This window comes from Arachis stenosperma, chromosome 10 (genome assembly GCF_014773155.1).
Source record: "Arachis stenosperma cultivar V10309 chromosome 10, arast.V10309.gnm1.PFL2, whole genome shotgun sequence".
Lineage (NCBI taxonomy): Eukaryota > Viridiplantae > Streptophyta > Magnoliopsida > Fabales > Fabaceae > Arachis > Arachis stenosperma.
In genome coordinates this window covers 118,399,167-118,471,255 of record NC_080386.1, presented here as the reverse complement: position 1 = coordinate 118,471,255, position 72,089 = coordinate 118,399,167, and the positions used below count along the sequence as shown (strand labels likewise).

General features: G+C 36.1%; 4 protein-coding genes across 4 annotated transcripts; 2 read left to right on the top strand and 2 right to left on the bottom strand.

Moving 5' to 3' along the window:
* Positions 1 to 34,186: 34,186 nt before the first annotated feature.
* Positions 34,187 to 41,813, top strand: LOC130955278 (beta-adaptin-like protein A). Its single transcript, XM_057882109.1, has 11 exons — positions 34,187 to 34,451; positions 34,992 to 35,508; positions 36,742 to 36,866; positions 37,108 to 37,306; positions 37,889 to 38,117; positions 38,273 to 38,439; positions 38,608 to 38,817; positions 39,664 to 39,774; positions 39,883 to 40,059; positions 40,607 to 41,062; positions 41,216 to 41,813. Exons 1-11 carry the CDS (start codon positions 34,396 to 34,398, stop codon positions 41,504 to 41,506), a joined length of 2,538 nt encoding a protein of 845 aa, XP_057738092.1. The 5' UTR covers positions 34,187 to 34,395; the 3' UTR covers positions 41,507 to 41,813.
* Positions 41,814 to 47,862: 6,049 nt separating this feature from the next.
* On the top strand, positions 47,863 to 52,796 carry LOC130955842 (proline-rich receptor-like protein kinase PERK15). The gene is made up of 8 exons (XM_057882821.1): positions 47,863 to 49,080; positions 49,762 to 50,151; positions 50,315 to 50,401; positions 50,667 to 50,737; positions 50,975 to 51,063; positions 51,267 to 51,411; positions 51,767 to 51,928; positions 52,347 to 52,796. Exons 1-8 carry the CDS (start codon positions 48,168 to 48,170, stop codon positions 52,581 to 52,583), a joined length of 2,094 nt encoding a protein of 697 aa, XP_057738804.1. The 5' UTR covers positions 47,863 to 48,167; the 3' UTR covers positions 52,584 to 52,796.
* A 161-nt stretch (positions 52,797 to 52,957) lies between these two features.
* Positions 52,958 to 55,896, bottom strand: LOC130955843 (uncharacterized). The gene is made up of 3 exons (XM_057882822.1): positions 55,429 to 55,896; positions 54,823 to 54,917; positions 52,958 to 53,837 (listed from the first exon to the last, which is right to left on the bottom strand). The coding sequence occupies exons 1-3, from the start codon at positions 55,588 to 55,590 to the stop codon at positions 53,450 to 53,452; spliced, it is 645 nt and encodes a 214-aa protein (XP_057738805.1). The 5' UTR covers positions 55,591 to 55,896; the 3' UTR covers positions 52,958 to 53,449.
* A 12,361-nt stretch (positions 55,897 to 68,257) lies between these two features.
* LOC130957562 (secreted RxLR effector protein 161-like) lies at positions 68,258 to 68,776 on the bottom strand. The gene has a single exon (XM_057884408.1). The coding sequence runs from the start codon at positions 68,774 to 68,776 to the stop codon at positions 68,258 to 68,260; it is 519 nt and encodes a 172-aa protein (XP_057740391.1).
* Positions 68,777 to 72,089: the final 3,313 nt, after the last annotated feature.

Here is a 72,089-nt window from a genome sequence, read left to right as displayed (position 1 = left end):
TTAGTTCATTAATTGCAATTTTGATTGTTCTTTGATTCCTTCAATTGTTTACTTCATTATTGAAACCCCCGATTTTACAACTAAACTTGTGCATTTGTGGCCACTAGTTCCTTGAGAAGACGACCCAGGACTTCAAACTCCCGGTTAATATTTGTTTTGAATTTTACAAACCTCTGAATCAAACTTTGATTAAGGGTTAAGTGTGGGTTTGGACTATACTTGTAATGCCGACTCTAATTTGTGAAATTCCAAACCTACTATTGGCACTCATCACCTTTCACATTCTCTATCCTTATTTAAGAGGATTTATATATATCTAGAGACTTGTAAGACTGGGTTCAAAGCTGGTTGTAGCCTACTGATAGGTCTAGATGGCTATTTTTTGAAAGGTTATTATGGTGGTCAGCTCCTCTACGCAGTTGCACAAGACGCCAATAATCACTCTCTTGTAATAACATATGCAGTGGCCAGAGCTGAAAATACAGAAAATTAGATGTGGTTTCTCAATCTTCTTGAAGAAGATTTAGGTGATCACACGATACATGGATGAAACTTTATGTCCGATCAACATAAGGTTAGAAAACATTTTTGTAGAAAATTGATGTTTATTTTTTCATTAGAATATTCACTAGTCGTTTAGTTTAATCTACCTTTTAGTTAAAATGCATTTTCTTAAGTTGTCTATTATTGAGATTATTTTTCATTAATAATACATGTAGGTTTAATTGTTGTAATTAATAATAATGAGAGTACATAAGGAGTACATATAAAGTACAAATGGTGTAATCACTTAATAAAATTGTTTTAGTTTTAGGGACAAAAATAAGTTTTTTTCAATAAAATTCTAGGTAACATTTTTAGTAGATAGATTTGATCTATGAATATGATTGATATGTTCGTTATCTACATAAGCTCTTATAAATTAAAGAGATTTAATCTAAATGTAGATAAAAAGCATTGTGAATCAACATATTGAATGTGATTAACTATTACTTGTAGGGTCTTGTTCGTGCCATAAAAGAGATGATGCCATATGCACACTATCGGCATTGTGTACTGCATATTTGAAAAAATTTTAGACAAAGATTCAAGAATAAACAGATTAAGGAACTTGTGTGACGGTGCACAACACATAGTCAGTTCAAGGAGGCTATGAAGAAACTTAAGAGGGTAAAAAATGGTGCATATGAATATCTGAATGGCATTGATCGTGGTGCATGGTGCAGGGCTTTTTTTTAGTCACTTCCCAAAAAATAATAGCAACACGAATAACATGTGTGAAATACGGAATGCAATGATAGTTGTTGCCAGAGAGAAGCCAATATTGACAATGTTAGAGGAGATTAAATGTACAATCATAAAAAAGATGAATAACCATAAATGGATCTTAAGTTCATATTCTGGAAAATTGGCACCAGAAGAGGCTAGACAAATTTATCAAGCTTGGAAGTCACAAATGAATAGCTCAGTGGTCTGGAGATGATGACAGAGTATTATTTGAAGTCACAAGAAAAAAACACAAATTGAGGGTGAATCTACAATAACACACTTCCACCTGCAACATGTGGCAGCTTTCAGGTAAGGGTTGTGTATGTTTTAATATTACAAAATTTATTAGTGGACACTTAAGAATAATAGATTGTATTTGGAATAAGAGAACCTAATGTATTGTTATTGTTCTATTCAGGTATGCCATGTGTGTATGCTGTTGCAGCCATATCTAAACTTAGGGTCATAGATGCTGAGGACTTTGTTAGTCCACTGCTAATAATAGATGTTGTAGGGCCACCTATAATGTGTGTGTGAAACCAGTGAAGAGTGAAGAGTTTTAGGAAGAAGCAAGTCAACCAAATTTTGATTCACCTAGAATAACAAGACCAGCTGGATGTCTAAAAAATGAAGGTTAGAAGCAGCTCCCCCACCACCACAACGAACCTAATGGTGACAAGGTTAGGAGGACTTTTCAAGTCACGTGCAGCAAGTGCAGGGAGAAGGGGCATTATTATAATACTTGCAAAGGAGATTCTTCAAGACCTGACTGGCAACCAAAGAGAAAAAAATCAAAGGCTTCTAACCTACAATTAGCTGTGCATAATGGAGATGAGGCAAACCAGCAAGCTGCAGAGGTGCTGAATGCAAATGAACAAACAAAACAGGTACATATAATGGTTAGGTATTTATTTGTACTGAACTTAAATTGGTTAGGATGTTTTCTGTCCTGAAAGATAAGGATATGCATTTATGGTGTTTAATGGTGCTCAGGTTGGAGGCTCAGATCAGATTAACATAGGTACTGCAAATGTCAATGATGAACCCTTGGTCAGTTCAGTGGTAATGGATCCATTTAGTTTGCAAAGACATAATGTTGTGTGGATTTAATTGTTGTGTATGTTATCATAACCAGTATTGAATCTCAATTTTGCATTCATATAGAAAAATGCCAAGAAGAAAAAAAATGCTAAATAGGCCCATAGGTGTGGCAAAGAAAATTAATGTATGCCCCCACATTAGAGGTAACAACAATCAATCTGCTGGATAAGACCCAAAATACTAGTGCCACTGCAATTCCAAGCAACAATGTTGAAATAGTCCTGTATTTAGTGCTATTAGATTTTATCCCTGCTCTATTCTTTGCCATCAATAACTCCATGAATTCTAGCTTCTCTTCTAATCTCTTAACTTGGTCCACCAATTCATTAGAACTTGTAACATCTTTAGCATGGAAAGATGTCACATATCCATCCAGTCAAGCAAAGAATTTGTAGTAAGGATTTTTGGTCTACAACAACATATGAACTTGCTAAGACTAGAAAGAAAAAAAGAAAGAAAGAATGTGAACTAGAGAATGTCCAACTTCAATCTGTGTTTACCTTAAACGCATCCGAAAAAGAGTCTGTTTGGATTGCCCACGGTGCTTGACTCAAATAGTATGGCATATGTTCCGCAGTTATATGTAGGTGCTATAAATTTTTTCTTCCTCCTATTCACACCTTTCTGGAAGCTACCGGTCGAGCCCAGCATCGCACTCAAACCCTCTCTTTGTGCATCGGCATCTGTCTCGGTTTTGCTTCGTGAATAGAAACCACTGTCTTTTCCAGTCATGACTTGCATATAATAATCCCCAAATGTGGCTATAACAAAGACCCGAACCCTAATTTAAAGAAGATTCAATCCAGCCTTAATGACACCATTTCTAAAATTGGGAGGGTCAATTGGTCTCAATTTGGAGGAAGATAATATCCACGTGGTGGAGAAACTGACATGTCATCACTCCACCTTCTCTCATCCGGTCGCAGGATCCGCTATAAGCAGCTCCGTGTGTGGTTGGGGTTCGATAGGACAATTTCACATCTTCAAGAGGCACTTTATCTGTCCTTCAAATAGTTAGGGACCAGATTGAGCATTTTCTCTTTTTCTTTATTTTGAAAAATCTTCCTATTCCTTTCCACCCAAACGTTCCACAGTACTGCAAAGAAACATATCAAACACTTCTTACGTTCTTCCTTCCTAATTGTTGCACCTATCCATCTTGAAAATGTCCTTTTAAAGTACTGGGAAAGGACCATAGACTTCCAAATTCAGATAACCACGCACATCACATCTACCAAGTAAATTCACAACCAAGAAATAAATGGTGAACATATTCAACACCCTTATTACATAATATACACACTATCTTCTGGATTAACAATCCCGAGTCGACACAATCTTTTCTTTGTATTCACCTTGCATATCAAAACAAACTAGGAAAATAGTTCCATTCTTGCAGGAACTAAGCATTTCCAAATATTCTTAGTGAAACTGTAACTTGTTACGTCCTTCGGAAGTGTTTCCACCTACAACACATGCACAAATGAGTTAGTAGAAAATACGCCTTGTCTATCAAACTTTCACACAACTCTATCCTCTCTGCCAACAGCTAGTTTAATCGGCCTCAAAGTGTCATGTAATTAATTCACTAGTTCCAACTCTCATTGGAATAGCTCTCGCCTCCATTGAAAGTTTCAAATCCACTCTAACCCATCCCAGAATCCACAAACCCCTATGATAGATCTTTTTGTGGTTAAAACTGAGAAGAGCCTTGGAAACCTTTCCTTTAGAGAACCACCATTTTGCCAGATATCCTCCCAGAATCGAGTTCTTTTACCATTACCAACCTCCATGGACAAACCAATTATCATCTTGTCTCTTACATGTTGCTACTTAATCTGTAACTTACAAATATCCTTCCATGATCTCTCTTTAGTAGGTAATGCCTGAGTGGATAATAGCTCATTAGGATTGAGGTTATTGCAAGAGCATACCACTTTTTTCTACAATGGACACTCCTCTTTTAAAAACCTCCACCACCACTTAAACAAAAGTGCTGTGTTACGAACCATTGCATCTCTTACTCCTAAACCACCTAACTTCTTTGGAGCTAGAACCACTTTCTATCTAACCAAAGTCATACCATTCCTACCATCCTCCTTGCTCTACAAGAATTTTTCTCTATAATGAAATTAATTTCTCACCAACAACCTTCAGTATCTTATATAAGCTTAAATAACATACCGACAGGCTATTCAATACTGCTTTGATGAGGACCAACTTTCCCACTTTGTTGAGCACCTTAGATTTTTATAAGCTGAGTTTCTCCCCAACTTTGTTTATTATTAGCTTTCAAGTTTTGACTAACCTTGGGTTAGCTCCTAACGGGATTCCAAGGTATCTAACCAGAAGAGTAGCTTCCTTGCACCCCAACAAGCTGCACATACTTTGTACCCACTGTTGTTCACAATTGATTGGGATCAGACTAGATTTGTCAAACTTGATACTTAACCACGACATCAACTCAAAGCAACAGAGGAGTCTTTTGTAGTTCTTAATGGTCTCCTCCTCTGGCGAAAAAAACAACATAGTGTCATCTGTAAACTGAAGATGTGACAGTTCTATATTATCTTTCCCAACTAATAGAGGTGATATTCGTCCGTTTCTAACTGCCTTTTCGATAATTCTGTGTAGGACATCAACAATAAGTACAAAAAATAATGGAGATAGTGGATCACCTTACCTCAAACCTCTTTCCATCTTGAACGGCTTCGTGGTGAATCATTTATCAATACCGACATAGAAGTTGTTTTGACACACTCCATAACCCACTCCTTCCATCTTCTGCAATACAATGTCCATAAAGCTCCACTTAACTTTATCGTATGCCTTTTGAAAATCTAACTTGATTATTAATGCTTCTTTTTTTTCTCATTTTGAGCTAATATATAGTTTTACACGCAATAAGTGCCGTATCATGTATTTTCCGACACTTGACAAACGCACTTTGAGTCTTCCTAACCAATCCTGGCATCATTAATCTCATCCTCCTAATCAACACTTTCGAAATCACCTTATACACACATTCAACCATACTAATCAGTCAAAGGTCTTTGATTTTCTTAGCCCCAATAAACTTAGGTGCCAACGCAACCCATGTGACATTTGAATCTGCCGGTAACCTAGATATTTGAAAGAATCCCATCACAGTTGTCGTGAACTTAGTCCCAATCTCGTCCTAGTATTTCTTAATAAAATTCATGTTGTACCCATCGCTCCCTGGTGCCTTAGATGATTCACAGTCTTTCACTGTCTCTCTAATCTTTTCAACTGATGACATCACCTCTAAAGCCACAGAATCCTCCGTAGCTATCCTCTCCACTAGACCATCCCTAAAGCCCACCATAGGAGTCTCCTCCTAATAATACAATTCCTTATAAAACTCTCTGATAGCAATCTTTTTTCTATCTTGATTTCTTACCAATATTTCATTAATTACTAATGCATCAATCATGTTATTCCTCCTTCTTATTGAAGCTATGTTATGAAAGTATCTGATATATTTTGTCCATGTCCTTCGCATGCCTAGATCGTGACATTTGCTTCTAGTGAAACTCTTTTCTAATATACCATTTCTTACAGCAAGTCACTAACGCCTTCTTTCTTGCCTCCAACGTTCCATCATATACCCCATTGCTTACCATGTCATCTATCTTCTTGATCTCTTTCTCAAACTTCATGATTTTCTTATCCTTGTCACCAAAATTATCCTTGTGCCATCTTTCCAAAGGAACCGCCAATGCCTTCAATTTATCTGTGAACTGTATTTCCCTTAATCCCCCTATATTCCTTTTTAACCATTCTTAGAAAACTTTCATGTGTAAACCGTGAGTCTAGGCTGTAAAACAATCTCAGTCTGCATCTCACTTTTGTATCTTCTACTATCATCGAATAGTGATCTAAAAAACTCCTTGGTCCTCCTCCTCTTAGGCAAGTCCCTGGGAATTCCTCAACCCATTCCAGACTAACCAGCACTCTATCAATCCGACTACATGAACGGCCTCTAAACCATGTAAACTTGCAGTCTTTAAATGGCAAGTCCACTAAGTGTATATCCTGTATCCAATTCTTGAATTCTTCAGTAGATACTGTTAAGCTGTCAATACCCTTTTCTTTTCTCCACCTAGATAATCTCATTAAAGTCTCCCATGAAGTAACAAGGGATCTGGCATAATCCAGCAATATAGCTTAACTCCTCCCACACAATAAGTTTCTCATCTCTAGTATGAGTGCTATAGACCAAGGAAAAAGCACAGTTGAAATTATTTTTTGACAATACCCCTTCAACACATAGCCATTTCTACCCTTTATAACAATTACTCATTTTAAATATCATTTCATCACATATTAACAATAACTCCCCCAATACACTGTCAAACTCAACATATTCCCATCCCGCATTATCACACCCCCAAAGCCGTGCTACATCAAATTTTGTTATTATATGCCTTTTAGACTCAATCAAACTTAACATATTCAGTCTATGTTTTTTCTTCAACTCCTTTACCATTCTCAACTTACCATCCCCCCTCAACCCCTAACATTCCATGAACTAAAAATCATTTTAAAATATTGTTACAAATTTTTTTTATATTCTTCAATCTACATCGTCTTGCTTTTACCTTTTGTAATACCCGGTCTAACCGAAATTTAATTAAATAATAAGTTAAGGAGGAGCGAATATGGTTGGAAGATTTGGCAATTAGAATTTGATTATTTAAATATGATATTTGGATTCAGTGAATTTTTCCGAGTCAGAAGACATAGTTTTCTGCGTAAAAGCGCGCAGTGAAATTTTGACCGGCAGTACCGGCTGAGACCTGTCAGGTACTGCAGCTGAGAAAAATTGATTATGAGTAAATAATATTAAGAAATGAGGAATTATGATTAGGGGAGGTAGAAATATTTGAAGTGCGATTTAAAGCGCTAATCTTAAAGGTTTTGGTCCAAAATTGGGCCAACGGACAACAATAAGTGAACTGGGCCTAAGTGGGCCCAAGACCCAACATATATAAACATTAGTTATGAGCATTTCAGCTCATTTTTACCCTAAAAGAGGAGTGTGGGGCGCTGAATTGAGAAGAGAGAAGAGAAGAGAGAAAACCTAACTCTCTTGATCTTCAAACCACCATAACTTGAGCTACGGAGCTCCGATTGACGAGCCGTTTGCGGCCACGCGTCGCTCTTCTCATCCTCTACAATTCTATCTAAGTTTTGTGGTGAGTATTCCATTCATCTCTGCCCAGTTTTCGAATTTCCCCACTGTTACACGTTTTTGGGAAGTTAGTGTTGAAATCTTGTGATTTTGGGTGTTTAGGGATACTCCAACATGGATTCTAAGTGGATTCTATCCCTACTTCATATGGGCTGAGGTAAGAAGTGCTCAAACTCTTGTGATTTATCATCCTTATGAGCCCTAGGTTGATGTATGTATGTGATATGGTTATGTTAGTGTATTTGGTGATTTTGATGCCAATTGGGAGGTTGGTATTGCTTGTGGAGCTTTGGTGAGGCTTGGAGCTAAGGTTGGTGGAGACTTCCAAAGAAGAGGCTCAATTGATTTGGCTACAAGAGGTACGGTTTAAGTTTCATTTAAGTACCGTGTGGTGTGATGAGAATTCCTAGGCTAGATGCCCCTATGATTAAGTTTGGATTGTGTAAATGGTTGATGCTAATATGCATAGTTGGTATGTAATGTGAATTGATGATTTGGTTGAGAATGTTGTGGCCTTGTATGCTTGGTGTATTGAAAATTTGATGTATTGGGTAATGAGTATTAATTTGTGGTTTATGCATTTAAATTGTGAAATTGGGCCGGAGGCCGTAAATTTTGGGCCGGAGGCCGGAAAAAGGTAAGGGAGGTAAGTTGATGTGTGCATTGTATGATGACACAAGTGATTGGATGAATTTCATATAATGAATATATGAATGATTGGGTTGGTTATTGAATAATGAGGTTTGAGGAGTTGAAGTGTGAAAATCGGTAATTTTGGGTGAAATTGTATAGATGAAGTATGTTTGATTTTGGTTGATATATATTATGTGGTCATATATGTGAGTATGATTATTGATGCCTTGATGGTATGATAATGCATGAGAGATATGTATGTTGTGACATATGCTTGTGGAATGATTAAGGTCGATTTAGGGTGAAACCACGTGATAGTGAGTATGATATTGGTTATGTATAATGATGGTTGATTGGAAATAGTATTGTTGGAAATTGGGATGAGGAAGGATGTGTGACATGTTGATATGTTTGTAATTTAGCCATTTGTTCGAAATGGGTAAAGATGGTTATATGGCGGTTTTGTGAATTGTGGTAAGGTGTTAATGTATGAGTTGAGGAGGCTTGATGTTGATTTTGGTATATTTTGATTGGTTTCAAAAAGGGATGGAAATGGCATGTTTTGATTGATTTTGAAAAGAGTTGAAAATGGTTTGTTTTGAAAATGGCACTTTGTGGTTTTATATGAAAATATGGTTTTTTGGGCATACTTTGACGGGACATAACTTGGACTACAGATCTTTGTTTTGTGCCAAATCTGTTTAGAAATGAAATTGGATCCGGGATGTCCATGCCGTTCGAAGAACGGGTGAAAAACGATTTAAAATGAGGAAGTTATGTCCGTCGGAAGATTGGGGGTTGAAGCTGTGAATTCTGCAGTCTTTAACTTAGAAAATTTTTAGCAGAATAACCCCTTGCACGTGGGCGCACTTGGCGCGTACGCGCCGATCTTTCAAAAAACGCCATCCACGCGTGCGCGTGATGTGCGCGGGCGCGCCGATAGTGCTGCACCCAATGCCCAGCCATTTTCCAGAGAGTTGTGCCAGAACTGTGCCAGCTTTGTGCCTGGGGCACGAGAGTATCCACGCGTACGCGTGGTTGACGCGTGCGCGTCGATTTGGCAAATTTTTAATCCACGCGTTAGCGTGCATGACGCTTGCGCGTCGATGAGTTTTTAAGGACATCCACGCGTGCGCATGGAGTACGCGTGCGCGTGGCATTGTCTTCATGCCAAAGTTGATATTTGAGTTTTAAAAGCCAAATCTCATACTTCTAAGCCTCCGATCTCACCACTTATATCTTAAATCTTTATGATATGCCTAGCTATTAGAAAAAGGCTAGTGAATGAGGTAACTTGCGAGTGAAGCAAGGGGAAAATGAATAATCAATGAGGATCATTGAGGATTATGTGAGATGTGGAGGATGGTGGTGGAAGTGCTTGTTATGCCATTGGCCGAAGGGCCGTAATTGTTTATGAATTGGCTGGTTCTGGAATGAACCGTGAGCCGGAATAGCTGTGTATGCTATGAATATTGGCTGGTTATGGATTTAACCGTGAGCCGGATGGCTGATATGGATGTTGATCCATGGATGAGAATTCATGCATGTTTATGCTGAATTATTGATAATTGTGATTTGCACTTCCACTATCTGAGATACGAGTTTCCCTGGGTAGTAGCAGTGGCTAGTCCACTTGCTCCGGGTATGAGACGAAAAATGATGTTTATGATAAATGAGTTAATTATGGAGTTTTGAATGAATGTAACTCAGATACCTGGGTAGTAGCAAGGGTTGTGGTTCGTCCCGCTTGCTCCGGGTCAATGCTTTTGAGATACCTGGGCAGTAGCAAGGGTTGTGGTTCGTCCCGCTTGCTCCGGGTCAATGCTTGTGTTTTCTCTCTGGTTGTAAGGGTGACAGGGCACCGATACCCTCTAATGGCGACAGGGCGCAGATACCCTCTAATGGTGACAGGGCACATATTCCCTCTAATGATATTAATACGCAACAGAGAGACTGTGCCCGGGTTAGCTACCGGACACGTCGGGTTAGCTTGATAACCGACAGATGATATCATCAGCCATAGGGCAGGCATACATCATTTGCATATGTTTGAATTGTTTGGGTTTGCCTATTTGTTTTGGATTTCTATATCATATATGCTATGTTACCTGATTACATGCTACTTGTTCTACTTATACCTTATTTGTGTATTACTTGTCTGTATTGCTTGTGTTTGTACAACTGGGAAATCCCTCATGATGGTGTTGGTGGATGTTGGGGGCTGTTCTTGATGAGATGAATTGATAATGCGATTGCATAATGATGATGATTTTTGAATGAGATCATTTGAGCCCCCTGGGTGGACGTAGTGATGTGATTTCACTAGCTCCAGGCGAGGGTATGATGTATTGATATAGAGTTGCTGAGGCAGAGCAACTGGTAATGGTTTTGCTTATGATTCTGAGTCTGATTCGTGAAAGAATCAGCGGATTGGGAAACATGTGTAATATGAACTAGATTTAGTATCCCCTTACGTCAGATGCCTATTTATGGATCAATGAGAATCTAGGCTGGATAATTGGTGAAAAGGAGTTTAGGATGCTTAGTGAGTTTTTATTGCAGTGCATTGTATTTATTTGGCACTTTTACCGTACTGGGAACCCATGGGCCCGGGGTTCTCATTCCGTATATATCTCTTGTTTTTCAGATACAGGTCCAGGTGCTCAGAAGTGAGCTGTGGTTCGTCTGAGAGACGGCGAAGATATTTACTTCCTCTACTTTGTGTTTTGATTAGAATCTCTCCACCTTTGTTTTGAAAAGATTATATTATGTATTGAACTCTTTTGGAACTTGCCTATAGAGGCTCTTATGTTTCCTTTGGGAGAGATTAGGATATATTGTTGTCAACTACTTTCGTACTGTACCCTAGCCGGCCTAAACTTCGCGGGTCGCGACTAGTGGCTATTTACTTACGTTATATATATCTATCTGTTATCTGTCTCTTAATCTCCTTTATGTCTTGTCCGTTTATCGCTCTCGGCTTCACAGTTTAACTTTTCGTTGTCGAAACGTGAGTGATACGTCTTTGCGATTTTATTTCTACTCTTTTCAGGCTTCTCGATTAATACTCCTTTCGAAAATTAACTATATTTATATATTAAAAATCCAACTGAGAGTCGTACCACCGTAATATCATTGACTTATGACTCGAGCATAAGGATTTGAATATTAGGGTGTTACACCTTTTGTTTTGCCAATTTTCTTCTCTGATAATTTCTTCATTCTGACCTTAGAGGATAGCCATAATATAATTTCTTTCATTGTACAACATCACACTAACTCCACTACTAATTTCCAGGTTCTTTTGTTTTCCGTCATCTGCTCCCCCACTTTTGAACTCTAATTGTCACCAGTTCTGTCATCTATTTTATCACCTTCTTCCCCCATTGAATTCTCTCCAATTCCATCTCCACCTTGCACCACAACTCCCTGATCTACCTTCAATACACTACATCCATTCATAGCAACAATTTCATGATTAACTTGCTTATTGGCCCTGTTCCTATCTTCAGTTTCACTCTCCGCCTTGTTCTCACCATCAGTACCAGTCCCCACATCGTCATCCCTATAGTCCCCATCATTGCTTACCTCCCTGTTTCCACCGTGTGTTGCGACGGCACCCTCATCATCTCTATTTCCTTTATTAGCTGAAACCTCATCATCCTCATCCCCCACAACTCCTGTAATCTCGTCCCTCATGATGGTTTATCAGTGGCTAAGAGAAAGGGGGTTGAATCTTAGCCCATTTTTTGCTTAATAACACTTGCTGACCTTTGAATAAACTTTTGGAGACTTTTTGCTTTTTGTCTCGTACCTAGCCACGAGACTTTTTCTTTTTGTCTTGTAACCGGGCAAGAGATATTTTTTAATTTTATCTCCTATGCAGTAGAAAGAGAAATGGAGTAGAAGAGAGAGAGAAAATCACACCAAGATGTATCCTGGTTCAGCTACTAAGTGCAATCCAGCCTACATCCAGTAATCATCCACCACCACCAAACCATAGTGTTTACCTCCTAAACTTTGAGTTCTTGTTGGACCAAAAAGATCAATGTGTAACATCTCTAATGGCCTCTTGGTCGAAATTCCATCTTTTGGTTTAAAAGAGAATTTTACTTGTTTGCCTAATTGGCAAGCATCACAAGTAAGTTCCTTATCAAATTTAATATTTGGAATTCCTCTAACCAAGTTTTTCTTGAATAGTTTAAAAATTTGGTACATGCTAGCATGACCCAATCTCTTATGCTAAAGCCATTTTTCTGATTCAAGAGTGGTAAAACATGTCACTTTTTTATCTTTCAAATCCTCAAGAGTTAATCCATACACATTATTGCACCTTTTAGCCTCAAACAAAATATTTCCAAAATTTTCACAAATAACTAAGCACACCAATTTTCTAAAAATAACTTCATATCCAAGATCAAATAATTGGCTGACACTTAGTAAATTGTATTTCAAACCATCAACAAGAAGAACATCATTTATAAAAGAAGAGAAACTTTTACCAACTTTTCCAATGGCCACTATTTTTCCTTTACCATCATCACCGAAAGTGACAAACCCTCCATCATATTCATCAAGCTTAATGAAGAAGGTTGCCTTTTCGGTCATATACCTAGAGCATCCGCTGTCCATGTACCACATATGGTCCTTCCGCTTGGATGCTAGGCATACCTACAAGATAAGCTCAAGTGACCTTAGGTATCCAAATCTTCTTGGATCCTTTCACGTTAAACCATTTTCTATGTTCCAATCCATTGTAGTAAAAAACCACTTTGCAAATTTTGTCACCAATCATTCTTTCACCAAAGAAACATTGAATGGGAAAGTGGCCATGCTGGTTGCATAGTCTACAAAATCTTAGAGTTGCTACTTTGTTAAAGTTTTGAAACCTTGTATCATTAGAAGATGAGGCTATATTTTCAAAAAAAGGTTTCTCAACAGATTTTAAAGTTTTATGAAAACCTAAACCAGCTTTATCATAAAGAGGTCTTTGACTAGCCAATATTTGGTTTAAATTTTCAGAACTTTGAGTGAACTTGGCTAAGTCATCTTCAAGGTTTTTGACCTTTTTAAGCAACTCTTCATTTTCTTTAAAACAGTTTACGTATAACAACAGAATGATCACTTTCACGGCTTCTAAGTTGAGCTTTTATATGCTTATTTTCTTCAACAAGTTCAACAGCAGTTTTAGCCTCCCTTAATTTATCTTTTAGAAAACTATTTTCAGCTTTAAGAATGGTGATTTGTTGTTCAAGATCTTGGTTATCAAGCAAGAATCATCTAATTTTTCTAGAAAAGTGGTCTATCATAAGATGAAAATCTTCCGTGTCAGGGTTATGAAAGACTACCTGTTCGATGTGATCTACCATGAGACATGGTTGAGACTTGGTTTCAGATTCTTCATCATCTTCTGAGTCATTTTCCAAGTCCTCCCAGGAAGCCATCAGTCCCTTTTTCTTTCCTTTTTTTGGCTTCTCCTCCTTCTTCAACTTAGGGCAATCGGATTTGAAATGCCCAGTCTCTTTGCAGTTGTAACATGTCACCTTGCTTAAATCTTTCTTTTGTTTTCTTGAGCTACTTCCCTTGCTTCTTTCCTTGAGCTTCACCATTTTCCTGAATTTTTTGGCAAATAACACAAATTCATTTTCAGAGGAATTATCACTGGATTCATCATCTAGGGGGTTAGAAACAGATGTAAGAGCTATTCTTTTCTTTTTTGAATCTTTTTTCAAATAAGTGTTTTTGAAAGTAAGTAAATTTCCTCTCAAGTCATCATATGTCATGGAATCAAGACCACTACTCTCAGATATGATTAATGCCTTAGTTTTTCACACTTTTGTGAGACATCTCAAAACTCTCCTCACAAGCACAGATTCAGGATACTTGATTCCTAAAGCATCCAGGCCAACAATGATGATGTTAAATCTTTCAAACATTTCATCTATTGATTCTCCTTCCTTCATTGAGAACATTTCATATTCTCTGTTCAGCATGTCTATCATGGTCTTCTTTACTATGGTGGTTCATTCATGAGTGACTTGAAGTTTGTCCCAGATTTTTTTTGCCGTTGTGCATCGTGATACCTATCGGTACTCCTCGAAGCTGATTGCACAATTGAGCACGTTGATAACCTTGGCATTGAGCTCCACCTTCTTTCTGTCTTCTTCTGTCTAACTGGCTTCGGCTTTAAGAGAGACTACTCTTTCAGCATTTGTGGTAGTTGGAAATTGAGGACCCTCCAGGATGATCTTCCAAAGTCTGTAATCCACTGCTTGCACAAAAATCTTCATTCTCTCCTTCCAATATGTGTAGTTCTTCCCATTGAAAAGAGGTCTGTTGCTTGACTGTCCTTCTGTCAGATTGTAGGACACCAGATTTGAGCCACTGTTCTCTGCCATTTGGATCTTTTCTCCAAGCTACAAAGCTTGATCTCTTTGAGACCAAGCTCTGATACCAATTGATGGTTTATCAGTGGCTAAGAGAAGAGAGTTGAATCTTAGCCCCTTTTTTTCTTAATAACACTTGCTGACCTTTGAATAAACTTCTGGAGACTTTTTGCTTTTTGTCTCGCACCTAGCCACGAGACTTTTTCTTTTTGTCTCATAACCGGACAAGAGATATTTTTCAGTTTTATCTCCCATGAAGTAGAAATAGAAATGGAGTAGAAGAGAGAGAGAAAATCACATATCCTGGTTCATCTGCTAAGTGTAATGCAGCCTACATCCAGTCTCCATCACAACAATGATGGAATTTCACTATAATCATCATGATTACATACACCAATTCTCCCTAGGAACTATCCTTCATATCTGGGACAAGTCCAGAATCTAATCCCCAATCCTGAACTTGACTTGTTAACCCACCAAGCTTTCAACTGCAAAGTGCTAACCCAACTTGCAAGGAGATTTCCACAGAATCATGAAACACAACACAGATGTACAAAAGACCTCTAAGGACATCTATGGCTTTTTCTTTTAATTTTGTGCACTCTTCCTTTTTCCGCTCTATGGCTTTTTCTTACAAACCTTAATGTTTGCCTTTTTGCATGAGACTCAAGACAGACAAAATTAAACAGAAAAATATAAAATGAAGAACATTGAAGGAGAAGAACTTTTGTTAGCTGGGGTAGCTATAGGAACACTATGTTTTCACTCTTTTTCTTGCTTCAAGCCCTGGCTTTTCTCCCTTATTTATAGAAGGGAAAGCCTCCAAGGTTGAAACTCTTGAACCGAGCTAAACTTCTTCTTCTTCATGCAAAAACTAGTTCGGCCAGAGAGAGTAGAGGAAACCAAATGTAAAACCCAACATGCAATTACCTCTGTGTCTTCCCTTGTCACCAATCTTCATCAATCAGGGCCTTCCATCTTGACTTGCACTCCAAGAAGGATTCCTAGCCCTTGATGAGTTCTTGACGATGACAGCTCCATCTGCTCAAACTTCTGCCTCTTCCTCCACGTAGCTATAGTAGCTACCTCCTGTGGTGGTTGATCAAAAGGTGATATGAGCCATCCCTCCAAGGATCTTCTTCCTCTGACCGAGTTGATCTTCTTCCATTTTTGGTTATGGAAAGCTTAAGCTTACTTCACCACATCTTACCTTTTGTGGTAAAAATCTTAGCCCCAACATACTTCATATTTTCTTTTTCTTGATGCCATCAACATAATGGCCTTGCTACTAGCTTCTTTTTGCTTCTGATAACTTGTCTTAGCTTCCATCTTCTTCTCTGTGAAGTGACCGAGAGTTATGAGAGAAAAGAGAGAGAAGAGAGAAAACTTTCAATGTGATTTGAACAAAAAGATTAAATTGAATTAATTTTCACTTCCCCTTTTGCTTAGTAGCGTGTGATATTAATGATAGAAATTAAATCAATTGCTATTTCTCTCTCATGGTTCCAATGCAATTAAAACAAGTTGAATAAATTAATCCACCAAATGATGATAGTGAGATCCTTTGAAAGCATGCAACATTTGCTTTCTCTCTTTTTTCAATTTTGGATCACACCCTTGTTGGTCTAGCAAAGCATTTGATTTGGGCTTGTTAATTAAAATCTGGCCCAACTTTTACAATTATAATTCAGCTTTATATTATAAACAATTTCTTGCACAAGGCTGATTATACTGGGCTTGTTTACCAAGATTTTAGCCCAATTAACTAAACTTTATTTCAGCCACCATAATCAAAACAGTTTAGCATCAAGGCTGAAAGTTATATTCCATTGGGCTTGCTATATTTTTGCCCAAGTTGAGATCTGCACAACTCAAAATTATTAATTAATCAAATGTTAATTAAGGACTAAATTAATAATTTTGTAATTGATTATTCTAATAATGTTTTATCATCATCAATATAATTTGGAGTTTTCCAAACTCATCAATCTCCCCCTTGATGACAAACATTATTAAAAATTGAAATGGAAAGAAATTAGAGATTAGAGTACTCCATTTGAAGATTAGGATTCCTTCCCCTTTCCAATTGTTACATGGCTCCCCCTTAATATATGCCATTTTATCAAGGGAAGCATTACTTGTAACAATTTTTATCAAGCCTAAGGCAACTATATTATTTAACATATGAAATTTGAGATGTTGAATGGCTTGATTTATGAGCAGAAGTAGAGTGATAAACAAAACTAATTTGTTATCATATAAATGATTTTCTGCCCAATTTTGTTAAAAATGTAGAGTACAGAGTACATAAAAATAAAAAACACATTTGATAATTCCGAAGAATTTGCTGCCAAAACATTTGATTAAAGAAATAACATTTTCCAGCCATCATATCAGAGCAAAATAATTATCAGTTTATAGCAAGGAAAATATTTTTAATCAAACATAATCATATCAAAGCACAAAAACAAATTATCCCATTCACATATCAGAACATAAAGGGGTTATAAAAAATAACTAAGTTCCAAATACAGCAACCATTTCAACAAAACAGATCATAATCATTAGAACAAGGAGTTTGTGCACAGGGGTGATCATGAATCACAAGAGATTTCAGCCCCTGTTTCTTTCAACTTTTTAATTTTTCCAGCTTTCTTCCCCCTTTTGTCATCAAAGGGAAACCTGCAAAAAAGTGGCAATGGAACACACACACATATAACCAAAACCAAAAAATTCAAGAGTTTAACAAAATAACAATGGTCTAGAGTATGCAAACAGCCTATAAAGTACCAAAATAAACCAAACAGAACCAGAATTTAACAAGAGACAAATAAGTCAATCATCAGAAAGGTTGTACTCATATCCAGATTCATCAGCCCTATCGGTAGCCCACATCTCTTCTTCGAGATTCTGAAGCATCAGACCCACTCTTTCTTGACACTTTGTCCAAACTTTTTCATTTTCGTATGCTTGCTTGCGAGCAGCCTTGTAAGATTGCACCATCAGTTTGGACATGTTAGAAAACTCCGTGAGAACCTCCTTAATAGATTCTGCCACTTTGGTCGGCTCGGCTGGGCGGCTCTCAAGATCACCGACAGATGGTTCAGAGGGCATTGACCGTTTTCCTTTGGTGTCTTTTATAGGTGTTTCCATAGGGTTCTCCCATGTAATTCACCTCTTCCATTGAAGGGTTCTCAGTATCATAATCTTCTTCTTCAGATGAAGCATCCTTAGTACTGCCTGGTGCATTTTGCATTCCAGACAGACTTTGAGAAATCAAATTGACTTGCTGAGTCAATATTTTATTCTGAGCCAGTATGGCATTCAGAGTATCAATCTCAAGAACTCCTTTCTTCTGATTTGTCCCATTGTTCACAGGATTCCTTTCAGAAGTGTACATGAATTGGTTATTTGCAACCATTTCAATTAGTTCTTGAGCTTCTGTAGGCGTCTTCTTCAGATGAAGAGATCCTCCAGCAGAGCTATCCAATGACATCTTGGATAGTTCAGAGAGACCATCATAGAAAATACCTATGATGCTCCATTCAGAAAGTATGTCAGAGGGACACTTTCTGATCAGTTGTTTGTATCTTTTCCAAGCTTCATAGAGGGATTCTCCTTCCTTCTGTCTGAAGGTTTGGACTTCCACTCTAAGCTTACTCAATTTTTGAGGTGGAAAGAACTTTGCCAAGAAGGCATTGACTAGCTTTTTCCAAGAGTTCAGGCTTTCTTTAGGTTGTGAGTCCAACCATATCCTAGCCCTGTCTCTTACAGCAAAAGGGAATAGCATAAGTCTGTAGACCTCAGGGTCAACCCCATTAGTCTTGACAGTGTCACAGATTTACAAGAACTCAGCTAAAAACTGATGAGGATCTTCCAATGGAAGTCCATGGAACTTGCAATTCTGTTGCATTAGAGAAACTAATTGAGGCTTAACCTCAAAGTTGTTTGCTCCAATGGCAGGGATAGAGATGCTTCTCCCATAGAAATCGAGAGTAGGTGCAGTAAAGTCACCCAGCACCTTCCTTGCATTGTTGGCATTGTTGTTGTTTTCAGCTGCCATGGGTTCTTCTTCTTTGAAGATTTCTGTTAGGTCCTCTACAGAGAGTTGTGCCTTAGCTTCTCTTAGCTTTTGCTTCAAGGTCCTTTCAGGTTCAGGGTCAGCCTCAACAAGAATGCTTTTGTCTTTGCTCCTGCTCATATGAAAGAGAAGAGAACAAGAAAATATGGAATCCTCTATGTCACAGTATAGAGATTCCTTGAGGTGTCAGAGGAAATGAAAAATAGAAGGAAGAGGTATAAGAATTCGAACTTATCAAGAGAGATGGAGTTCGAATTATTCCTTGAGGAATAGTGTTAGTCCATAAATAGAAGGATGTGAGAAGAGGGGAAGAAATTTTCGAAAATTAAGTAAAAGATTTTAAAAATATTTTGAAAAATACTAATTGATTTTCGAAAACTAAGAGTGGAAAAGAAATCAAGTGATTTTTGAAAAAGATTTTGAAATTAGAAATTAAAAAGATATGATTGAAAACTATTTTGAAAAAGATGTGATTAAAAAGATATGATTGAAAAGTTATGGTTTTAAAAAGATATGATTGAAAAGATATGATTTGAAAAATAATTTAAAAAGATTTGATTTTAAAAATTAATGACTTGGCTAACAAGGAAAGATATGATTCAAACATTAAACCTTTCTCAACAGAAAAGGCAACATACTTAAAATGTTGAATCAAATCATTAATTGATAGCAAGTATTATTGAAAATGAAAAGAAATTGATTTTGAAAAAGATTTGATTGAAAAGATTTGATTTGAAAAAGATTTGATTTTGAAAAATTTTGAAAACTTGAAAAAAAAAATTTGAATTGAAAACAGAATCTTTCCTCTTGTGCCATCCTGGCGTTAAACGCCCAGAATGGTGCACATTCTGGTGTTTAACGCCCAAAGCACTACCCTTTTGGGCGTTAAACGCCCAACCAGGCACCCTGGCTGGCGTTTAAACGCCAGTTTGCCTTCTTCACTGGGTGTTTTGAACGCCCAGCTTTTTCTGTGTAATTCCTCTGCTGAATGTTCTGAATCTTCAATTCCCTATATTATTGAATTGAAAAGACACAAATAAAATTTTTTTTGGATTTTTAATAATCAAAATGTAACTAAAATCAAATAACAATGCATGCAAGACACCAAACTTAGCAGTTTGTATACCATTGACACTAACAAAATGAGAATGCATATGAAAAACAACAAAACACTCAAGACAAGAGAATTTAAAGATCAGAACAAGGAAATCATCAAGAACAACTTGAAGATTAATGAAGACACATGCATGAATTCGAAAAATGCAAGAAGAACAGAAACATGCAATTGACACCAAACTTAAAATGAGACACTAGACTCAACAAGAAACATAAAATATTTTTGGTTTTTATGATTTTGTAATTTTTTTGGATTTTTCAAAAATTAAGTGGAAGAAGAAAATAAAGATATCAAAATTCTTAATGAGAATTCCAGGAATCATGCAATGTTAGTCTAAAGCTTTAGTCTAAAAAAATTAGACATGGCTAGCCAAGCTTCAGCAGGACATTGCATTCAAGAGCTAAATTGATGAGAATCAATCAGCTTTGGTGATGATAAGAACATCACCTTGAAACACTAGAATTCATTCTTAAGAACTCTGAAGATAAATACCTAATCTAAGCAACAAGATGAACCGTCAGTTGTCCAAACTCGACAATTCCCGGCAACGGCGCCAAAAACTTGGTGCACGAAATTGTGATCTCTACTTTTCACAACTCAAACAATCCCCGGTAATGGCTCCAAAAACTTGGTGCTCAATACCATGGTCTAAACATAATTTCACAACTTCGCACAACTAACCAGCAAGTGCACTGGGTCGTCCAAGTAATAAACCTTACGCGAGTAAGGGTCGATCCCACGGAGATTGTTGGTATGAAGCAAGCTATGGTCACCTTGTAAATCTTAGTCAGGCAGATTCAAATGGTTATGGGTGGTTTATGAATAAAGCATAAAATAAGGATAGAGATACTTATGTAATTCATTGGTGAGAATTTCAGATAAGCGCATGGAGATGCTTTGTCCCTTCCGTCTCTCTGCTTTCCTACTGTCTTCATCCAATCCTTCTTACTCCTTTCCATGGCAAGCTGTATGTTGGGCATCACCATTGTCAGTGGCTACAATCCCGTCCTCTCAGTGAAAATGTTCAACGCACCCTGTCATGGCACGGCTATTCATCTGTCGGTTCTCAATCAGGTTGGAGTAGAATCCATTGATTCTTTTGCGTCTGTCACTAACGCCCAGCCTTCAGGAGTTTGAAGCTCGTCACAGTCATTCAATCATTGAATCCTACTCGGAATACCACAGACAAGGTTTAGACCTTCCGGATTCTCTTGAATGCCGCCATCAATTCTAGCTTATACCACGAAGATTCCGATTAAGAAATCCAAGAGATAAACATTCAAGCCTTGTTTGCTTGTAGAACGGGAGTGGTTGTCAGGCACGCGTTCATAAGTGAGAATGATGATGAGCGTCACATAATCATCACATTCATCAAGTTCTTGAGTGCGAATGAATATCTTGGAATAAGAACAAGCTGAATTGAATAAAAGAACAATAGTAATTGCATTAATACTCGAGGTACAGCAGAGCTCCACACCTTAATCTATGGTGTGTAGAAACTCCACCGTTGAAAATACATAAGAACAAGGTCTAGGCATGGCCGTGAGGCCAGCCCCCAAAACGTGATCAAGAGATTCAAAGATCTAAAGATCTGATCTAAGAACTAGATGTCCAAAGATGAAAATACAATAGTAAAAGGTCCTATTTGTAGAGAACTAGTAGCCTAGGGTTTACAGAAATGAGTAAATGACATAAAAATCCACTTCCAGGCCCACTTGGTGTGTGCTTGGGCTGAGCATTGAAGCATTTTCGTGTAGAGACTTTTCTTGGAGTTAAACGCCAGCTTTTGTGCCAGTTTGGGCGTTTAACTCCCATTCTTGTGCCAGTTCCGGCGTTTAACGCTGGGCATTCTTGAGCTGATTTGGAACGCCGGTTTGGGCCATCAAATCTCGGGCAAAGTATGGACTATTATACATTGCTGGAAAGCCCAGGATGTCTACTTTCCAACGCCGTTGAGAGCGCGCCAATTGGGCTTTTTTAGCTCCAGAAAATCCACTTCGAGTGAAGGGAGGTCAGAATCCAACAACATCTGCAGTCCTTTTCAGCCTCTGAATCAGATTTTTGCTCAGGTCCCTCAATTTCAGCCAGAAAATACCTGAAATCACAGAAAAACACACAAACTCATAGTAAAGTCTAGAAAAGTGAATTTTAACTAAAAACTAATAAAAATATAATAAAAACTAACTAAAACATACTAAAAACATACTAAAAATAATGCCAAAAAGCATATAAATTATCCGCTCATCAGGTTCGTTCACTTCTTCTTGGAGCAACTTTCTTTTTCATGATATGAAAAATGGAAAAGGGAGAGGGAAGATGAAAAGGGGCCGAAGAGAGTGGTGAGAGGAGGGAGGTTATGGAAGCATTTAATGCTGAGTGGAAAGAGAATTGAGAGAGTTATTACCCATTAAGAGGCACGGTTATTAACCAAAGAAGGATTTTAAAATTAAAAACTGAAAGTTTAGCTTCTAGAATCAAGGGATAAGGGAAGGATAAAGATTTGATTTGACAACAACTCCTTCCTACAAGATTTAATATGACAACCTTCCAAAAAAATGAACTAAAAAATGGGTCAGAGTAAGGTCAAAGAAATTTGGTGGGGCCAAAGATAATTAACGTCTGTTCAATCTCCCCCTGTATCAATGCCCGTTCATCACGTTCTAAAATTTGTAACAGAGTCAAAAAATTCACAATTTATCAACAGAGTTTAATTCTATCATTCCCAAACTATTTCTCAAATAGCAGAATCTGTCTTCACACAAGGGCTTAGTGAATATATTCACAAGTTGTTCTTCGAATTTCACAAATTGAATATCAATAGTACCCTTTTTTCACATGTTCTCTAATAAAATGATATTTGATCTCAATGTGCTTGGTTCTTGAGTGTAAAACAGAATTTTTTGAGATGTTTATAGCACTCATATTGTCACAAAACAAGGGTATACTATTGATCTTTAATTTGTAATCCTCCAATTGAGTTTTTAGCCAAATTAATTGTGAACAACATACAATTGAGTTTTTATAGCACTCATATGTATTTTTTGCTTGACCACATGTTGAGTGAGCTTCCAAGGAAGCAACACATGCCCGATGTGCTCCTTCTATCCACCCTATCTCCTGCATAATCTGCATCACAAAACCCCACTGCACAAAAATCATCAGATTTTGGATACCATAAGCCATAATTACTAGTTCCCTTAATATATCTAATGATGCGTTTAACGGCCAAAAGATGGAATTCTTTTGGATGAGATTGAAATCTTGAACAAACACCCACACTTTGAACAATATCCGGTCTAGAGGAGGTAAGATACATGAGTAAACCTATCATTCCTCTATACTTGGTTTTATTCATATCTTTGCCATCATCATCCATTTCAAGTTTAGTGTTTGGATGCATGGGTGTTCCCATTGGTTTGGAATTTTCTAGGCCAAATTTCTTAATTAATTCTTTAGCATACTTTCCTTGGTGAATAAATGTGCCAATAGGAGTTTGTTTAATTTGGAGACCAAAGAAGAAGGTTAGTTCTCCCATTAAACTCATTTCAAACTCACTAGTCATGAGTTTTCCAAACTCTTCACTCAAGGATTCATTGGCTGAACCAAACACTATATCATCCACATAAACTTGAACTAGGAGAATATCATAATTAGATGCTTTAATAAATAAAGTAGTATCTGTGGTACCCTTTTTAAATTGATTTTCTAATAAGAAGACACTAAGCCTTTCATACCAAGCTCATGGAGCTTGCCTAAGACCATAAAGGGCCTTTGAAAGTTTGAAAACATGATTTGGAAATTCTTTATTTTCAAAACTGGGGGGTTGAGCCACAAACACTTCTCTATCAATAAAGCCATTAAGGAAAGCACATTTGACATCCATTTGGAACATTTTAAAATCCTTATGGGTAGCATAGGCAAGAAGCAACCGAATTGCTTCCATTCTTGATACCGGAGCAAAAGACTCATCAAAATCTATACCCTCTTCTTGATCGTAACCTTGGGCCACTAATCTAGCCTTGTTACGAACAACCTTTCCATCCTCACCTAATTTATTTTTGAAAACCCACTTAGTAACTGTTACCTTCTTACCATCCGGATGAGGTACTAATGTCCAAACCTCATTCTTATCAAATTGGGCTAGCTCTTCTTGCATGGCTTTAACCCAAGAGGGGTCTTCAAGAGCTTGCTTTACATTGTGAGGCTCCAATTGAGACAAGAACACAAAATTGCCTTGTTCGGTTTGCTTTTTGGTTGAGGATCTTGTTGTTACACCTTGTGAAGGATCTCCAATGATAAAATCATGAGGATAACCCCTCATGGACTTCCATTCTCTTAGTTTTCGGAGTGATGTTGAGCTTTGATGAGTTTCAGAGGGTAGATCTATTCCAGATTCTCTTGCTGGCTCAAGATACAAAACAAAAATATCTCCTCCATCCTGATGAGACAAAATTGGACAGACAGATTCTTCATTTTGGACAGACTTGGAATTTTCTTCACTGGCTTCCTTGTTGACAGCATCTTCATAATCTGTATCATCTTCTACCACAACACTGAGAATTGAATTAGTATCACAAAAAGAAACATGTATGGATTCCTCTATGGTTCTATGTTCTTTGAGGTAAATTCTATAAGCCTTGCTAGTGGTAGAGTATCCAACAAACATCCCCTCATAGGACTTTGGATCAAATTTACCAAGAATTTCTTTATTGTTAAGTACAAAGCATTTGCATCCAAAAACATGGCAATACTTAAGATTATGAGGGGTTCATTTCCATAGCTCATAAGGAGTTTTCTTTAACCCTTTTCTAATGATAGTCCTATTCAAAATGTAACAAGTTGTATTCACAGCTTCAACCCATAGAAATTTTGGAACCTCATTTTCACATAGCATAGCTTTAGTCATCTCTTGAAGGCTTCTATTCCTTCTCTCAACCACCCCATTTTGTTGAGGGGTTCTAGGACATGAAAAGTTATGAGCAATTCCAAAATTATCACAGAATTTTTCAAAGTCTTGGTTTTCAAATTCTTTTTCGTGATCACTTCTCAAATGGGCAATTTTTAAGTCTTTTTCATTTTGAATTCTTTTACAAAGGATTGAGAAAGCATGAAAAGCATCATTTTTATGAGCAAGAAAAAGTATCCAACCGAATTTAGAGTAATCATCCACCACCACCAAACAATAGTGTTTACCTCATAAACTTTGAGTTCTTGTTAGACCAAAAAGATTAATGTGTAACATCTCTAATGGCCTCTTGGTCGAAATTCCATCTTTTGGTTTAAAAGAGGATTTTACTTGTTTGCCTAATTGGCAAGCATCACAAGTAAGATCCTTATCAAATTTAATATTTGGAATTCCTCTAACCAAGTTTTTCTTGACTAGCTTAGAAATTTGGTACATGCTAGCATGACCCAATTTCTTATGCCAAAGCCATTTTTCAGATTTAAGAGAGGTAAAACATGTCATTTTTTGATCTTTCAAATCCTCAAGAGTTAATTCATACACATTATTGCACCTTTTAGCCTCAAACAAAATATCCCCAGATTTTTCACAAATAACTAAGCACACCAATTTTTTAAAAATAATTTCATATCCAAGATCACATAATTGGCTGACACTTAGTAAATTGTGTTTCAAACCATCAACAAGAAGAACATCATTTATAAAAGAAGAAAAATTTTTACCAACTTTTCCAATAGCCACTATTTTTCCATTACCATCATCACCGAAAGTGACAAACCCTCCATCATATTCATCAAGCTTAATGAAAAAGGTTGCCTTTCCGGTCATATGCCTAGAGCATCTGTTGTCCATGTACCATATATGGTCCTTCCGCTTGGATGCTAGGCATACCTACAAGATAAGCTCAAGTGACCTTAGGTATCCAAATCTTCTTGGATCCTTTCACGTTAAACCATCTTCTATGTCACAATCCATTGTAGTAAAAAACTACTTTGCAAACTTTGTCACCAATCATTCTTTCACCAAAGAAACATTGAATGGGAAAGTGGTCATTCCGGTTGCATAGTCTACAAAATCTTGGAGTTGCTATTTTGTTAAAGTTTTGAAACCTTGTATCATTAGAAGATGAGGCTATGTTTTCAAAAAAAGGTTTCTCAACAAATTTTAAAGCTTTATGAAAACCTAAACCAGCTTTATCATAAAAGAGGTCTTTGACTAGTCAAGATTTGATTTAAATTTTCAAAACTTTGAGTGAACTTGGCTAAATCATCTTCAAGGTTTTTGACCTTTTAAGCAACTCTTCATTTTTTTTAAAATAGTTTATGTAGCAACAACAGAATGATCACTTTCACAGCTTCTAAGTTGAGCTTTTAACAGCTTATTTTCTTCAACAAGTTCAACAGCAGTTTCAGCCTTCCTTAATTTATCTTTAAAAAAATCATTTTCACCTTTAAAAATGGTGATTTGTTGTTCAAGATCTTGGTTATCAAGCAAGAAGCATCTAATTTTTCCAGAAAGGTGGTCTATCATAAGATGATCTTCAGTGTCAGGGTTATGAAAGACTACATGTTCGATGTGATCTGCCGTGAGACATGGTTGAGACTTGGATTCAGATTCTTTATCATCTTCTGAGTCATTTTCCAAGTCCTCCCAGGAAGCCATCAGTCCATTTTTCTTTCCCTTCTTTGGCTTCTCCTCCTTCTTCAACTTAGGGCGATAGAATTTGAAATGCCCAGTCTCTTTGCAGTTGTAACATGTCACCTTGCTGAAATCTTTCTTTTGTTTTCTTGAGCTGCTTCCCTTGCTTCTTTCCTTGAGCTTCACCATTTTTTTTGAATTTTTTGGCAAACAACACAAATTCATTTTTAGAGGAATTATCACTGGATTCATCATCTAGGGGGTTAGAAACAGATGTAAGAGCTATTCCTTTCTTTTTTGAATCTTTTTTCAAATAAGTCTTTACGAAAGTAAGTAAATTTCCTCTCAAGTCATCATATGTCATAGAATCAAGACCACTACTCTCAGATATGATTAATGTTTTAGTTTTCCACTCTTTTGTGAGACATCTCAAAACTCTCCTCATAAGCACAGATTTAGGATACTTGATTCCCAAAGCATCCAAGCCAACAATGATGATGTTGAATCTTTCAAATATTTTATCTATTGATTCTCCTTCCTTCATTGAGAACATTTCATATTCTCTGTTCAGCATGTCTATCCTGGTCTTCTTTACTATGGTGGTTCATTCATGAGTGACTTAAAGTTTGTCCTAGATTTCCTTTGCCGTTGTGTATCGTGATACCCATCGGTACTCCTCGAAGCTGATTGCACAATTGAGCAAGTTGATAGCCTTGGCATTGAGCTCTACCTTCTTTCTGTCTTCTTTGGTCCAACTGGCTTCGGCTTTAAGAGAGACTACTCCTTTAACACTTGTGGTGGTTGGAAATTGAGGACTCTCCAGGATGATCTTCCAAAGTCTATAATCCACTGCTTGCACAAAAATCTTCATTCTCTCCTTCCAATAGGTGTAGTTCTTCCCATTGAAAAGAGGTCTGTTGCTTGACTGTCCTTCTGTCAGATTGTAGGACACCAGATTTGAGCCACTGTTCTCTGCCATCTGGATTTTTTTTTCCAAGCTGCAAAGTGATGCGTGAGCATCTTTCCTATATTTTCCTAGTGAATTTGCATCTAAATTGTTGAGTTTAATAAAGAATTAATTATCTTTTAGCCAATATGGATGCTACTTTGAGTCTTTTGCAATTTTGTTTATTTTAGGTAGCATTCAACTGGATTTGATGGAGTTTCTGCAGCTCAAGAATCAAAAGAGATTTCAGCGAGGAGCGATGCGTACACGTGACTGACGCGTACGCGTGATTTGGAGCTTTCCATGGCGACGCGTGTGCGTGACTGACACGTACGCGTGATTTGAAGATTTGCTCAGCGACGCGGACGCATGACTGACGCGTCCGCGTGAGTTGCGGAAGAGACTATCAACGCGTACGCGTGAATGACGTGTACGCGTGACATGCGCTACGTGCAGAAAACGTAGAAACCACTGGGGAGTGATTTTTGGGCCCCATTTTAGCACCCAAGTTAGGCGCAGATCCAGTGAAGCCAAGTGGTCCCCACGTTACAAGACGCGGAGTAGTTAGTTAATTCTGATTTAAATTCAAATTTGATTTTAAAATAGGAAAAGATATTATCTTAATTTAAAATATTAGATTCTAAATTAATTAGGATTAGTTATAAAAAGGGAAGACTTCTCTTCTATTAGGTATATTACATTAGAGGGATTCCATTAGGGAATTCTATACAAATTTACATCTCACATTCCATGAGCAACTAATCCTCCACTGTTAAGGTTAGGAGCTTTGTCTATTTGTATGGATTGATTTTATTACTTTTTTCTATTTTAATTTATGTTTTGGATTTATATTTAAGAATTGTTTTCGTTCTTTATCTTATGAATTTAGGTGGAACGGAAGTATGACCCTCTTTCTATTTGAGTTCTTATATAACTTGGAAAAGCTCTATACTTGAACAACAGCTTGAAAATATATTCTCCTAAATTCTAATTATTTGGATTTAACGGGATACGTGACATATAATCCTTTTATTCTTTGGGTAATTAGAGTTTTTGTAGCATGCAAACTGGAATTTGATCATGTATCCTTTAATTGGAATTAATTGACCAAGGAATTGGCAGTTAATGAATTTTAGAGGAGACTAGGAAGGTCTAAGAAATTAGGGTCTAGTTACAAATAGTTTGCCATAAATTAAATCCTACATAATTAAAATAGTTAGTAAGGAAAGTTAATCCAGAAAAATAGATAACTCTGAAGCCTTAACTGTTTCTCTAAAATTTTATTCCCAACTTATTTACTGTGTGTCTGTCTTATTTTCAACTTAAACCTTTTGAACATCTCAATATCAAAACCAATTTTTGTTTGTCTAACTAAGCTAATCACTCAACCATTGTTGCTTAGTCCATCAATCCTCGTGGGATCGACCCTTACTCACGTAAGGTATTACTTGGTACGACCCGGTGCACTTGCCGGTTAGTAGTGTGGGTTGTAAAATACCACACCACAAAGCTTTATCTCTTTGAGACCAAGCTCTGATACCAATTGATGGTTTATCAGTGGCTAAGAGAAGGGGGGTTGACTCTTAGCCCATTTTTTGCTTAATAACACTTGCTGACCTTTGAATAAACTTCTGGAGACTTTTTGCTTTTTGTCTCGTACCTAGCCACGAGACTTTTTCTTTTTGTCTTGTAACCGGACAAGAGATATTTTTCAGTTTTATCTCCCATGCAATAGAAACAGAAATGGAGTAGAAGAGAGAGAGAAAATCACACCAAGATGTATCCTGGTTTAGCTGCTAAGTGCAATCCAGCCTACATCTAGTCTCCATCACAACAATGATGGAATTTCACTATAATCATCATGATTACATACACCAATTCTCCCTAGGAACTACCCTTCCTATCCGGGACAAGTCCAGAATCTAATCCCAATCCTGAACTTGACTTGGTAACCCACCAAGCTTTCAACTGCAAAGTGCTAACCCAACTTGCAAGGGGATTCCCACAGAATCATGAAACACAACACATATGTACAAAGGACCTCCAAGGACATCTATGGCTTTTTCTTTTAATTTTGAGCACTCTGCCTTTTCTGCTCTATGGCTTTTTCTTACAAACCTCACTGTTTTCCTTTTTCCTTAAGACTCAAGACGGACAAAATTAAACAGAAAAATATAAAATGAAGAACATTGAAGGAGAAGAACTTCTGTTTGCTAGGGTAGCTATAGGAACACAGTGCTTTCACTCTTTTCCTTGCTTCAAGCTCTGGCTGTTCTCCCTTATTTATAGAAGGGAAAGCCTCCAAGGTTGAAACTCTTGAACCGAGCTAAACTTCTTCTTCTTCATGCAAAAATCGGTTCGGCTAGAGAGAGAGTAGAGGAAACCGAATGTAAAATCTAACATGCAATTACCTCTGTGTTTTTTCTTATCACCAATCTTCATCAATCCGGGCCTTCCATCTTGACTTGCACTCCAAGAAGGATTCCTAGCCCTTGATGAGTTCTTGATGATGACAGCTCCATCTGCTCAAACTTCTGTCTCTTCCTCCACGTAGCTACAATAGCTACCTCCTGTGGTGGTTGATCAAAAGTTGAGACGAGCCATCCTTCCAAGGATCTTCTTCCTCTGACCTAGTTTATCTTCTTTCATTTTTGGTTATGGAAAGCTTAACCTTACTTCACCACATCTTACTTTTTGTGGTAAAGATCTTAGCCCCAATATACTTCAGATTTTCTTTTTCTTGATGCCATCAATGTAATGGCCTTGCTACTAGCTTCTTTTTGCTTCTGATAACTTGTCTTAGCTTCCATCTTCTTCTCTATGAAGTGACCGAGAGTTATGAGAGAAAGGAGAGAGAAGAGAGAAAACTTTCAATGTGATTTGAACAAAATAATTAAATTGAATTAATTTTCACTTCCCCTTTTGCTTTGTAGTGTGTGACATTAATGATAGCAATCAAATCAATTGCTATTTCTCTCTCATGGTTCCAATGCAATTAAAGCAAGTTGAATAAATTTGAAATCCACCAAATGATGAGAGTGAGATTCGTTGAAAGCGTACAATATTTGCTTTCTCTCTTTTTTCAATTTTGGATCACACCCTTGTTGGTCTAGCAAAGCATTTGATTTGGGCTTGTTAATCAAAATCTGGCCCAACTTTCACAATAATAATTCAGCTTTATATTATAAACAATTTCTTACACAAGGCTGATTATACTGGGCTTGTTTACCAAGATTATGGCCTAATTAACAAAACTTTATTTCAGTCACCATAATCAAAACAGTTTAGCATCAAGGCTGAAAGTTATATTCCATTGGGCTTGCTATATTTCGGCCCAAGCTGAGATCTACATAACACAAAATTATTAATTAATCAAATGTTAATTAAGGACTAAATTAATAATTTTGCAATTAATTATTCTAATAATATTTGATCATCATCAATATAATTTGGAGTTTTCCAAACTCATCACCTCACAACCAACGGAATCATCGCGACTTTAGCATTCCCAACCTCCTCTGCGTTGCCTCTTGCATAATAAGTATTTTTGTTTGCGGTTGTAAAGTTCATTATATAAACGACTGTTTTTTCTAAAAAGTATTAACTTTTAATAATTTTTTAGAGAGTAATGCTATATATCCAAATCTTTTTATAAAACAAGTGCAACTGAGTTAAACTTGAAATAATGCTATCCATAATTAATTCTCATTGATATTAGACTAATTTGGTTGGATTTGATTAACAAAAAAAGAATTATTCTTCTCTAGATATAATATTGACATTGGAAGGAGTTAAGTAGGGGTGTTCGCGGGTCTGGTTTGTTCGGGTTTGGGTGAAATTAGAATCGAACCAATTGAATTATAATTAGTTCGAATTTACGTTATTTTGTGTATGTACTCAAACAAAATCAAACCGATTAAGAACGGATTGGTTCGGTTCGGATAGTTGGGTACCCGATAAAACAAAAATTCATAAAAAAACAACCAAAATTTTTATCTTAAAAATTCTATAAATATAATAAACATGTAAAATCAATAAACAAGTCAATAATATGCTAACAATAACAAAATACCCATAACAATCTACAACTATAGCTAAATACTTAAGTCATTGTCGTAATTGAAAGTCTAAACACAATAAAATCCACACCAGAGGTATCCAAACAGCAAACACATTAAAAATCAAACATATTAAACGCTAAAAAATTCAAACATATTAAACACCAAACACATTAAATTCTAAACACATTAAAAAGTAAAAATAAAAATACAATAGAAATAATCCTTCAAAGTCTTCACTCCATAATCCTTCATTCCATCAACCAAACATGTTTAAGAGAGGAGTTGTGACTAGGGGTGAAAAACGGGCCTAAATCCGTCGAGCCGGCCCGTGTAAATCGCTAAAAAATGCGGGTTGGGCTAAAAAATTAGGACCACCAAATAGCAAAAGTCCGCCTAACCCGCACCGCTTAAACCGCTGACTTTGGCGGGCGGGGCGGGCTTCCCCGCCGAGCTTAGTATTTTTTTGGCAAAGGTTTTTTTAATAATTTTTTTTGCCAAAACTCAACTTTCCTCAACTCAACTTACAAGAGAATGAAGATGAAAATTGAGTGTTTTGGATTATGTTTATTTTGTTTTAAAGACAATATTTATAATTATGTTTTGGATTATGTTTATTTTGCTTTTTGGGAACAATATTTATAATTATGTTTTGAATGAAAATTTGGTTTATAATTATGTTTATTAGATATTTATAATTATAAAAACTTTAATGTTTGTGAATATAAAAATTATAATTTGTTTATACTTTTAGAAATTATAATAGTTAAAAGTAAAAAAACAGAAGAGATTTTTTTATGCTTATATATATATATATATTATTTAATAGTTAAAAGTAAAAAAAAAAAAAAAAAAGATATTTGGCGGACTTAGCCCGCCGTCCTACCAGCCCGCCATTAGGCAGGGAGGGACGGAGCGGGCTTTCCCACTTGCTACCCCTAGTTGTGACCTTCAAAAAATCACCATATAATTAACCAATGTCAATATATGAAATTGATTAATTGAAAGTAATTCAAGAAACAAATAATTAGTAAAAAATGTTAACCTCAAATTATTGTAAACAACATTAACTCCAATGATTTGATTAGATATTGTTAAAGTTAAAGGCTCTATATTAACAATAATTAAATTATGATTAGAGACTCAACAATAGCAACAATTACATAATAATTTAAAGAAATATAATTTAAAAATAATTACCTAATTCAAGTTTTTTTGTCTTTAAATTCTTTCTTTAAATCATGCATCTTCTCTTAAGTCCTCAACCAATTTTGTGAGCAAATTAGAAACTCAACAGTAAAAAGATTTAAAGAGCTTCTAAATTGGTCAAGCACACGACCACTAGTACTAAACACTACTTGGTGTCCTACTGGGTTTACGTTTTACCTCTTTTGGAGGCTTACCAGTAGTTCCAGCAACTTCGATCTGTGTTTGTCTATCAGATTCTGATGAAGGATTTGAGGCAGACAATTGTGGGAGAACTGGACTTTGCGATGTTTCACCAAAAATACCATCGTCAATGGCAGTGGGAGTGGCTGCACTTGGAAAGGAAGTGCTTCCAACAATAGTGTCACTGACAGGGTTAGTTTTTCCATTTTTAAAGCTGCTGAACACATAATAGAACCATCAACTACACAGAATTTTTATACATTTTAGTATTTCATAAGAACTCATAAATAAACGGTAAAAATTGAGCAAAAAAATTATCAACAAAAACTAGGAATTCAAAACTTCAACAAAAAAATAAACGGATAGTAAAAATTGAACAAAAAATATCAACAAGAACTAAAAATTTAGAATTTCAACAAAAAATTTAAACAAATAAAAAAATTAAACAAAAAATTTATCAACAAGAATAAAAATTGAACAGAGAGTAAAACAATTAACAAATAACATAAACAAAAAATTAACGCTTACCTAATCGGAGAAAAATACCACCACAGACAGAAGTGATGGCGTTGTTGACGAGTAGACGATGCCACAGACATTGACGCACCCTGGACGAAGCACGTTGCTGGAAAGGACGACGCTGACAGAAGACGAAGATGCTACCGAAAAAGATGATGCTGACGGAGAAGATGACGCTGCCGCTATCGAAAAAGACAATGTTGAAGGTCATGGAGACGATATTGCTGACAGAGACGATGCTGACAGAGACAACACCGACAGAGAAGAAGCTGCCGTGAGAAAGCTGTCGCCGATTTGGTTGGATAAGTAATAGTGAGGTGGAGAAGAAGCTCTGCTAGAGTTCATACTATGGGTGATTGTCGTTGCAATGTGTTTAGGTTAGAGTTACTGGGTTAAAATTAGTAAAAAGCATTTATATATTTTAAATTTATATTTTTTTTAATTTAATTAATAAAGGTTCGGATCTACAGGTTAATTTGGGTTTTGCACTTTCAGAATCATTACTCGGATCAATTATCAAAGAGTGTTATTGATTCAATTTGGATTGTATTCAATTACCTGTTGGTTTCAGAACCCAATTTAATTGGTTAAGTTAGTTTAGGTTTCACACTTTCAAAATTATTACCCGAATCAATTACCAGAGAGTGTTATTGATTCGGTTTGGGTTGTATCCAATTACCTGTTAGTTTCAAAACCAATTTAATTGGTTGGTTCGAGTTCGAACAGGTAATCGGGTACTTGGTCTTCGTGGCCCCTAAAGTTAAGGGCAATCAGGAGTTGCCACCTCAGCTCCTCATACGTCGAAAGTTAATCGGGCATATGTAGCAAATATTCATCTTTGGGTGTTCTTTTTTTTATTGGGAGAAATGTTTTTGGTGATTTTGGAAGTTACGAGTGAGTAGTCGATTTTGGACAGATTTACAAACTCAATACCAATCATCACTGCAACTCCAAATCCAATTCACTCTCAGATCTTTCTTTCTCCGAACAAACAAAACAAGCTTCCGATCTCATCGATACTCACCGTCACCGTCACCGTTACCGTCGTTGCTGCACCGGTCAACTTCCTCGTCAGTGACCATGGCTCCGCCGCCGGCTCACCCTCAGCGATCTCCCTCTCCCTCCCAACCTTCCGGGTCATTACTCACTTCGCCATCTTTCTCATTTTTGAATTTTTACTTTTTTTTTTCCGCTTACAATTTCAATTTGGACTCATCCATTGATGCTAGTGCATAGCAATTACCGCACTTTTTTTATGCACTCACGCGAAATTTCGTATGCTTTTTGTCCTATTTGCCGTTGATTATTTGAACGCTGCGTCAGTTATCGCCAACTTCTTAGATCCAATGTCGTTGATTTTTGTCCTATTTGCCGCACAATTATGGATTTGACAACTCATAATTTATTGTTGTGCATTTTGTTGAAATCCTCTGTAAGGAGTCACAGGACACAGTATAGTTTCTTGCTGATTCATCAACGGTGTTATCATTTTCGGTTTTAGAAACTTCGTTTTTGTTTGAAGAAATTCGGGAACGGAGCTATGTTAACTTCATTCAATTGGTGCATTAGTCTATTCTGCTTGTTTTTTTTTTTTAACTTTTTTATTATGATTATTATTTTTACGTGCTATTCAATATTTACTCGATTCTTCATTTGCCTTGTCCTGACTTAAGCAGGAAGAGTGAGGTTACTGATCTAAGATCACAACTCCGGCAACTTGCTGGGAGCCGAGCTCCTGGTGCCGATGATGCAAAGAGGGATCTCTTCAAGAAGGTGATATCCAACATGACCATAGGTATTGACGTCTCCTCTCTGTTCGGCGAGATGGTGATGTGCTCGGCTACTTCGGATATTGTTCTAAAAAAGATGTGCTATTTGTATGTTGGGAACTATGCAAAGGTCAATCCTGATCTAGCTCTTTTGACAATTAATTTTCTGCAAAGAGATTGTAAGGATGATGACCCGATGATTCGGGGACTAGCATTGAGGAGTTTGTGTTCGCTTCGGGTGGCAAACTTGGTGGAATATTTGGTTGGGCCATTAGGGTCTGGATTGAAGGATAATAATAGTTATGTAAGGACTGTGGCAGTTATTGGGGTTGTGAAATTGTATCATATATCAGCTTCCACCTGTTTGGATGCAGATTTTCCAGCAACATTGAAGCATTTGATGCTTAATGATCCAGATACTCAGGTTAGAATTCCATTTTCTCTGGTAATTTCTTCCTCAAGATATGAAAAATGATAACAATGCTTTCAACTTTGTAAAATGTTAAGAGTCTTCTTTGAACCAACTGTGAAGATAATCTTTCATCTTCTCAGTCCAGTGATTAATTGGTTGCAAACTAATGGACCTTAAGAAATAGTATGCTTGATTAGGTATTGGTTTCTAGATTGGTGAAAAAGTATTCACTTTCTAATTTCTATGTTGTCTAGATTCTCTAAAGCGTCACCGACTCTGTCTTTTGGACATTTACAAGTGGACATATTATGTCGAATTTCTTTTCTGATCAGAGAATTCTAATATGATATTGATTACAGTTTGATTATGCTACCTGTCTTAATAATTAATATGGGAATCAGTTCCGTTGGAGGTTGACCATTGTTTTAAAATCTTTGCCAGTTACAACTTCAGAAGATTTATGTAGTTGTGGGGACGCTGGGAGTAAAAGCAATAAATAAATACAATATAATATTTATTCCATTTTTCCTTAGTGTGAGGTGAACTGTAATAAGATAATGGGGCAAATATGTATATAATTATATTATTATATTATATAATACTAAAATAATTTTAAAAATGTTAGTGTGAGCATGACCCCTCATACCCTTAGATCCGTCCCTGATCATTAGTCGACCAACAGGTAAGTTTATTCAAATGAGTGTGTTCACTATCCTTGAGCGATCACACTTCAAATGGGCTGATTCCTTTACATATTTTTAATAGGGTTTTTGTTTAAGAAATTTAATATTCATATTTACTGGAGAGGCATGCATATGCATAGTAATACCACATATTGAAAATTTATTCATTTGGTGAAAAGGCACTTGTTATCTGTTACTCCCCCATTGTATCATTCTTAATAATATTATGAGTAAAAATTAAAATACACCCCTCATTACAGCCCCATCCCCTCTGTAAAAAACATACACTCCCCTCCCTTCTATTTCTAATTGTCCTTTGAATATCCGTACAAACTCTGTCTTAACTTGTCAAACTGAAACTTATTACACATTAAGCTTAATATATACTTTGTCTGACTATATTCTCTGTCTTAATATTCTTTTTATTGCTTTTCATTTGTTATATGCTTTTAGTCAGAACAATAGCAGTGTTCTCTTTTAGTGTTTGAGTGTTTCCAAGAATTGAAACGGATATAGTCACCAAATGAATAGTGCTTTACAGATATGTTGTCATGTATATTAGGTAGTCGCGAATTGTTTGTCTGCTCTACAAGAGATTTGGACCTTAGAGTCAACCTCATCAGAGGAAGCAGCCAAGGAAAGAGAAACTCTGGTTAGCAAGCCAGTTATATATTACCTCCTGAATCGGTAATTAATCCTTTCACAAATTAGTTTTTTTTTTTTAAACTCTCTTTGTATTTTCAATTCGTCTTATAAAAGATGCAATGTATATCTATTTTTGTAAAAAGGTTTCTCTCATTTGCCTTTCGTTTTGGGAGCTACCATTCATCAGCAAAAACCTGTTTAACTGAGGTTCCTGTAATATTTTTCAAGATAATCATTTTAGAACAACAGCTAATGTGTTCCTATCTTTTCTCTCCACATGCAGCATTAAGGAGTTTAGTGAATGGGCACAATGTCTTGTGCTTGAATTGGTAGCCAAGTATATCCCGTCAGATAACTCTGAAATATTTGATATCATGAATCTCCTTGAAGACAGACTCCAGCATGCAAATGGTGCTGTTGTGTTAGCAACCAGTAAAGTTTTTCTGCACTTGACTTTGTCAATGGCTGATGTCCATCAGCAGGTACATAGTGATTTTTCCCCTCGTCCTGTACATGGACTGCTCAATTGAATCCCTGTTTTGCATTATCATGCATATGGTGAGTTAGCAATATGTTAAATTCTCTGGTCAGGGGGTTGCTTGTTCCATGTCTGTTGATGACTTTAACTACTAACTCACTGAATCATACACATGGGACATGTATTTGTCTTTTTGGTTTATCTGTAAGATGAATCTCATGGTATTCATACATGGATATATGATTGGTTTTGAGTCTTTTGATCTTAAAATGCAAGTGAACTTGGCAATGTGTAAGATGCTTTGGTTTGACCTAGCTTAGCTCAGCTAGTAATGAATCTTTGCTGTTGAATGAATATGCTTGAACTTAAAGTAATTAGTTAATTGAGCAGATCTTGATAACTTAGATGTTTGTCTGTAACTCTGTGTTAGCTCAAAGAGTAAGTAAATTATTTCTCATTCTTTGGGTTATGTTTCCTTTTCAAGTCTTTTGACTTAATCTTGAATCTATCTCGTCAGCTATGGTGACTTCTCTGAAGCTTTTTTCTTTTTTTTTTTTTTTTTTGTTTGCAAATTCTTGTTGTTTAGGTTTATGAGCGTATCAAAGCCCCTCTCTTAACTCAAGTTAGCGCAGGAAGTCCAGAACAATCCTATGCAGTTTTAAGCCACCTGCATCTGTTGGTCATGCGTGCACCTTATATATTTTCTTCAGACTACAAGCACTTCTATTGCCAGTATAATGAGCCATCGTATGTCAAAAAGTTGAAGCTTGAAATGCTCACTGCAGTTGCAAATGAAAGTAACACCTATGACATTGGTAAGTAACTCATTCTAATTTGATAGGGATAGAGGCCTGTGTGAGTGAGATATTGATGTAGAATGGTTGCCATTTTTCTTGATCTTTCCCTCCCCCTCCTTTTTCTGCCTTTCGTATAGTATGACTAATTATGAACTTCTTGGAGACCATTTCAGTGACGGAATTATGCGAATATGCTGCAAATGTTGACATTCCAATTGCAAGGGAATCAATTCGGGCTGTGGGGAAGATAGCTTTGCAACAATATGATGTTAATGCTATTGTTGATAGGCTTCTACAGTTTCTTGAGATGGAAAAAGACTATGTTACTTGTGAAGCTCTGGTAAACATAACTAGTCTGCCTGCTAGATACCCTTGAATTTGTGCTTAATAATATATTGTGCTGATTCCTATTATTTATGCAAACAAATGTGCTAATAAGACACCTTCACCAACATAGTTATGGTAGGAAGGATAGACTAATACAAAGCTTGAAAGTTCATCTATGCAGGTGCTTGTGAAAGATCTGCTAAGAAAATATCCACAATGGAGTCAAGACTGTATTGCTGTTGTTGGGAATATCAGTAGCAAAAATATTCAAGAGCCTAAGGCTAAGGCAGCTCTTATATGGATGTTGGGCGAATATTCTCAGGACATGACTGATGCTCCATATGTATTGGAGAGTTTGGTTGAAAATTGGGACGAGGAACATTCTGCCGAGGTAGTATTCATGACTTTTGTGGTGTCATCATCTGGTTTCCTTGTTTGAGATATTTATATCATACTCTAATTTATATTATATCCAACAACATCAGCAGTTTAGCGTTGATTATGGTTTCAATATTAAGTAGGTTTAACTTGTCATATCCTAACAGTGTTACATGCCACAGTCGCTAGCATTGTTCCTTTGACATTTGTAAATCGTAGGCTTCAGTCATGTCCTCCAGCTCCAGTAGAAAGTAGAAACAGAATAATAGAATTCATTACATAGATCTTACTAACCTATTGGAGCAAGAGATTGATAGAAACAGGTTTGTTTGTTCCTTTTAAGCTAGTTTAGCAGGTTTAGGAGCAGTAGGGCTAGGCCTAGCTGCTGCCTATAAATACTAGGGGTGGGTTAGTTTTTCGTCAGTTAGAAAATTCTGTTCAGTTTGTTAGTTCAAGAGAGGGAAATTCTCTCCAGAATTAGTTAGATCCAACAGTGTATTTCAATAAGGGATTGTGATTTACAATCCCTAGTTCATCAATAAAATCCCCTAATTCTGCTAGTCCCTATCAGAGTCATTGGCCAACCTGTGCACTCCCTTGATCATACCATGAGTACCCATGCCTGCCTTGAATCATTGTTTGATTTAGGCCTGGATTTGATCCTAACTTAATTGTTGTAAAACTGAAGTGCTCTCCCTCCCTGTGGGTTGCATTTTAATTTTGAAAACAGATATATATATTTGAGGGAAGAGATGATATTTAGTGGTACTTTTTTATGCATTAATTCTGAAGCTTTTTTTATTTGGTATCAGTTTGTCTTTTTTTTCATCTGTTGAAGAACTGCTTTCTCACGATGCAGGTTCGCTTACATCTTCTTACTGCAGTTATGAAGTGTTTCTTTAAGAGAGCTCCTGAAACTCAGAAAGCATTAGGGGCAGCTTTAGCTGCAGGTCTTGCTGATTTTCATCAGGTTTGAATTATTGTTACTACTTACTAAGTTGAATTGTAAAGATAATGAATTTTTCTAATATTTGCTTGCACTACAATTGTATGTTACATGAGCTTTTGTTGATTGCAGGACGTTCACGATAGGGCCTTATTTTACTACAGGCTCCTGCATTACAAGGTATCAGTAGCAGAGAGTGTGGTGAACCCCACCAAGCAAGCAGTTTCAGTGTTTGCTGATTCTCAGAGCAGTGAAATCAAAGATCGCATATTTGATGAATTCAACAGCTTATCTGTTATATATCAAAAGGTAAATACTAGGGAACTTAAGTTTGGATAAAATTTATTTACTTGAAGCCGATCAATATTTTTTAAAAACAAATTTGGAAGAGGTGGAAAATGCCAAAAGTGCTTCTTCCTTACTAAGTGTAATTATTTTCACTATTTCATGTTGAGTCTTGTCTCGACTGTTGAATCCCTTGAGATATTCCAGATAATAAGGTTGCAAGTTATTTTTCTAGGAAATGGATATTGTCACTGCTATTTTGATAATGCCACTCCTCTTTTCTACAAATTCATGCAAACATACAATACAAAAAATTCATGTGTGGAGTGGCATTATCATTTCCCATTTTTCTATTCTAATTGTAATGTATTTTTAGTAATTTAATGTATAAAACCTCATTCCCCTTAACTTGAGCCTCCATTGCACACTGATACCTTGCTTTTTATTATTGTTGTGTGAAAGATTTTCCCTTAACGGGATCCTTCTCTCCGTCTATTTTCTTTTAATGCTCTCTCTTATATGTGTACTTTTGTATTAAAATATTTCTAACTAACAATTGAAATTCTTGCAGCCTTCGTATATGTTCACTGACAAAGAACACCGAGGGACATTTGAGTTTTCAGATGAACTTGCAAACCTATCAATTAATGCAGAAGCTGGAGATTCTGCTGTTCCAGCTCAGAGAGTGGAGGCAAATGACAATGATCTGCTTCTCAGTATCACGGAAAAAGAGGAAGGTAGAGATGCTGCTAGCAATGGTTCTGCTTATAGTGCTCCTTCCTACGATGGTGCATCTGCTACTTCTGCAGCTTCACAATCGCTTGCAGATTTGGCATTTTCGAGTACCAGCGGAAGTGGCCAAGCTCCGGCATCTAGCTTCGCAATTGATGATCTCCTTGGTTTAGATTTTTCGGTTGGGGCTGCAGCCACACCTTCACCTCCTCCGTTGAGTCTCAACCCAAAAGCTGTACTGGATCCAGGCACATTTCAGCAGAAATGGCGTCAACTACCACTATCCTTATCTGAAGTATGCTTTGATATTATAATATGTTTCAAATATTTTAATATGCCCCCTGCCTTTTCTATTCTTTGCCATTGGTGCCTCCTTATGGCCCAAAAAATTGTCGAACATATATATGTTCATTTGTCATATGCTTGTATGTAACGTAATCTGTTGCAGGATTTTTCCCTGAGTCCTCAAGGAGTTGCAGCTTTGGCAACTTCCAATGCACTTCTCCGGCACATGCAAAGCCATTCAATACACTGCATCGCATCCGGTGGACAGTCTCCTAACTTCAAGTTCTTTTTCTTTGCTCAAAAAGCGGAGTCAGCATCAATATATCTGGTTGAGTTATTGATCAACTCATCATCTGCCAAATCTCAGATTAAAATAAAAGCTGATGACCAAAGTACTTCTCAGGCATTCTCAACTTTATTCCAATCAGCATTGTCCAAATTCGGCACTGCTTGAAATTTAATCATTCTGATCTGTGGATTATGTAGTCATGAAATTTTGGAATCCTTGGTTGAATTTATAAAACAGTGGAGATAGATATTGGCTCCACATGCCCTCTACCAGAAATAAGAGGGGAGCAAATAGAAAAATCCCTGATCAATGTATAACAGAAAATGCATAAGGATTTCAGTGGCTAAATATTTTTGTAGTTCTTTTCATCCGATTGAACGTGAAGATCCGTTAGCAGATTTTCAGTTGTATAAAATCTGAGTCTGGGTTGTAACTTTGTAGAGGCTTTATCTTGATTCTGAGTTTTATTCAAGCATTCCTCGTGTTCTATGGCATTGGATTGATGTGTTTAAATTTTGTTATACAACCCCTTGAAATTCTGAATCATTCATTTTTTCATGCCCTGTAGTGGAATTGTAGTGGCTTAGTTGATAAATAGCATCTTTTTTCAAACTGTCATGGTACATGTTGGAATTAGAGTAATATTCCAAATAAGTTCTAAGAAATTTTTAATGGGACACTAGGAAATTAATAATACTAGATTGCCACACATAATACACTATGTACATTAAGTTTATGAGAAAAAATTATTTAGAATCTGTACCAGAAACTAGAAATCATAGTAACACTTAGGTCATTTAAAGATGATGGGACCCACTTCTTCATCCAATTGATTAGAACAATATCACCCTACTATTGCAAAAATTTCGATTGCTCAGAGTTTAGGATTTGAAGCAATATGACCCTCTTATTCGTTCATAGAGTAAGTATTTAAGTATCTTGGCAAAACTCCTTTTATTTATTTATTATCGTTAGAATTGTGAGCAACCACCATTGAGTTTTTTAAGAAAAACATTGTCACTCCTATTTTAATAATATTACTTATTTTTTATGCAAATTCATACAAACATACATAGCATTATCAAATAGGAGTGGCAAGATTATTATCTGAGTTTTAATACGAATTTAACCAACAAATTTTAAAAATATAATAATAGAAGATTTTTAATGTATTTAATATATCCAATGCATTAAAAACGTAAAAAAAAAAATTTGTAATAACTTTTATAAAATATTTTTTTTATGATATACTTAACTTATATTCTTAAGACACAAGTTAACAAAACTTTTTAAATAATATTACTTATTTTGAGCATCATGTTCTATTTTTATTGTTGACACACGTGACGTCCTTGGAGAACATAAGTAAGGTCATACTCGCCCCCGGTGTGTCCAAGACAGCAAGACTTAACCAGCTCGAATAAGGTTAAGCCACCATCTTTATTCTGTGTGTATATTTTGTCTATTATGTTGTAACATTCTTCACCCAACAACTACAGCTTTCTTTCTTTCTTTTTATTCGGCTTTGGTTACTGGTTGGTTAGTTATGCTTGTGATACTCTTTTATCATGTAGCTACATGTGTATAGACAGCGACAATGATTAATTAATGTGCTCCCTCTCTCAATTTGCCAGCACTCAAAGTGTGAAGATTATGCATCTTATGAGGCTACCACATTCCCAATGAATGCCACTTATGTTCCATCATTGCTCCCGTGCGTTCCTTTTACTTCTTTAACAGAAATTATATAGTTTACCTTCTATCTTTAAAATAGTATGAAATCATTTATTTATATTATTTATTATTTCATAGTTAGATTTTATTTAGTAGGATCATTATATTTTAAAATAATTAGCTTGTCCTAATTATAAACATAAGAACTAAGAAGTATTACCTATAATTTTTTTTTATAGTTTTAGAATTCACTTATGTTCCAGGGAGAAAAGTGAGAACAGACAACCAAAAAAAAAAAAAAAAAACAAAGCTTAAACTAAATAAAGCAAGAACAAACATATAACAACATAAGACAGAACCTAATGACCTAGGCTAATGTATGAATGTCAAAAATTTCAAAGGCACTAAGATGTCTAGGACCGCCAACAGACCCTAGAAAACAAACCTTCAACTATTATTAATCCCAATCAAACAATTTCATTCATAATTATTGTGTCTATAATTACACCATTAGTTGGTCAGGAATTAAATGTCGCTTACATATGCCTCAAATGATTTTTTTTCTTGCAAAAAAGCCTACAGTTGCGCTTTAGAAGTGATGTCAAAGAAGAAATAAGTATTATGAACTTACGATTTATGGTGATTTGATTCTTTTTTACGTTTTTTACTTGTGTTGAATGTGATAGTTAATTTCTAATGCGAGTAAAATTTGATTAAAATGCTAATAAATTGATGATGATTACTTGAGTAGAATTTTATTTGGATTTTTTTTTCAAAGAAGTAGAATAAAAAGAGGGTAAAAAGATGTGGTGATGACAGTGGTAATCACAATAATAATAAAATCGAAAAAAAAAGAAAATAATATAAAAAAGAAAAAATAAGAAATTGAAAAGGACATTCATAGAATTTATTAATGGTGTTAACTCAAAGTTAACGTATTATTAGTTTTATCAAACAGATAATATATTTTGTAGATATTAGATTAATTTCAATTTATTATGATTAATTTTGTCCGTATTTAAATATTTGATGATAAAAAATAACTATTTTCTCCTTAAATAATCTAAACACTTTACTATTTATTAGCCTATCTTCATCATCTCACGTTTTTGCTTACACTTAAAGATTTCAACATGTTTAGAATAATTACACTAACTTTTCTTATCATGAGATGGTATTAGACATTATACATTTTGCTTCTCTATTTCCTCGAAATTGTGATTATATAATATTTGCTACTTATATTTTACAAAATGTGATACTTGTATCTTCTCGATCAAAATAACTATATATAAACAATAAATAAAAGACTATCATATGTAATTTACCTTTCTGTTATATAGTAGACGATATAGTCAAATCTATTATATTAGTATCAAATATAGGCGATATAGTCAAATCTATTATATTAGTATCAAATATAGGCAACATATTATTTATCTTAGAGGTAATGACTAAATCAGTACTCGAAAGATTCAAACGCTGATATTTTGGTATTTCACTATTGTTATTGACAAAATAGTCCTTAAAATATTCTAAAATTTGACAAGCGTACCCACGAGTTCGCCGGAGCACATCTCCGATAAGTACAGTGCTAACATGACCACTACATTTTAATTTCCTTCCTAACACAGTGTCTCACACTCTTAACTCACTCTCAACCTTCTCAGTCTTACAGAGCCAATATCATCGACACCACACTGTTGCCATCTCGTCGTCGCGTCTTCTATGTTCGCCAGTGTCATCTATCTCCTTCGTGGCATTGCGTAGTCTGTGCGCTTTCACCGTTGTCGTCTTCAATGCTACTAGCCCCCAGTCGCTGCCATGCCTCCTCTGTCTGGGTTCCATCTTGACTCCATCGTGTCGTGCCCCCTTTGTGTCTGGTATTCTTCTTCTATTCTTGCTTTGGTGGTGTTGTATTAAGTTTTATTTTATTTTATTTTGATTGTTATATATGAATTTGTTTGTTTTTTCTGAGTTTTATTGTTATTAATTTTTTTGAATGATAATTTAACCTAAAAAATTGGGACAATTCATGATTTAGGCCAACTCTGTTGATGTTCAGGTTGTTGTTGCTGTGAAGAGTGGTGTTGAGGGAGGAAGAGGGGAGTGTGCATTGGGGAAGGGGGAGTGGTGGAGATTATTGTTGCTGTTGATATTAAGGCTATTGTTACTGCAAGTGGTGGGATTGAGGGAGGGAGGGGTACGTAGTGTGCGTTAGAGAGGGAGAGTGGTGGAGGTTGTTGTTGCTGTTGATGTTAAAGTTGTTGTTGCTGTGAATGGTGGTGTTGAGGGAGAAAGGGAAAGTGTACGTTGGGGAGGGGGTTGTGATACGGCGGGGACTACGATGGGAGAGAAGTGTGCGTTGAGGATGGAGGCTGCGACATAGAGGGAGAGGGAAAGGGAGGGAGTGTGCGTTGGGGAGGGACTTTGGGGGTGGTTTGCCAAGTCATCAAAACACGGTGGCCACATCAGCATTGTGCTTGCCAGAAATTTGCTCCGGCGAGCTCGAGGACACGTTTGTCAAATTTTAAATTCTTTCAAGGACCATTTTGTCAATAACAATAGTGAGGTACCAAAATATTAGCGTTTGAATCTTTCAAGTACTGATTTGGTCATTACCTCTTTATCTTATATTGAGACGTATAAAATACAACTTCATACGAGATGAATAATATTTATACTCTAACCTAACGCAATGGTCAGATCTAATTAAGTAAAAAAGGTCTAATCTAAAGGGTTAGTTTTTATTGATCCACTCGATCTCTCCAAAAAGATCGGATTCGACATAAATTGACAGATGACACTTATTCAAATAAGTAACTGTCTCTTTAAATTTCTCACTCACTTCTAGAAGAGTGATCTTAACAACACTAAGATAAAGAGACAGTTATCCATCATCAGAAGTAGAATTACTTCAACTGTGGTTATTGGTCCATCACTTATAAATATACTGATGCACTCAAGTAAACCTAAGTTTCAATACATTCATCAAAATCTGTTTAACCCCTTACTGACTTAGGCATCGAAGTGTTTTTGCAGGTATCACCCCCCATTCCTCAAAGCATATAACTCGGACGGAAGCTCCCAGACAGTAGCAACTTGAAAACCATCATCCTTCAATGTTTGGACCTCTCATTCAAACCCAATCATCCGGTTCTAGATAAGTTCCAGAACAAATAATATAAGACATAATGTATATATTTGAATAAAAAAAAATCTTTGCGTATAATTATTGGATTTTAAAAGATGAAACATAAGGTAAGAAAATAATTATTATATATTTGTGTATATTTATATATTATTTTATATATTTTTTTAATAAAATAATTAATCATATAATAGTTAATCTTTTATAAATACCAAAAAGTAAATCATTATTGTATTTTTATGCTTTTATTTATATAATGGACAATAAATACAAATTTAATTTGGTTATATTATTTGTAAATTTAATTATATTATAAATATAAGGGATAAGTACTTTTTTCGTCCCCAAGGTCTGGGGTCGAAATCAAAATCGTCCCTAACCTTTTTTTCTTATTAAAATCATCCCCAAAGTTCAAAAACGTTTTAAAATCATCCTTTTTCAAATTTTTGGACCAAAATACCCTTATCTTCATCATTCTCCTCTTCACCACCACCACACCACCTCCACCACCATAACCACCACCACCACCACTACCACCACCACCACAACAACAACAACAACAGACACAAACACCACTCCCTCACCACCACCCCCTCACCCCCTCACCTCATCCCCACCCTCACCGTAACCCCCCTCACCCCCACCCCTCACTGCCTCCCCCTCAACCACCCCCTCACCCCCACCCTCAACCACTCCCTCACCCCCACCCTCACCGTAACCCCCCCTCACTGCCTCCCCCCTCAACCACCCCCACCCTCACCGTAACCCCCCCCTCACCCCCACCCCCTCACTGCCTCCCCCCTCAACCACCCCCACCCTCACCGTAACCCACCCTCACCCCTCACTGCCTTCCCCTCAACCACCCCCTCACCCCTCATCAACAACAACAAATTTCATAAATTCAGAAATTCAGAAATTTCATCAACAGATTACAGAAGAAGAAGAAAAAGAATAAGAAGAAACAGAAGGCAGAAAGCAAAAGTAGAAAAGCAGGGGCGGCGGGTTGGGCTGGACGCAGAGGCGGCCGCGGCGGGGGGCTGGACGCAGAGGCGGCGGCGGCGGCGGCGGGGGCTGGACGCAGGGGCGGCGGGGGCTGAGGGAGAGGGACGAAGAAATGGGTGTGGGGAAGGGGAGGGAGCCAGACGAAGAAATGGGTGTTTGGGGGGGGGGGTTTATTTTTTTTTTAAATATTATATTTAATTTTTTTTAATAATTAAGGGTAATTTGGTCCAAAAAAATAGAAAAGGACGATTTTTTAACGTTTTGTAACGTTGAGGATGATTTTAATAAAAAAAAAGTTCGGGGACGATTTTGATTTTGACCCCAGATCTTGGGGACGAAAAAAGTACTTATCCCTAAATATAAATATATAAACATTTTTTATTCTGATACATATATTGATTATACGAGTAGTTCACTAATAGCAGACTGATTATACTTTTAGTATTATGTTAGTTGTATTTTTATTCACCGATTTGAAAGTGGTCTCTCCTAGTCTCCTTAGAGACTAAAAAAGTCCATGCTAGTATTTATTTTATATAAAATATTCTTCTTTTCGAAAAGGTTAACAAACTACCACATGCATGTCTTTGTCTCATCTAGTAACACCTAAACCCACTACGAAAATATTTATAAATTTATCCATCACCATATAATCTATCATAACTAGCAAAGCTAGCTAGTTGTATAGCCTCTCACATGCAATGGAATTGCACCACCAAGAAAAGCACCTCCTATTCGTATAGTTAGTTGGACTGCACTTCACTTCTTCACTTCACTCCCTAATCAAATTGCATTCCACCCCCTCACACTTTTCACTTTTTCAACTGCAAATCCCTCTTTGGAACACATAGCATTACTTGCTTTCCTTCAAGACCATGCATTTTCAGTTCTTAAACTTTACTACTTAGGACTTCTTCTTTCTTTTCTTCTTTTTCTTTTTCTTTCTTTTTCTTTTCTTTTCTTTTCTTTAAAGAAATTTAAAATAGAAAAATAAATAAAATGTTTTCAGTTGCACCTTTGACTCCGGCAAGTTCACCGGCAATGGCTCCGCCGTCTCCGCCGCTTATTGACATTACTCCTCCCCCATCGCCATTGCTGTTCCAACCTACAGCAGCGCCACCACAATTTCCTTCTCCTCCATCACCGCCGTTAGTGCTTCCAATGCCTACAGCACCACCACTTACCTCGCCGCCGATCACTTCTCCGCCGGAGGTGGTGTCTATGCCTACAAACTCCCCGCCTCCGGTTACTCAAGTCCCGCCGGCGATTTCCTCATCGCCGCCTCTGCCGGAAATTCCAATCGTCGCTGCTTCACCGTCGACTCCGATTACATCGAACGAGAATCCAATTCCAGCAACGCCGTCTCCTCCGAATACGGCGTTGCCGGCGGCAGCATCTCCTCCAGTTCCGGCGACGCCGCTTCCTTCGTCTCCGCCATCTCTGATTCCGCCGTCGGTTACTTTTCCGTCAAATTCGTTACCAGCATTGCCGCTGCGTCACCGGAAAGTTTCGCCGGCGCTTCCAGTTCCAACAGCCACTTCACCACCACCACAGAGATTTTGGCCTCTGGCACCGGAAGCAGCAGCAACCTCTCCGCTGCTGCCACAGCCACCGGCGACCGTTTACCCTTTCACGGAACCTACATTGCCATCAACTCCAGAGGCAACGCCGGCGCAGCCACCGTCGAGTCGAAGCTTGCCGCTTGCAGTGGACGTTGATAAACACTCAGGGTTCGAAGTGCCAAGTGGATTCATAATTGAAGGAATTGTAATTGGTGGTATCGTTATTGGGTTTGTTGTAGCACTTATGTTACTTTTGTTCAGGAATAGAAAGAAAAAGCAGCAGCAGCAGCAGCAGAAGAATCTGCATACACATCAATCTGAGGAATCATCACCTTGTGTTGGAGCTAAGAGTAAAAGTCAAATCTTATTCTTCAGCCTTAACTATATTAATTGATGATAAGTTTATGCATTAATCTAAACTTCTTAGAAACTTTATGAGAATTGGTTGGTCCATATAGAAGTAGAATTGACTCTCAATTAAACTGAGAATTGTACCTACAATTACGGAGTTGTATTTTGAAAGAAAATTATTTTTCCTGCTAAACCTACTCATAATCATCTCAGTTTCTCAACAAAGAAAGTATCTAGTAGTTTATATGTTTTTAAGATATTGAATACATCTTGTTTAGGAATTAGGAGGATAATAATTAGGAAAGATGTTTAAGAGGGTATATCACTACTCACTTTAAAATGATTGCTCGCAATACAGATCATTAGATAGATTAGAATCTTAAGAAATTACCTTATCTTAGTTAAAGCTTACTTGCAATGTAAGTAGATTGATTGAACTATACATACACTTTAGGAGTTGAATCCTGGAGTTGCAAAATTTAGGATCTAAATTTCTTTATTAATTTCTTCTGCTTATGTTTTCATAATCCATGAATCCATAACCAATGATAGAATCAGAGTTAGAAATCTGACGAAGGATTGATCATCCAATGTAACTCGTCTCATATTACAATATGCATTTTATTTTTAGTTAGATTTGTGCGCAGTTATTGGGATGTTTGCGTACTAAATTATGTCAGAGTCAGAATCAGGTTCTCATGTCATCAAAGTGCTGCCAAATCCATCAAAGCTAACAGAGGGAGGTGGAGATTTCGGCCCTGTGAATGGCATTTTCACATATGATGAGCTAGTAGCAGCCACTAAGAGTTTCTCTGAAGCCAACCTTCTTGGGGAAGGTGGATTTGGTTATGTATATAAAGGAATTCTTCCAAGTGGAAAGGAAATTGCAGTTAAACAGTTGAAATCAGGAAGCCAGCAAGGAGAGCGAGAATTTCAGGCCGAGGTTGAGACCATTAGCCGAGTGCATCACAAGCATCTTGTTGAGTTGGTTGGATACTGCGTTACCATGTCTGAAAGAATGCTTGTTTATGAATTTGTTCCAAATAACACATTGGAATTCCATTTACATGGTAAGCCTACCATTTATGGCAATCTTGCTCTTAGTTTTTTTCTACAGTGGTTGGTGATCTTTTATGACTTGCATGTTCTGTACCCTTTCTTGCATCATAAGCAAGTACTTTGCGGTTCCATTTACCAGTTGCATGGTCCTGAAGATGATACACTGTATTGCAGGGGAAGGGAAGCCCGTTGTACGGTGGGAGAAGAGAATTAAGATTGCCCTGGGATCTGCAAAAGGGCTTGCATATCTACATGAAGATTGTGAGAATTCTTATTCACCCTTAAACTTGAAGCAGAATAAATACTTTGAAGTTAAAATTTTAGCATTCCTAAACTTTAATATAATGCTTGCAAATCTCACTATAGTGTTGTGATGAGTTAAAAAAAAATTATAGAAATCCCATTTCTCACATGAATTGATTGGAGTTGTACATCTCATATAAGCATATACTAACATATTATGCCTTTCAAAACTAGATCAGTAGTCTGTTCTAATTAAAAGCATCATGTGTTCGTGCTTCTGCAGGTAATCCAGCAATCATTCACCGTGATATTAAAGCATCTAACATCCTTCTGGACTTCAATTTTGAAGCAAAGGTAAGGGTTATGTTATTCACTTAAATGTTAAGTAACAACTGTGAAACACCCTTCAGAATGCTTATAAGTTAACTGAACATGCCCTTTTCCTTTTTATTTTTTTCATTCACCAAACATCATCTTATTAATAAAACTTGACTAGAACAGATTTTTCCAATGTGGCTATGTTAATAGGCAATGTTTGAAGATATGTTTCTCAATTTCTTTAGAATGATAATGAGCTTGACTTTATGTCAGGTTTCTGACTTTGGCCTAGCAAAGATCTTCCCCAACAACGCTGATGGTTGCATCACTCACCTCACCACCCGAGTCGTGGGAACCTTTGGGTATGGTCACTTTTCAACTTGCCACACATAACTGCAAGAATTGATTTGGGTCTCCATTGTTTTCTTGATTAGAGTAGGATGCAGGCTGCCCCAGATGCTGGGAATCCATATGATACTATGATGATGTTTGTTAAAGTTATCTAATGGATACGACGAGAACAGTTTTAGCCTCGAACATCAGAATTTTATCTTCATAATTGCAGGTATCTGGCTCCAGAATATGCATCAAGTGGTAAACTAACAGATAAATCAGATGTATATTCCTATGGAGTGATGCTTTTAGAACTCTTAACTGGACGTCCAGCAATCAGTACAGAAGGATCAAGAAACGTGAGCTTGGTTGATTGGGTGAGTTCATCAATTCGAAGATTGCGGTCACGTACAAATAGGAGCATACATGCAAACCCACATGTTTGAAAATCTAGCTTTTAAAATTTATTTATGGATCAAATTTTGGTATCTCTGTATGTTGACTGTGGATAACAACTTAGATAATTTTTTGCCAGCTTATATATTGCACTTTAGAAATGCTAACTTGCATATGCCTTAGATGCTTGGTCTAGTTGGTGATTCTTCAAAGCAAAAGTGAATTTAAGGGACATTTTTTTTGGTTTTTCTTTGTTCCACATAAGCTCCTTTGCGAATGAACCTTCCTGAGTTTTAAATTGGGTTTGCAATATGTTTTTATCTATTGGCACTGCAGGCTAGGCCCTTGCTTGCGCAAGTGCTAGAAGATGGTGATGTCAGTGATCTTGTTGATCCAAGGTTGCAGAATAATTATAAAGCTGATGAGATGACTAGAATGATTACCTGCGCAGCCGCCTGCGTGCGCCATTCAGCCAGCCTTCGACCCCGTATGAGCCAAGTAATAATCTATTCATGGTTTTCCATTTCCATCAGCATACATAAAGGGGAAAAAACATAAAAGACGGGAGCTAATTAGAACTTTAACTGTTGGGGCTATTGCTAGATCATGAGGGTAACTACAATTAGAACAATGATCTTTGTTACATTAAAACTAACATAAAAAGGCGTCGACATCATAGAAAGACATAAAAATTTGGTCCATTAATCCTGCTTCAGTTCATCAAATACTTCATGCCATTCTCACTCTGTATAGAATCCACCTTCTTGTGATCTTGTCTACTTCTAATTACAACATCCCTCTTGGGATAGAATTATCATCATGGAAAAGCGAAATGCTTCATTGTGAGGAAAATTAAATAGATCTTCACAAGGAGTGCATGTATCTAACCACAAAGTTTTCACAAATTGTATAACAGATTGCAGGTGCCTTAGAAGGATTGGTTTCTCTGTCGGATCTTGTAGGCGACATTACGCCGGGGCATACCAGAATATACAGTTGGCCAGAGAGTTCAACTTATGATGCCTGTCAATACCAACAGGACTTGAGAGACTTCAATTTGGGATTATCATCTCAACAGTGCAGCTCAAGTGTGCATAGTGAAATGACTAGTGCTTATGGTCTTTGCCTATCTGACTCAAGTAGTGAAGGTTAACAACCAAGTCAAAAACTGTGATAATACTTCAGAGATGGGGCATTGACAGCATTGTGTTGTGTTGTAAAAGAAGAAACAAACTCATTTTATGTTCATTATGTAAAGAATGGTGTTTCCTAGAGTAGAAGACGAATTCTTAATGTTTCAAATTTTTTTTTATCAACTCTATCACAATATTGCTTAGCTTACTGAATTAGAGATTTTCAAAGCTTGATATTAACTGAATTAAACTAAACTCCAAGATTAGTCCCTATCAAAACTAACGCCACACAAATTTGTCTCTTTAAAAAAGAAATGTTTGTCTGTATTTGGCCAAACTAATTTAACTATTATCAATTATAATTCTTTTTTTTTTTCTATACATTGTCTTACAATGTGTGCAAAGTTCACAAGTTGAATCTTTCTCCCAGTAATCAATTCGTCCAAATGCAGAAATTAAGATCAATCTGGGGAGTTTTGTCTTTAAAATTTGATTTAGTGGGCTTGGCAGAATGATGTAGATTGGCACCACAAGATCAGGTACGAAAATTTTATTTTCTAATCTGTAAAAAATTAAATAAAATAATCAAATCAACATGCTTTGAAGTTTGAACTTCGAAATATTATTGAATGCTAACTAGTAACATGTGTATGATAGCTTCTCTTGTTCCTTGTATTATTTTTATTCAATAGAACTTGATATTGCACATGTTTGATTGAGCAAAGTGTCAATTTGTATTCAAGATGAAAATCATATCTTGTAAATCAATAGGCTTTTATAAACTAGTACAATCTGAGATGAACATTTAACAAATTGACAAGGCCGGGAATGAAGACATGAGTGAGAAATTGAGAAGCACTAAATTAAGACTTGATGCTTCTCTGTGTTACTTGAGAGGTAGAAAAGATTTCACCCATTTTTTCCATTGAGCATCCTGTTGTTGCTCAATCCAAGACAAGAAACAGCTATCCAGCAAGCAGAAGAGGTTGACATATAGGAGCTGATACCTTACGGGTACATACCGAAAATTTGCGACCTGAACAATGGGCCATATCCCTCCTTCTAAGATAAAGGCGGGAAGAAAATCTCTCTTCACATCTTCTTTGATTTGAGGAATACTCTTTCCGGTAGAAAGGCCCATGTAAGTGAAAAATGCGAGTAAATCCAATGGCCCGAAAAGGAACCCGTCAATGGCAACTTTAGAGGCAACGAAGCGGAAGGAATCTGGTTTGAGCATGAGTCTCAATCTTATATATCTATCCAAGCCTTCATACCTACAACAATCAACATCAACGGAGAAAAAGAAGAATTAACAAGCTGATATTCGCCATGCCCAACACCACTACACCCTTCCCGCTACTTGTACATACTATTTTAGATGTATTATCAACAACTTCAGTTATATAAATGTGGAACACAATGTTTACTGCAAAAAGACGTATGTGATTCATGAAGCTCATATGTCGATTAGACATTTCTGGAGCAGCAAGCCACACCTATTTAAATTGCGATCATCACATGCCTTTTACTAAAAGAAATTCAACACTTATACTGAACTTGTAGACCTATGTGAACTACAATTGCCAAATCTGCCAAAATAATAGTAGTGAAGAACCGTATGAGTAAGATAAGATAAGTAAATTTGGGACATTGGATATACTTCTATCACTCATATAAAGGCACAAGCAAACATACAACAGCAGTTAAGATAGAAAGTTTCAGCCCCGTGTAACTGATGAGAAGCCCGTACTGCACCATCCCTGTGATCAGGCATTTTGTGCTACAGAAGCGGAAAGGGATCCCTTATTCAGAGCCCAAATAGAAGCTTTAGGCCCTGAGCAGATGAAAAGTTCACAACGCTAATCCTTCAATTTTATCTTAAATGTATGGTTGGAATCTGTTTGATAAGAGTCCGAACACCTAGCCTATAAAAATACTAGTTTGCAGCTTTGAAATAAAACTCAGTAACCTGTTCCACAATTGGCATTTACCTATGATAGGTCAGAGTGAATAACTAGCCATGATCATTTTGCAGTGTGGTTAAAAACCATCTGATGTGCATTAATCTAATTCTTTTAGTGAGATCACGGAATTAATTTACAAAAATTAAAAACCAAGGAAGCAAATGCGGATAAATCAACTAGAAAACTTAACAAGCAAATGCAGATTCAGGATCTCAAAGTCAGACAAGAAACCATCACAATAAAATACTGTCAATATGCAAGCACACAACATAATTGACAAAGTAATGCTATTTACCAGTAATGGCCAACTGGGCCAACAAAGCTTAACCCAAACAAGCTGGTTGTAGCCACCCGCTTCCAGTTGATCTTGAATTCTTCGTCATCGTCATCCTACAAGATAATGCCATTAACCAAAAGAGACAATGTGAAGTTTTACGAGTACTAATACAAAATCGCCAATTCACCATTAATTAACAATCTCTCACATTCACTACTGTCATAAAAAGAAAGGTCAAAGTAAGAACAAATGCTTAATTTGATAGAGAAGCTTTAATAATAATAATAATAATATAAAAAATTCTAATCTTTTCAACAAAGATAGCAATATCAGACTCCAAAAAACCAAATTCCATCTAAGCCAAAAGGCAAGAACCATGGCATTGGTGAAGGGGCAAAAGAACAAGTTACAAGGCTCATTGCAATCTTGTCAGCCACAGCCACAGTGATTCTATCTTCTTTTTCTTTTCTTTTCTTTTTTATGCACTATTAACATGTGAGCCACAAATCCAAACAGCATACAACTACCAATACACACAAAATAAGTAATAAAAGAAGTGAAAATCCACCATTATAGCAAATATGAAATGACATTATGTCTCACTAAATTAAAACAGTGTTTTACCTGAATTTGATGAGTGTGGGCAGTGTTAGGTGTAGAATAACTATGAGTGACAGCTTGTGCAGCAATGTCACCAACACCCCATATGATTCCTGAACTGATTACCTGTGTCTTAACAGGGTGAACAGCCAAGCAATTTTGGTACCATTTCCACAACCTAAGCATAATCACAACTCACAACTCACAAAATTATCACAATCTTAAACCCTAAAATTTTCACTAATTTAAATTCATCCCCTTTCTGAAGACCCCCCAGCACTGAGTAAAAATGGGATGTGGTTCTTTAAACGATACTTAAAGAATAATTTAAAAAAAATGTTTTTTTTTCTTTAAATAAATTCAGTTCATTTTGTAGGAACTTCGTTCGAAGACAAAGAAGAAGAGAAGAAAAAGGGATAAACTTTGGAAAGAATCGGGGCCGGGGGGGTTGAATTGGTGAGATTCTGCTATTTTTTTGGTTTTGATAATGGAGTCTCAGATGCAACGACGAAAGAGGGGACAAGGGTAAAACTGTCTTTCCGTGATTTATCAAATATGGGCTGGGCTATGACATGGGTCATTATTGGACCTAAAGGCCTAGTTTAGCTAGTATCATTTGGATTAGATGATTATATGGTTATATGGCACAAATCAAATTGAGACTTTCGGGCGAATTTTTAATGGTTGTTTTAGAAAGAGCATATTTGACCCAAAAAAAAAAAGAGAACATCCTTTGATTATGGGTGAATGTCAAGATAAGATTCCATATTTTCAAAAATTAAGTTATAAATTATTTATGATTTATTTTATTTATTTAAGATATTATTTTTATAGATTTTTATAGTAGTTGAGTTTTTTTATTATTGATTTAAAATTTTAGTGGCTGAAAAATAATGTGAATTTTATATGTTTTAATTTAAATAAATAGATTTTGAATTTTATTTTATAATTTAAAAAAAATTAATATGATTACTTCTAATTATTGAATTAGAGTAATTATTTAAAAATAATTTATAAATATATGAATAAATAATATTTTTTAAAGACAATTTTGTTAAATTAAAATTGATTTTTAATTACTTTATTATCCATAATTTTATTAAAATTACTAAACTACCTAAAACCCTAATTTACCAACACACAACTCAAATTCTAACACAAAATTCACTAGCCGTCACCCCCCATTTTTTAGCACACACACTAATGGGAAAGAGAGGAAAGAGTAGAGGAAGAGAGAAAGAGAATTGCAAAGAGAGGGAAGGAAACCTCACCGTCGTGCCCAGCTCACCACCATGGAGCTGTTGCCGCCATCATCATGGGTCGTCGCTTGTCGCCGCTGCTAGGTTCTCCGTCAGCGCTACTGCGACAAGAAGAGGAAGGGAGAGCTCGTGAGAGTTGTCGCCGTTGAAGTCACAAGAAGACACTGCCAAGCTTGCCTTTGCGTCGCCATCGATGAAGAAGATGCCATCGCATCGCCATCGGGAGGCCATAACAAAGAGAGATGCGTCCGAGAGAGAGAACAAGCGCGAGAGAGGAGACATGGAAGAAAGATTGCTGCCGTTCTGCCTCGCCATCGTCGAGCTGTTATAACTCGTCGCCTAGTTGCATTTGTTGCCGCCGATGGGTGAGTTCCCCGCTGGAGCTGGACACCAGGAAGAGAGAAGGCGATGGTAGGGAGGAGTGATGTCACTGCGGTGGTCGTTGTTGCGGATGGAGCTTGTCGTTAAGCTACCTTCGGCTGCTGGAATTGCTCCGCCGCCATTCTAGTCACCGGGTGTGGCGCGGGTGTCGCTGGAATCACCGCCAGAGCTGCCACTGCATCGTTCTTGGTTCCTTTCTTTGTACGGATTGAGCTACGGTTCTTACGTATGCTGTGGCTACTGTGGGAATGGTTGGTATTGATGTCGCTACTGCGAGATAAGAATAGAAATGGAGTTTGTCGAGTAGTTAAGTCGCAAACAAAGTAGGGGCATTTTCTTTAAGCTTATTTTCCCCCCAAAAAATTGTTATAAATCAATACAAATAATATATTTTTGGTGATTATGTGGGTCTTATAGATTGAATCGAGTTATTTTGGATAAATGATTGATTTATTGATTGATTAAATTGGTTTCTGAATTGTGATATAATGATTATTGAGCGTTTGAATCCGTATTGATAATTGAGGTTGAACTATTGTGATTTAGTGGATTGGTTATTCAAATTCTGGGTTTTCGTTGATTTCTTTGAGTTGAGTTGGAGTTGTTGAGATAATGAATTATTGGAAATAATTTGAATAATCTAAAGGTGTTTAGTTTGGTTGTTGGGACCCTTGAAGGGCAGCAAAGTTCGAATTTTAGAAGAGATATTGTCGAAATTTTTATAAAACTCTGAGACTTTGTTTGAAGCGTTATTTAAAAGAAAATTTGATTTAAGAATCATATTAATTGATTTCGATTTATTATGAAAAAAGTCATATTTTCAGTTCGATTTATTGAGAAAAGAATTATGTTTTGAGTTTTATTTATTAAGAAAAGAATTTTGTTTTAAGTTTGATTTATTAAAAAAAGAGTTATGATTTGAGTTTGAATTATTACAAAAAGGGTTTTGTTTAGAGTTTTATTTATTAAGAAAAGAATTATGATTTGAGTTCAATTTATTAGGGAAAAGATTTTATTTTGAGTTTGATTCATTAAAAAAAGGATTATGTTCTGAACTCGATTTCATATGAAAAGAACTATGTCTTGAGTTTGATTAAAGAATTTTATTTTTAAAAGTTTTGGAGAATTTACCATATTTGAATTTGATTGGTGAAGAAAAATGATTTTTGGGTCTTGAAAAATTATTGAACTTGAGAATGAAGTTGAAAGTGGGCTTTATGCAATTTTTTCAAATATGAGAATTATGTTTTTGGAGATTTCAAACGGAATTGAAGAATAAATTATCGAGGTTAATGAAGGTTCTAGAAGGTTTAGAAAAGGGTGGTTAAATCTATGGCCTTCTTTAACTTTGAATAAGTAGACTTAAAACCAGAAATAATTATTTTACTTCTATTTAGTCTGCGCAGCGTATTATGCAAGAGACAATTCTATTTTTCCTCATAAAACTAGAAAAATAGAGTTGAGAAGAGAAGAAGAGAATGACACATCCATCTATCCTAGTTTAGTTTCTCTGTGCAATGCAACCTACATCCAGTCTCCACCACAACATTGGTAGAATTTTCACTATCAATTCAAATATTACACACACCAATTTTCAAGGGCTCAACGTAATCCTATTTGGGCACACAAGCTTCAACATAAACTTGACTTGGCTATGCAATTACCTAGACTCATTACATTAAGTGCTTAACCAACTTAGCAAGGGATACCTCTCATGCATATGACACAAAACAGAAAATACAACAACAAAAAAATCTGAAATCACTTTTGGCTTTTCTCTCAAGTATTTCTCTTAGCCTTTTTCACTCTATGACTTTTTCTCAATGTCTCACTTTCTTGCCTTTTACCTCTCAAAGAAAACTAAGAAAGATATAATTGAAACTGAAATACAAAACAGTAAAACACGAAGGAGAAGACGATTCACAGCCTTAACTCTATGTACTGAACCCAACATCTGAACTCATAACCTTGTTCTTTATCTTGGAGGAGTGCTCCCTTTAGTATAGGTGCAATACTTCCAAGACTTCAAACTTGGTAGTGAGGATTCTCTCTCTCTCTCTCTCTCTCTCTCGACTTTTCTCTCCTTACCTCTTATGAGATTCAATTTTCCCTTTTGTACCTTAGTTAGAGCCACGGTTAGGGTTCTTCCAAAGTCAACTTCTTGGACCTTGGGCTATCAGAAATCATCCCTTTTTTTTCTTCAATCAACCCCAAAATTAGGGATTTGAAATCTAGTTCTTGGCTTGATCGAGGAGTGTAGAGCAGTAGAGAAGTGTTTGCTTAGTGATAATCCCAAATTCAAACCCTTGAAATTGTGCTTTGGCTCCAAGTAACTTTGTAAGCCATTGATTTGTAGCAGAGATGATCAAACACCACTTTCTTCATTTATCCCAAAATAGTGTTGCAGAGAGTTGGAGAAGAACTAAAGAAATGAGCTTGCATGCAAATAGAAATAAATCACCTTTAACTTCTAACTTAGCTTAACATGCTTTAGATTAGTGTGATTAGATATTGCTTTCTTGATTAACTTTCTCTTTCTTTCTTCTCTAGTTTGTGAGCTCGAAGATGAATCTCTCTCTCTCTCTCTCTCTCTCTCTCTCTCTCTCTCTCTCTCTCTCTCTCTCTCTCTCTCTCTCTATATATATATATATATATCTTTTGTTTACCTGAAGTACACATGTGAAACCTAGCTTAGGTTTGATTCACTGAAGCTTGGTTGACATTAGGCTGGTTGGTGGATCCTTGTTCATTCAGCAACCTTAATTTCTTTGTTCCTTTTCTTTGGGCTACAAAAAAATTCATTTTGGACCTACACGCTAAAACCTTACATCAAACCTATTTGGGTTGTTAACCCAACTTTATCATGTTTGTCATCATCAATGTGTTAATTGAATTTTATAACTCAACAATCTCTCCCTTGATGACAAACATATTTTCAGGAAATATAATCAAAGGAATTTAAACAGACAAAATTAAAATACTTCCCTTTGATGATACTAAAGGTTTTGATGTGCTCTCCCTTTCTTTCATAAGGTTTGCTCCCCCTGAAAGTGTGCTCTTCTTTTGTTTCATGTTCATATGTATATGTATAGAGAATATAATTGTACAACCATACACATGCTTATACAAATAGTAGTGATGCAACAATTTTAGCAGCTCAAGCAAAAAGGAGTCATCAAGCATTTTGTTTTCTCAATCCTAATTGAAAAGTTATTGAGTTGTGAGTACCGAATTATGACTCAAATGCATGATCAACGAGTATTCAGACTTCATTCAAACACTTTTTCATTTTCAAACAAATATCTTATTCAGCCACAAAATATCCTGAGCATTTTTCAAATCATACCAAAACATGCATTTATCAAAAGTAATCACAAGGGAGGAAAGCATAAGTAGTGCAAACCTGCAAAAACATGTTAGCACAAGAGGAATATATAATCTGAATGAAAATAAGTGCAAATGAAGTAGTTGTTAGGGTTTATAATCGTCCAAAATATAAAATAGTATCCAAAAAAAACTTAAATTTTTTTCAACTAACAAAGAGTCATAAAACAGAAATCAATAACTAGAGACATCCTCAAGCATCTGAGCCATCCTCCTCAGAAACAAGTGGTTCCTCTTGGTCCGTAGCCATGGTGTCGTCCCCATTAATGTTGTTTACATACTTCAGAAGGACAGCCACTCTGTCTCTTGATTTTATGAGGGCATTCTCATTTTTCACCGCAAGCTTCCTCTCTTGTTGGCTTATAGATATTAGATGGTTGGACATGTTTACAAACTCCTATAGAACATCTTTGACAACTCTATAAAAGAGTGATTTGTGACCAATTGAAGATGAAGTTTCCGAAGTTGAAGGAGGATGTCATTTAGCTCATCATCATCATCATCATCAATGACAACCTTTTTAGTTCTTGTTGCCTCTTTCTTTTGTTGCTTTACTGAACCACCTTCTTTTAGATAAGAGTGTCTATATTCATATGATTCATTGAAAATATCAATACCAAATTGTTCAAAAATGTAGGTTAAAAATATGCCATAAGGGAGAGACACTTTTTTGTCACTCCTTATGCAATTAAACATATGCCTCATCATTAAGTATGCAAAAGAAATTTTAGATTTAGTGATGATAGCATACAAAACCAATGTATCACAAAAAGACACCCTCTGATAAGAGCCACTTTGAGGTAAAATAATATGGTTCACAATACGGTGCAGTTGAGCTCGAAGAGGACCAAGAGCTTTATGATTAAGAGTGAGGCCATCAATGAGAAAAATATTTTCACACACATGAGCCAATGTATCTTGATAAGACACACCCAACCCTTCATCCTATTTACCAGAAGTGTAAGCACAAGTATCAACATCAGTATATTCAAGGTAGTCACTAATAGATTCACTATTCAACACTAGTTCATGCCCTTTCACATACAAATGAATGGTTTCCTCATGGTAGGTCATATTGGCATAAAATTTATGTACCAAATCAGGATAAACAGGCTTTTTGATATTAAAAATATGATTCTAGTCTAGAAACTCAATATTTTTTACAAAGACAAAATTTTTCTTTTTCAGATTTGGTAAGTCAGCCAGAAAAGTAGGGCAAAGAGGTCGGTGAACAACAACACCATGGTAAAAATCATGATTCATGCCAGAGCAAAAATAATGAAGGTTGTAGTTAGAATGAGAGTTCATAAAATGAGATTTGTGTTCAAAAGGGTCTACATTTAGAGGTTTCTTCACTAAAAGAAGAGGAGTGTGAGGTTTACCTTGTTGAGGACACTGAGGAGCTGGCCTTGGCTTTGGCCTTAAGGGCTCAGGAGTGGATTCCTCCACAGTAGGATGCTTCCCCTTCAAAGTGCTTGGACGAGAGGGAACACTTTGTGGAGCCGATGGCTTAGAAGATGAAGGGTACCTTGGAGTTGTTTTTATTCTTGCCATTGGATCAGTACGACGCAGAGAGAGCGACGGAGTAAGGGAAGGAGTAAAGGTAGGATCTTTGGATTGTGAGAAGGCTTTAGATTTCTCTGGGATTCTGGGAAGTTAAGAGAGCGAACTTCTTCAAATGGCAGTTTTCTTTCTCATCTTAACGTGATACAAGGATTTCACAATTATAAAAAATAATGATGTTAGTGGGAGAAACCGAAGAGGTTATGCACAAAGTTATAAAGAGAAAAGTTTGGTAACGGTTACAAGCAAGGTTCTGAAAACTGGTTCGGACCGACCGGTCGAACCGGTTGAATCATGAACCGCACAGAAAGGCGACTCGGGCAAATAGCAAAATCGAAGAATTTGAAAATCGAAATTGAACCAGTGAACCGGTCGGTAACCGGTCAGTCGAACCGAACCGTGACCCAGCTAATTTTTTGGCTGGGCAGCCAAACGTTTCCGTTTTAGCCTCTGCTTAGCCCTAAATCCCTAATTCGATCCTGAATTCCCTTCTCATCGAGCTTCCAGCTTCCAGAAGTGAGAATGCCTCTCTCAAACTCTCACACGATAGGGGTTCTGTCCAATCTCATCGAGCTTGTCGTCCAGTCGTCCCTCACCTCCGTCCAATCACCACCTCGTGCTGCCGCCGTCGTTCCTTCGAACAACCACCTCCATCGCGCAGCAGCCGTCGTTCCTTCGAAGGTGCTTTACCATTGCTTGGTCACTCAGTGTCACTGTCTCCCTGTTGCATGTTCTGTTAAAGGCGCCTTCGAGCTTCCAGGTAATTTTTTTTAGATATGATTGTTTGATTGAATAACTGTTGCATGTATCTTTCTCCCTGATGAGTATGATTGAATAGTTGTTTGATTTTGTGAAGCTTTGTGAACTGAAGTCACTGAAGTGTGAACTGATGAACTCTGATATACTGATATAGTGATACTGATCTGTGATTTACTGATATTTTATTTTTCTTTGAACTTTGAAGTGTGAAATTGTGAACTGATTCAAATGATCCTGTTGAACTGAATTGTGAACTTTGTTTAATAATTGTTGTTTACTGAACTGGATTTTGTTGTTTGTTGAGTAATTATGAATAATTTTGAATAATTTTGGATGTTGTTTGTTGTGAACTTGAGATTATTGGGGTTGGAGTGAGTTGTTGAGATATAGAAATTGAAAAGAAAAAAAACCATTATTGGATTGCTGGTAATGTTTAAGTATGGATGAGAGTATCAACCAAGAACTACCTAGGAATAATAATGCTGAAAATAATTCTTCTTCTAATGAACCTTCACTTCCTCCCGGATCTAACGAAAGTCAATCACAAACTTCTAATGTTCGGGTGAAAACTGATCCTGCTTGGAGATATGTTGCTTTACAAAATATAAAGGGAAAACCGCATTACCAATGCTTATTTTGTCTGAGTACTTTTGGGGGCGGAGGAATTAATAAAATGAAAAAGCATTTGGCAAATATAGGTGGAGACATTCAGAAGTGTTCTAAGGTCCCGTATGATATAGAAAAACAAATGGAAGGTTTATTGAAATAGATTCAGAAAAGTAAAACTAGTAAAAGGAAAGTAAGTTTCAATGAAGATGGTACTGATGAGATTGAGGATGCAATTGATGAAGTAATAGCGCAAGAAGAACAACAAACTCTAAGTCAGTTACCAACTAAGGAGATGATTAGAGGCGATCCAAAAAAGAAAGCAAAAACCATTATTCCTCCTATGTTTGCATCAAGAACAACTCCGGGAAGTCAACCAAGTCTGAAAAGTGTGTTTCAAAACAAAGAGGCGCTTCATGAAGTTGATAAGCGAGTGGCTAGATGGCTTTTGGAGTGTAAGATTCCTTTCAATGCGGTTATGTCACTCTTTTTTCAAGATATGTTGGATGGTGTTGCTGGCATTGGACCTGGTTATAAAGGTCCTTCTTATGATAAGCTTAGGGTTAACTTATTAGCTGATCTCAAAAGGGAATGTCAAATAGTTGTTGATAGCTATATGTCTGCTTGGAAAGAAACTGGATGTACCCTCATGGCTGATGGTTGGACAGATCAAAGGCAAAGAATGTTGATTAATTTTTTGGTTTATTGTTCGAAAGGGTTGTGCTTTGTGAAATCTGTAGATGCTTCAAATGTGGTAAAAAAAAATGCTTCAAGCTTATGTGACTTGTTTTCGGAGGTGATTGAATGGATTGGACCTGATAATATTGTTCATGTAGTGACAGATAATGCCGCCAATTATGTTGCTACTGGTAAGCTTATTGGTGCAGAATTTACAACCACAAACTAACCGGCAAGTGCACCGGGTCGTACCAAGTAGTACCTTAGGTGAATGAGGGTCGATCCCACGAGGATTGATAGACTAAGCAACAATGGTTGATTAATTTACTTAGTTAGACAAACAAAAATAGTGTTTGAGAGTTGAAAAAGTATTAAACAAGAAACTCAGAATATCAGAAGACAGACAAATAAATAAATTGGGAATAAAATATGGAGAAGCAGTTAAGGCTTCAGAGTTATCTATTTTCCATATTGACTTTTCTTATTAATTTATTTTAATCATGCAAGATTTAATTCCTGGCAAACTATATATGACTAAACCCTAATTCCTTAGACCTTTTTAGTCTCCTCTAAAATTCATCAACCGTTAATTCCTTGGTCAATTAATTCCAACTAGAGGGTGAAGTTCAATTCTAGTTAAATGCCACAGAAATCCTAATTACCCAAATATAAGAGGATTATATGTCATGTATCCCATTAAATCAAGATAATTAGAAATTTAGGAGAATATGTTTTCAAGCTGTTGTTCAAGTAAAGAGCTTTTCCAAGTTATACAAGAACTCAATTAGAAAGAGGGTCATACTTCCGTTCCACCCAATTTCATAAAATAAAGAACGAAAACAATTCTTGAAATATAAATCAGTACATAAATTAAAATAGAAAAAACAAGGAACAGAATCAATCCTTACAATAGACAGAGCTCCTAACCTTAACAGTGGAGGTTTAGTTGCTCAAGGAAAAGAGTGAAAATTAGGATTCTGGTAAACTGTAAATTTTTTGGATGGGATGGAATTCCCCAAAAGAGAAGTTTCTTTTTTCTTTTATATCTAATCCTAATTAATTTAAAATTTTATTTTCTAAAACTAAAATAATATCTTTTTCTATTTTAAAATAAAATACAAATTTAATCAAAATTAATTAAACTATGCATGCAGCCTTTGGAAGAAGATTGAGGACCACTGGTATTATCAGGATCCACGCTGAACTTGAAAATTTTCAAGTTCAGCATGGAGGAGGCAGTGGTGTCTTTAGCGTGTTTCTTTGAATCCACGCTGAACTTGGCTTTTCCTAAGTTCAGCGTGGAATAGGCAGCGTGTGCTTCCCTGGGAGTTCTCAAATCCACGCTGAACTTGGCAAGAACCAAGTTCAACATGGAGGATGCAGAGGTTGCTGGAGGTGAAATATGCACTATTATATATCGTTGGAAAGCCCTGGAAGTTAGCTTTCCAATGCTAATAGAATCACGTTAATTGAAATTCTTTAGCTCAAGTTATTCTTGTTTGAGTGCAAGGAGGTCAGGATTGACAGCATTATTCGCTTTCTTCCTTTTCTGCTATAAAACTCCGTCAAATCCATCCGAATGCTACCTGAAATAAATAGAATTGTACACAACTCAAAGTAGCATCCATAGTAGCTAAAAGATATTTAAATTTTGATCAAACTCAATAATTTGAATGCAAATTTACTAGGAAAAGATAGAGAAGTGAATATAAATTTACTAAGAAAAGATAGAGAAGATGCTCACGCATCACTTATTAATAAGAAATTTGAAAATATTCACTTGTCATCTTGTGCTACTCATTGCTTGAATCATATTCTAAAATATATAAGCAGCATGCCACATATTTCTAACCTTGCAACACGTGCTTCGAAGATTATCGCGGTGTTCTTGTCCTGGCTAAGATAAAGAACTGATTGGAAGAAGATTGTTCATCTAGGTGTAACTTGTTTTGCCACTGTCTTCATCACATTAAAGAGTATCTTTGAGCGCAAATTGGATTTACAAGCATTGGTTGTTGATACACACTTTACCGGACACAAATTAGGAAGGAGTGCTAATGGTAGAGCTGTGAGTGCAATTATCTTAGACAATAAATTTTGGGATGATTGTTTTACTGCATGTAAAATTGTGAGTTCGTTGATTAAATTGATGAAGTTGGTAGATGCCGATGATAAACCATCATTGGGAATTGTTTATGAAGGTATGCTGAGGTCAGAAAATGGAATCAAAGAAATGTTCAAGCATAGTAAGACTACATATCAACCTTACACAGAGATTATCAACTCAAGATGGGACAAACATTTGAAAAAAAATCTTCATGTAGCAGCTTATTTCTTGAATCATGCTTGCTTTTTTTATGAAAATTATAGAGAAGCACCTGATGTCATGTGAGGTTTACTTGATCTTGTTACATTGCATTTCAAGGTTGATAATTTAGATTCAGTTGAGGCAATAAAAGAAATACACTTATATAGAGATCAAAAGGAAAGCTTTGATAGGCCTGAAGCTTTTCGAGCTGCAAAAAACTTCAACCTCGTAATAATATCTGTTTGATAATAACTTATTTTATGTTTTCGTTTCCTTAATTTGATAACTAATACTTGAGCCATGGAATTGTAACTTGTAGATGAATGGTGGAGGTTGTTTAGTGGTTCTGCTCCATGTTTACAAAATATGGCAGTTCGCATTCTTAACCAAGCATCTGCTTCTTCAGGGTGTGAAAGGAATTGGAATCTTTTTGATCAAATTCATACAAAAAGAAGGAATAGATTGGAGCATGATAGGCTAAGTGATATTGTGTATGTTACATATAATTTACGTCTTAAATCCAGGTAATATATATTTCATCCTTTCATTTCATATCATTAGATTTTGTGTAGTTAATATACTAGGCTTATCATATATTGTATTTAATTTGTTAGGACGGAAATTAAAAAAAGAAAGCAAAAGGTGCAATATGATCCAATTGATATTGAAAGTATTGATATGGTTGACTTTTGGGTGACGGAAGAGGTTGTTGAAAAAGAGCCTGATCTTCCAAGTAATATTGAAGTCTTGCTTGGTGAGTATTATAGTTTATTAATCAAACAATAAATTACAATAGCTTTGATCTTTAATTTATTGATAATGTGTTATATTTTGTTAGGTGAGATTGATGCTGATTTAGATCAAAGTGGTGGTGGTGGTGGTGGTGGTAGTAGTACATTTGATGCTGCACCACTTGCTTTTTCTAGTCCAAGTAGTGAAAATAAAGGTGGTGATATCAACGACGCAAATCTGCAGCAAGCTATGGAGGATTTTGATGACTAATGACAAACTTGAATCATTTTGATGTTGCTATTTTATGTTTGATTGGTTGTTTTATTTTTTGACTTTTGAATTTGTATTTGAATGAGATTATAACATTCTGGTTTATATAATACTTTTAATTTGAATAATATTTTAAAGTTTACATTAGACTATAATTATATTTTAATGTGTTTATTTATATTTTATTTATTATTTTATTATAAAACGATTTTTTTTGTTCAACCACGGTCGAACCAGTTGAACCTATGAACCAGTAAACCAGTAGCTAGAGCGGTTCGATGACCAGTTCGGTTCTCATAACCTTGGTTACAAGTAAAAGGTTTCTTGAAAACATGCATGTGCAGAATCTGTGACAACTCTTTGAAAAGACATGACATCAAGTTGAGAAAGGGTTTTTATTAAAAACAAAAGAAATTAAAAAAATATAACCAATTAAAAAAATTATTTCAACAAAGGACAAAACATAAAAGCTCACAGAATAAATGTAACTCTCATTTGGCCCAAAAGGAGGTTGTGTTTAAGAAAACACATAGGACCGCAAGAAATCTGAACAGGAAGGTTGGTCCATACGATTTAGAACTTGGAACTGAGTACCAAATTTCACGTTCTAGGAAGATGGCTCTTCACTTGTCCAGAATTGTCTCCTCCCGATCCGAGAGACAAAAATATCAAATAACAAATCAACAAAGCTAAAACAAGAAATCATAACTTAGAATGCCTAAGCAAGTTCTTAGTTTGCAGAATCTTTCCTCAGCCAGAGGTTTAGTGAATATATCAGCTAACTAATCCTTTGATTAACAAATTGAATGCTAATATTGCCCTTTTGGATACGTTTCTTTATTGAGTAAAATCTCACTTCAATATGTTTAATATTTTTAGTGCATAAGTGGATTTTTGGAAATATTTATGGCACTCAGGTTGTCACACACAATAAGGGAATGTTATCGGCATTCAACTTATAATCAGCAAGCTGAATTTTCAACCAAAGCAACTGAGAACAACAAGAGGAAGTGGCAATATATTCAACTTCAGCAGTAGAAAGAGCTACTGTGGACTGCTTCTTGCTTGACTTGATATTCAAAGATCTGCCCAGAAAACAACATATGCCAGATGTACTTCTTCTATCTACTCTATCTCCGGCAAAATCTGCATCACAATAACTAACTGCAGAAAAATCATCAGTCCTAGGATACCATAAACCAAAGTTGGATGTACCATGAACATATCTGATGATCCTTTTAATTGCAGAAAGATGTGATTCTTTCGGTTGTGATTGGAACATTGAACAAATTCCAATACTTTGCATAATATCAGGTTTAGAAGATGTTAAGTACATTAGAGAACTAATCATTCCTCTATATCTAGTTTTATCAACATCTTTCTCAGTTCCACTCTTTTCTAACTTTGAGTTAGGGTGCATGGGAGTTCCCATGGGTTTGGCATTTTCATACTAAACTTCTTAACTAATTTCTTGGCATACTTCTCTTGGTAAATAAATATTCCATTTTTAGTTTGTTTAATTTGAAGTCCAAGAAAGAAATGAAGTTCTCCCATCATACTCATGTTAAATTCATTTGTCATGAGTTTTCCAAATTCAAAACAGAGTGATTCATTTGCTGATCCAAATATTATATCATCAATATAAATTTGGATTAGAATAAAAGAATCATTAGAGTTCTTAATAAATAGAGTAGTATTTGTGTTGCCTCTTTGAAAATCATTTTCAAAAAGAAAGAACTAGGTCTTTCATATCAAGCTCTTGGAACTTGTTTAATCCATAGAGAGCTTTTGAAAGTTTGAAAACATAATTTGGATGCTCTTTATTTTTAAATCCAGGTGGCTGTGTCACATACACTTCTCTATCAATGACTCCATTTAAAAAGGCACATTTCACATCCATTTGAAATAATTTAAAGTCACAATGGGCAACATATGCTAGAAGAAGCCTAATAGCTTCCATTCGAACCACAGAAGCAAAGGATTCATCAAAATATATTCCTTCTTCTTGATCATATCACTGAGTTACCAATCTTGCTTTGTTTCTAGCTATGCTTCTATCTTCACCCAATTTATTCCTGAAGATCCACTTGGTGTCGGTCACTTTCTTTCCATTTGGCTTTAGAATAAGCGTCCAAACTTGATTCTTTTCAAATTGATGAAGCTCTTCCTCCATGGCCTTTACCCAAGAAGGGTCATCAAGTGCTTCTTTGATGTTCTAAGGCTCAATTTGAGATAGAAAGGCCTTTTTTGCTTCTTCAATTGCCTTTCCAGTGGAGGATCGAGTTATGACACCTTGAGAGACATCCCCAATGACAAATTTCTGGGGATAGTTCTTAAAAAATATCTATTCTCGGGTCTTGAGTACTTAGGAACATATTCGATTAAGCTGGGATCAATGGAACTGGTATTCCTAGGGATTTTGCCAGTTTTAGGAGATAAAATAGAATTATCTCCTACAGCAGAAGGTTCAGAATCGGTTTGTCCAAAATTTTCTTTTTCTTGATTTTGGACTTCATTGGCATTACTCTCCACTTGATTTTCTACATTACAGTCTTCCAAAATACTTTGAACCATGTTAGTATCACAAAAATTGACATTATGGACTCCTCAATAACTCTAGCATTTTGATGGCAAACTCTATAAGCTTTGCTAGTTATGGAATAGCCTACAAACAAACACTCATATGCATTTGGATCAAATTTTCTCAAATTTTTTTGTTATTTAAAATAAAATATTTGTATCCAAAGATATGAAGATAATTCAAATTTGGTGAGTGTCCTTTCCAAAGCTCATAAGGGATTTTCTTGAAAAACTTTCTAATGATTGTTTTGTTTAAAATATAACAAATTGTATTAACAGTTTCAGCCCAAAGAAATTTTGGAATACCACTTTCACATAGTATGGCCATAGCCATTTCTTGAATGCTTCTATTTCTTCTTTCAACAACACCATTTTATTGTGGTCTTCTTGGACAAGAAAATTTTTTTGATATTCCAAATTCATCACAAAAGAATTCAACAGATTGATTTTCAAATTCTTTACCATGATCACTTCTAGTAGAAGCAATCTTTAAATCCTTTTCATTTTGAATTCTTTTGATAAAAACCTCAAATGTTGAAAAAGCATCATTTTTATGAGAAAGAAATAAAACCCAATCGAATCTAGTATAATCATCTACAATCACCAAGCCATAATGTTTACCACCCAAACTTTGAGTTCTTGTTGGATCAAAGAGATCAATATGTAGCAATTCAAGTGGTCTTTTAGTGGAAATATATTCCTTTGATTTAAAAGAACTCTTTATTTGTTTTTCCATTTGACATGCATTACAAGTGATGTCTTTGTCAAATTTGATCAAAGGAAGACCTCTCACCAAACCCTTTTTAACAAGCTTGTTTATTTGAAATATACTAGCATGACCCAATCTCTTGTGCCATAGCCATTTTTAAGATTTTTTAGAATGTAAACAAGCTACATTTTTATTCTTTAGTTCATCAAGAGTGAGGCCATACACATTATCACAACGATTAGCAACAAACAATATTTTATTGGTCTTTTCACTCACAACACGGTATTCTAATCTTTTGAATATCACCAAATAACCTAAATCAACAATTGGCTAATACTAAAAGATTATACTTCAAATCATCAACTAAAAAGACATCATCAATAAAGGTAGATGATCTTTACCTACTTTTTCAAATGTAATAATTTTACCTTTGTCATCATCTCCAAAGGTCATAAATCATCCATAATACTTATTGAGTTTGATGAAGAAAGTTGACATTCCCATCATGTGCCTTGAGCATTTGCTATCCAAGTATCACATGTCTTTCTTCTTCTTAGATGTTAGGCAAATCTGCATATACTCTTAAGTAACCTTACCTATCCAAACTAATTTAGATCCTTTGAAGTTAATCCATCTTGGTTACCCAAGTGCATTAAAATCACAAACAACCTTATATGTTTGATTTCCTACTCTTCTTTTGTCAATAAAGCATTGGGAGTAAGAGTGACCAAGTTTCTTGCAATTAAAATAATGGTTTCTGTGTGCATGTTGCTGAAATTGATTGAAGCTTTGATGCTGATAATGATTAAAAAAGTGAAATTTTCTATTTCTTGAGAATGGTACATTTCTTTTGACAAATTCATTTTTTGTATTAGCAACTTTTTCAAAAGGTCTCAAACCATAATTTTTTAAAGGAAGTGGGCTTATTGAATTTGAGGCTCTTTTGTAAAACTGTGGTTTTTTGAAAGCATCCTCATTATTAGAAGAATAACCCAGACCCGACTTGTTTGGACTAGGTTCAGTTCTTGAGGATGATGCAGTTTCATCAAAATATAGTTTTTCAATGGCAGCTTTATTGTTGGAAAAATATCTAAGACCAGATTTATCAAAAGATGTTTTTGTTTTTGAGAAAAAAGCCATGAATTTTGCAATTGGTTTTTCACAAACTACATATTCTTTTGTCACATAACCCAAACCTGATTTTTCAAACAATGGTCTTTGACTTGCAAGTAATTTGTCCAAGTTGCTTGAACTATGAGAAAATTTTGCTAAATCACAATTCAACTTTTTAATCATTTCATTTAATCTTTCATTTTCAGCAACAAGTTTTTTAGAAGGATCAATAATATGCTTTCCTTTAAGCTTTTCAATTTCAGATTTCAAAAATCTATTTTCTTCAATAAGCTCGATAGCAAATTCGGTCTCCTTCATTTTTTCTTTCAAGAAATTTTTTTCA

Excerpts from the sequence above, each read along its gene's own strand:
- LOC130955278 (XM_057882109.1), top strand. The coding sequence starts at position 34,396 with ATGGCTCCGCCGCCGGCTCACCCTCAGCGATCTCCCTCTCCCTCCCAA. Across the intron at positions 35,509-36,741 it reads TTAATGATCCAGATACTCAG|GTAGTCGCGAATTGTTTGTC; the intron begins GTTAGAATTCCA and ends CATGTATATTAG. Across the intron at positions 41,063-41,215 it reads TACCACTATCCTTATCTGAA|GATTTTTCCCTGAGTCCTCA; the intron begins GTATGCTTTGAT and ends AATCTGTTGCAG.
- LOC130955842 (XM_057882821.1), top strand. The coding sequence starts at position 48,168 with ATGTTTTCAGTTGCACCTTTGACTCCGGCAAGTTCACCGGCAATGGCT. Across the intron at positions 50,402-50,666 it reads TGCATATCTACATGAAGATT|GTAATCCAGCAATCATTCAC; the intron begins GTGAGAATTCTT and ends GTGCTTCTGCAG. Across the intron at positions 51,064-51,266 it reads CGAGTCGTGGGAACCTTTGG|GTATCTGGCTCCAGAATATG; the intron begins GTATGGTCACTT and ends TCATAATTGCAG.
- LOC130955843 (XM_057882822.1), bottom strand. The coding sequence starts at position 55,590 with ATGCTTAGGTTGTGGAAATGGTACCAAAATTGCTTGGCTGTTCACCCT. Across the intron at positions 54,918-55,428 it reads CCCACACTCATCAAATTCAG|GATGACGATGACGAAGAATT; the intron begins GTAAAACACTGT and ends ATTATCTTGTAG. Across the intron at positions 53,838-54,822 it reads GGCCCAGTTGGCCATTACTG|GTATGAAGGCTTGGATAGAT; the intron begins GTAAATAGCATT and ends TGATTGTTGTAG.
- LOC130957562 (XM_057884408.1), bottom strand. The coding sequence starts at position 68,776 with ATGGGAACTCCCATGCACCCTAACTCAAAGTTAGAAAAGAGTGGAACT.